Source organism: Apaloderma vittatum, unplaced genomic scaffold (genome assembly GCF_000703405.1).
Source record: "Apaloderma vittatum isolate BGI_N311 unplaced genomic scaffold, ASM70340v1 scaffold19723, whole genome shotgun sequence".
In the NCBI taxonomy this organism is placed as follows: domain Eukaryota; kingdom Metazoa; phylum Chordata; class Aves; order Trogoniformes; family Trogonidae; genus Apaloderma; species Apaloderma vittatum.
The window spans coordinates 11,526-78,840 of NW_009707711.1; the positions used below are offsets into that span (position 1 = coordinate 11,526).

Consider the following 67,315-nt stretch of genomic DNA (forward strand, 5'->3'; position numbering starts at 1 on the left):
GAGAGGGGCTTGGGGGTGTTGGTAGATGAAAAGCTGGACATGAGCCACCAACGCAGCCCTGAAGACCGATTGCATCCCGGGCTGCGTTAGCAGAAGTGTGGCCAGGAGAGGTGATTCTGCCTCTCTGCTCTGCTCTGGTGAAACCTCCCCTGGAGTACTGCATCCAGCTGTGGAGCCCTCAGCACAAGAAGGATGTGGACTTGTTGGAGCAGGTCCAGAGGAGGCCACAAAAGTGATCAGAGGGCTGGAGCACCTCTCCTGCGAGGACAGGCTGAGAGAGTTGGAGTTGTTCAGCCTGGAGAAGAGAAGGCTTTTGGAGACCTTATAGCAGCCTTCCAGTACCTGAAGGGCCTACAGGAAAGCTGGGGAGAGACTGTTCACAAGGGTGTGTAGTGACAGAACAAGGGGTGATTGTTTTTAAACTAGAGCAGAGTAGGTTTAGATTAGACGTTAGGAGGAAATTCTTAACTGTGAGGGTGGTGGAACACTGGCACAGATTGCCCAGCAAGATGGTGGAGGCTCCGTCTCTGTAGACATTCAGGGTCAGGCTTGATGGAGCTCTGAGCAACCTGATCTAGCGAAATGTGTCCCTGCTCACTGCAGACGGGATGGACTAGATGACCTTTAAAGGTCCCTTCCAGCCCAAAACATTCTATGATGGGTCCCCTGATTGTGTTGTCTTGACCTCATTGATGCAAACAAGACAAAAGCACTCTGCAGCCTCTTGACATGGTTGTGATGGTTTGTTATTCCTTCTGAATAACAGAAGTAAACAGAAAAATAAGGATTTTAATGTGCTTTAATGAATATTAAGGAAGAGGGGAAAAAAAAAAGAAAAATACCATAAACCAGGAGGAGTGTTTACAATATGAACCAGAAGTGAGCGGTGCACTTAGAGTGTGAATACTTCGAGTGTCTTGGTTTCATTACAGTGAGGATGCACAGAGAGAAAGATGCAGCAGCTCAGTAATTTCCAGAGTGGTTGTGTGATTGTCATAATAATTTTCAATTGCGTTATATTTAGCTTTGCTTCTCACAATTATGTCCTAGCAGCTTCTGTATCTGCCTTACTTGTTACACATGTTCAGTTATTTTCCTCAAGCTGAATGTCTTCTCTCTGAAATGCTTGGCTGGTTAAATATTGTGCTTTGAATCTCACTGAGATTTTTCTACAAGATTCTTAACTAACCTAAAAATTTGGGCATGATGGTCTCCTTTCAAGGATTTATGTGGCAATGTTTATGCAGAGAATCCATGTTTTTAATCTGAGACTTACACTGAAAAAAGGTGTGGATGAGTGCTGGCCCTCGTATTTTCAGCTTTGAATGCAGCGTTACTGTGTCTGTCCAGTAAGTGCTAGCAGCAGAAATAACTTTAGCTTTGCGTCAGATCTGGTCTCTGGCACCAGCCTCTTTCTTCCTCATTTGGCAGGGATTTCCCTGTGGGTTCCCACACATCACTTGGTGACACTTTTGGGAAATTGGCTCTTCTGAATTCCTGACCCTGATTAGAAAGTCTATATCAAGCCACAGGCACTATTTTGCTTGAAGTTACTGTGTCTATACATGTAAAATTTGTTTCCTCAAACATAGATTTTGCAAATGAATTAATTTAGAAGAAGTTTCAAACTCCTCCTGATAGCCTAGGTGTTAACTGGGCAGTTATTGCTAACCGATTCTGTTAGAACAGCTGTAAGATATTCTAGAAATTGCCCCTGTGAAGATCTTTACCTCCTACATCTACATTTCAGGAGATTTCTAGTACTTATTTTGTCTGGAGATCTCAGTCTGCCTGTTATTTATCTCAGATGGAAATTGGAGCACAGTGTCTCATGGAATCTGTCCTTGCCATGCAATCCTCCGCTGAAAGATGGAACTGGACTGTGTTGTAGAATTTGTACAGGAAAAGGTACCGGGGCTTGAACTGTAGCTTTGGGTGTAATTTCAGTAATTTCAGTCTAATTCAGACAGGTCCTGTATGGTAGAGCCTGGTTCTTGGTGTTCTATACCAGATTGATGCAGTCACCATTCTTGCAAGAGTGGTTAAATTGAGGGTTTTTTAATTTTCGATCAAAAAAAAATGAAAGTACTCAAGTCCTAAACTTTTCCAGTTGAAAATTGGATGCTGTTTTGGCAGTGCCGTATAGACCGAGGGGAATGGATGGAAACAGCCGGCTTCAGTTTGTTTTAAAACAGCTTATGAAAGATGGAGCAATAACAGAAGCACCACCATGTAGCCAGAGAGAAAGGGAGATCCAGGTTGTGCTTAATAGCACCCTGTGGCACCTTGGCTGTCAAACTAGGAGTAGTTTTTCATCAGCTCTGTGTGACATGGTAGTTGTTACCTTTTGTATGCAGTCTTTGTATTTGATTCCTAATTTCTTTTGCTTCCGGGTGGAGTTCGTGCTATTCTTAAGAATGTATTTATTTTCCAGTGAGTTTCCAAACACAATTTATGCTCCTCTGCAATCAAGTGTTTTTCTGAAATCCAAGGCAGGCCCGATACACCATTTTTAAAAAATTTTTTTCCAAGTTTGTTCTGTGTGTTAGCAGAAAGATTTGGACCACACTCAGCTATGAAGTCTTTTTACATCAGTGAAAAGGTTCTTTTCTTCTGAGAACTGTGTTGCTTGATGCAAAGATGCTGCTTCCGACAGGATTGCTGCTTATCCTCCGTAATGACAGTAGTCAATCTGGCAAAGTGCGGGCACAACAGGAGCTTTATTCGTTGTGTTTAGTACAAAAATAACTGACCTTATGAGAGTAAATGGCACGGCTAGTGGTAGTCAATCTGGCAAAGTGCGGGCACAACAGGAGCTTTATTTGTTGTGTTTAGTACAAAGGTAGAATTATTGCTGTTGGTATTTTGATCATGATAAAGATAACTGACCTTATGAGAGTAAATGGCACGGCTAGTGGTACAATTTTGCTAGAATTATATTTAAAATACAAAGATTTCTGGAGCAGTAGATAATGATGAAGGAGGAAATTCTGCGCAGAGTTTTCGGGATTCCCTAACCAAGTGAGCTGGTTAATAAAGTTTTGTTTTATTATGGTTAAATGCAAAGGCACATATTAAGGAGAAACTGAAACAGACCCAGCCTATGAAATGGAGAATTGGTATCCAGCAAGGAAAGTCATTTAAAAAAGGATGCTTGAACAATACGGAGAGTATTTAGACAAGAACAGTTCCAGAACCAAAGAAAAATTATTAAAAACTTGGAGCTCAGTGCTTTGCTTGACTGAAACCAGATGTAAAGGTTCTTTGCTGTAGGTTCATTTCATAAAAGGAAAAATAGAGCCTGTGCTTTGTATTGTCAAGAAGGGCAAAACAAGAATTAGTTTCAAATCTGAATTTGCTTTAAAGTGAAGAAAAAGCACAATTTAGCAGTGAATTGTTACAATGGCTGTTGAAATTAGGGAGATTTTCATTCCTGGTGTGTGTGCATCAAGACAGGATTATTTTTTAAATTTATTTTTTTTTTTAGCTACATATGTTTTAGTCAAAATAATAGTATTTAGGCAGATACTCTCGGTTTAGTGTCAGAAGGGACTATGCTTGCTTCCAGCCTGGTCTTCAAACTCTTGGAAGTGCAGCAGGCTCATTTCTAGTTAGGGACGTGTATTCTGTATTTGCGAGGGCTGATATCAGTAGCTGCAGCTGAAGGAAGGAGAGCCCCCAAATGTTAATCCTTCTGAGAGCGGGCGGTGGGAGCCGTGTGAGGGGAATCCAGCACTGGCCCTGCCAGCCAGAGGGGCTGACTGGCAGCCTTTGCTCGGGCCAGAGTTTGGTTAATCTTAGCAGAAAGGGGAAAACCGTTCTGCATGTCCAACTGGAAATTCCCCTTAAGATGGGAGGGGACAACACCAGACCCAAACAGTATCTGCCGTTTGTGAGATGCTCTGAACTTGGAGCGTGTTGCTCTCTGCGGGTCCCTGGCAGCAGCAGGGGAACCCAGCACCAGCCTCAGCCAGGGGAGCGCGGTGTTGTTCACTGCTGCTACACAGCACAAGTAGAAACTTCCATTTCTCAATGTGAAGACAATTTTGACTTGAGTGGGTGTTTTGTGTAAGGATTTTTTAATTTATTTTTTTTTTTTACAGTCTGCCAGTCGTGTTTTATCTTAATGGGTGACTGACAGATGAGAGACAGAGCGGTCATACTTCTCTAAAGCTTACAAAAGCATTAAACAGCTGTTAATCGTGTTCTCTTTCTGAATGACAAACATAATGCATAAGAGATTGGAATGAGGAGTTCGTTGTAGCTGTACAACGTCTTTTATTAATTTTTTTTTAATTAAACTGGGCATAATAAATGACTAGGTTACAAGTCAGTAATACAGTGGGGAGGGAATGCATTTTCTTTTCATGTACTTTAAAAAACATCTTGAAATTAAGGCATGCTGGGAGAGTTGTGGGAAATGCAACGCCCACGTGCTGGATTGTATCACTTGATGCTGCTGCGAGGGAGATGAAGAGCCTCCGGGTGCCACTGGCAGCCGCTGCCACCCACTCCTCTGTGAGGCCCCGTTGCAGCGCGATTGAGTTTTGCTCGTTTTCTGTGTTGGGCTGTGCGCTGCGGGGGGCTCGGGGTTCATCGTGTGTGGCTGCAGGAGCTGCTTTCCCAGCAGAGAGGAAACTCGTGGGTGAGCTATGAGTGCCCCAAGGTCTCAGATCCCAGGGTCAGCATGTCCTGCCAGCAACGGTAGCTGTTAAGGTTACTAGTACAACATTGTCGTGGCAGGATTAAATATGTGTTTTGCCAGAGAGTTAAGAGGATTGTGGGTTGAGAGTTTGTGTTTAATCTCTAATAGTGGCAGGAGTTTGGGGGTAGATGTTTTTAAACAGAAATAGAAACCAACAAATGCAGCGTGGGCTGCTGAAGTTGTAAAGCAGGCTGTGTTATTAGCCACGGGAGGGTTAAACAGTTGAACAATATCGACTGTTTCACTCATAAGTGATAATTAGTTTGTCTTTTTATTACTGACTCAATTTCTGCTGCTGGCTCAGGCTTTGCTGTTACTGTCAATGACATTCGGCCGTTCTGAACATGGGCACACCTTGCCCAACTGTGAGAGCTGCTGGTGGGGCCCAGAAACCTCCTGCAAGAGCACAGAGGGAATGAGCAGGTAACAAGAAAGGCTCTAAAAGACAGAAGACTTTATTCATTGGCAGAAAAATCCTTTTAAAGGAGTTTCTTCCCTTCCCAGCCATGCGTCAGGAACCTCTGACAGAAGGGGTCAGGATGCTGTATATTAAGAAGCTGTAGCCTCCTCTGCCCTCCAATTACCACTTGCATTTACAGTGTAAATTTAATGAAGTTAATTACATCTACTCAAAATCTTGATTGTGTGAATTACTTAGATCTTTCAAAATAGAGAAATAATTTCTTGCAGGGTTCACAGGCTTTTTCTTCAGGCTTGGTTGGTTGATTTGCTTTATTGTCCCCATGATGCATGAGCTGCACTTTTTAGGGCAATACACGGTGTCCAGTTGAGATTAAGGACCACTGCAATGTTCAAAGCAGAAGTGCTAAAATAATTATAAAAATACTATCAAGAGACTAATTTCTAACAAAGGTGAAAAGGATGATGGATTCAGAGAGTTAAAATGTAAAGGAAGGGAAGGTGCTTAGAGGGTAGAAATATATCGTATCGTGAGCAAAGAAAATGTCTAATGTGCAGCTTGTCTGACAGTCTTTTACTTGTTCACTTTGGTGTCATCATTTTCAAAATGCAGGAGTTCAACCCAAGAATTTTAGGGATATGTTTACATGTTAAGGCAGGGGGGGGAAAAAAGGGCAGAGAATAATCTGTGTGATCAAAACATTTAAAAGTAGTATGTTATGCAGCGTATAATATTCAAGATGAAGACTTCAAAGGATGTTTGGAGAGATCAAACATACATGATTGTGAGGCTTTAACTGATAATTATATTTTGAAATTACCTGAAATGTCAGGTTGACATTAAATACAAGCCTAAAGTTAAGGCTGGGGCAACACTTAGGTGTCCAATTGAGTTTTCACTGAATTGCATGTTGGGTTAAGAAAACGTTTAAGGAAACGTTTCTGCAGATTTAAATTAAAACTCTTTATTGGTTTGTGGTTTTTGTGTTTGGGATTTTTTGAAAAAAATTAAAAATGAAATAGAAGTTTTTTATCTGGAAACACTCCACATGTTCTGTATTGATTGAAACGTGCATTTTTCTGTAATACTCATTTACTGCAGTGCCCTGGGCTTGCACCTGGCCTGTGCCTCCTGTGACACCCCGTGAGCAGGACCTTGCAGGCTGTCTCTGTCCCTGTGTCTCCTGAATGGCAGAATGTGCTGTGCTTTGTGAAATGTGATTCAAAAAGATCCTGGTTTATGTAGAAAAGAGGGTGATGTCTACATTACTAGAGCTTTCCTAAAATATTGTAGCAGTGTTTTCAAATGGAAAACTTCAGACTTTTTTCTATTAAAGAATTTATGTTTTGATTTTTCCATCAAGAAAATTCTATGTCTTATGGCTTAGAAGTTCTCATTATGCACGAAAGCAATTCTAGCAGAGATTCACTGCCCAGGAGAAAAGCCGAAGCATCACACAGATGATCCCGATACAGACAATTACCCCCACAACACATGCAGTGTGGCAATAGGGGGTAAAGCATGACATGAAGGCTCACGTGGTGGCCCAACAAACATGAAGAACAGCTGGATTTTGAACAGCCATATTATCCAGGCATTTAGATAGAGCTTTCTGAACATGCACGCTTGAAAAACCAGTTTAACAGCAACACGTGCTGGCTGAGCAGAGTCAAGCAAGTAACTGGGCGGGCGTTGGAAATCCTTCAAGGAAACAAATGTTCTCGGCTAATGATACTTCTCTGGGGCATCAGGGATGTGAGGTGTCCTTCAGAGCTGCAGGCCTGCAGATGGCATTCCTTTTGTTAATTACAGCATCCTACCAAAGGAAGTCAAACTTCGATTTCAGAAAACCTGTGACATTAACTTCTATTTTTTTGGCTTGTCTTGGGCTAAGTTGGTAGAGGAACTGTCTGAGGTTCAGATTCTTTGGTGTCCAGCACAAGGAGCTGAGTGAGGATCACTAAGAGCTGTTGCAGTAGGAGCAAAGTGGTGTCTCATCCTCTAAAACTGCATTTTAGTAGAATGTATGCTCTGAAACCCCCATAAAACACACATGCAGACAAAATATTTAATGCGACTACTGGTTAAACTGCTCTGATGACAGGAGTCGTTGGTGTAAAGGGAGGGCTTCTCTGAAAATTGGCAGTTTGAGGAGGAATCGGAATTGTTTGTTAGGTGAGTTATGATACGGATGTGTTCTTTGTGCTTTGAGTAGTTCCTAGTTTCATCTAAACGTTGGAAATACTGTGTGTTTGTCATCATTTAATTGCTTTTATTATGTCCTGCTAAGAACATGGAAGCTCTTTGTTTTCTGTTTGTTGCTGCGAAGTTGTTTCAAGTTTTACAATTTCACAGACACAGACTGGATCAGTGGTTTTTTAATTGTGTATATTTATGATTTTGTTGTTTTACAACATTCTGAAGGTTAAGCCCCTCAACTGTCACCATTCTCCTGTTTGCTCCTGGTGGAAGCACCTTAGCAGCAGCGAGTAAACTGCTGGCAAAAGGGGTTGCAGCACTAAAATAAAGTTGTTTCTAATCTAAGTGCTTCTCAGTTGAGAATCACAGTATGAAGAAGAAAATATTCAAGGAATCAGTCAGTTGTAGCTTTCTTCTAATGCGCTATGTTTACAACCTCTGACAATTTGAGCTGAGCACAGCAAAAACCTGGCCTAATTGCAAGGACTGCAAAAAAATGCTTGTCCTTTTTTCCCCTTTTTCTTGAGCATGAAACTCATATCTGCGTTATGAAAGGAAACAGTAACAGTGCTGTGTCTATGCTCCTTAAGTGGTTGGAAAAGAATGTGCAAGTCCAGATTTTTCTTTGGATCTACCTAGACTTCAGATCATGCACTGGAGCACATTCCCTGATGCTTCTAGTTCTAAAGGGAGTGCTGCCGTTTTGATGATACTTTTATTAACACTTTTCACTTCCAAGATTATCTGTAAGGTTTTGGGTACAATCCTGTGCAACAGCGTGCCAAGAGTAGTCCTTCATAATTCTGGTGTGTAAGTATAAATAACATGGGATTTCATAGTGTATCTATAATTCATATCTGCACCAAAGTGTTTATGGTTTGAAAGAGGTATGTGTTACCTCTGTGAGACTGCATGTAAATATATATATTTAGGCAACTTCTATCTCTTTCCCCAACATTGCTGAGTTAACTTGTAAAATACTGTTGTTTTTTCATCCTAGGTCTGAGGGTAACTGTGTTACTAACATCATCTCTCATGGTGTTGGGAGCTGGCCTGAGATGTGTTCCGGTTTCAGACATAGAAATTAGAAAGAAGTAAGTGAATTAGTTATTTTATTTTTATGTATATATATATATGTAAAACTTTCTGCTAATGCAATTTTTGCTGCTACTGCAAAGAAATTTTCTGTATGAATTTGATACACCAAGCATTTGTTGTGTGGATGTGAACTCACATGCTTCTTCGCTTCTTACATGGATTTTTCTGATCCCTCCTACATAGTATGTGAAGCCCTTTACAAACTTCAGTTAAATAAGTCTTACACCACCCTGACTAACTAGTATGAATCTGCTTTGCAAACAAGGAAGCAGAGATTTAGAGAGGTTCAGAAACTGGCCCCAGATCACACAGGGAGCCATCCCACAAAGCTCCAAAATATGTAATTTGTATGCAAATATTAATTAGTTCATGTTTCTCATATTGTGTGTGATCGTGCGGTGAGACAGATGAATTCACACAAAATGGCCTTTTTCACATAGACTTTTCCAGTCTGCATTCCAAAGTTGTACTTTGTCTGTGGTTGAAGTGCCGTCTGTACACATGCCATTTCAGAGTTTGTCATAGGGACAGATTCCTTCCTAAAAATCTCACAGTCCAAGCAATTCAGTCGTTTCATCAACATATCCTGAACCTGGGAATCCTCAGTAAGTACAGGAGTTGTGCTTGTTTTCTACAGCCAGGTAATATGGGTCACTTGCTGTTCGTTTTCTTCTGCCTCTCTCGCTGAAGGAGGAAGGAGTTACAGGCATTACATTTTTCTACTTGTTTAAAAATTGTAGTTGCACTACCACTTCACTAGGTGTGCTTGTGTAGTATGTAAGCATTAAGAAAGTTTTTATGTCAAGGCAGTCTGTGTAAAGTTCCTTTTTGTCTCCTTAGTATTTCTTACCCTGAAAATTAGCTTGGAAACCTGTAAATTGAGAAAGGGGATTGGGAATGTAATAAACATATTGTTAAACTAGCCCCGATTGGGAGTAAGTAGCTAGTATGTAATCAATGGCTTACTAATCTAAATGCAGTGTGATGAGTAGGGGGGATGCAATTTCAGCTCTTAGGTGCTTAGTGGGAGTATCTGGAGGCACCTGAGGTGCTCCTGATGTTAGCTGCCCGTTTCGGTGTGGTGAGCAAGGACTTTGTGAGCAGAGGAGGCTGAACTAACCATCTCATGCTACTGTTCAGTGTCCCTTTTAAGGTGAAAATGTACTATTAAGATGGCCAGGAAGAGCTGTCCTGTGCCCTTGTTTTACCTTTTATCAAGATGCTAAGAGGTGCTCAACATCCAGTTCATCTACTCTGACAAGTCTTGGATTATATATGTCTTTTAAATGGGCCACATGGCTTAAATGAAATCAAATGTGGTATGTTACGTAGCTTTTCATTTATGATTTCTGACAATAGACTTTTGCTGCCCTGGGCTTTACCACCAAGGATACAGACTGAGAAGAAATTGCCAAATGAGATTTAGACGTGAGGTGTCATTTGGGGAGTGGGAGGGAGAGTTTCCACATGTTCTGATCACCTTTAAACAAGATTTTCCAGTGTAACTTCAGTGAGGAAACCTAGGAGGACAATGAAATAGATGCTTAAGGAGAAACATTTAAAGAGCAGCGTCTTTAACTAGAGAAAGAAATGCTGTGGACTATGTAGAGTCTGATAAATTTGCTTACTAGAATTGCAGCTCTACCTGGGGAAGTAGTTTGATCCTTGAAGCAGTTTGATTAAAAATCTACGAAGAATCAATTATAGTTAACTGTATGAAACAAAAAGATGGTTTTCAGTGAAGGTTTCTTGTAAATAATTGTGATGTTATACTGCATTATTTTGAGGACTAAGACTGAGGGCCAGTCTTCATCGATTAGTTGAAGCATGATACTAAATAAAAGAATAATTTTGAGAGGAGTATTATTGCTTAATGCATTAGCAGCAACTGGCAGAGCACTGTGCTGTCCTCTTATTCTGAATGTGTATATACATTAATATGACAGTTTGAACATCACAGAGCCAGTCAGGTGGACAAGATCACACGTGAGCTGATATTGGAGTGTTTCAAAAGCCAGTATAACTGGAATTTCTTTAAATGCTTTTGGATGTTTTGTAATGTGTTCCTTCAGGCCCTGGTGAATCTGCAGTGCTATACTGCAGGATTTCCATGGGACAATTGTGTCAGAGTTAGCATACGTGAAATTATGGGAAGATTCATGAGGTTTGTCAGGTTTAGGTATTTTTTTCTACTTTGTAGCTGTCTCTACTCCCAAAGCTCTGGCGATTTAACATTAAGGAGAGCAACTAAAGCCCACTGCCTATCAGAGCAATCAGTATTAAGACTGACATTTAATCCTGACTGCCGTATGCTCCTTATCTCACACAGACCTGTAATACCCAAGCGTGTTCTTAAGCTGCTTTCTAGTCTTTATTTTTCCTTTTGGCTCTAGTGTGTAACAGCAGACTGAGACTCTTTCCAGTTTTCCAAGTCATGTTTTAAACACAAATCTCTGTTTTCAGTTCCTTTGATGCCCATATATAGTCGCGACTTGTATGAGGGAGAATTCAGGTTGCACATTTCAGTGTGTGTCTGGAAGCAGTTAATCCTTATGGTGAAGTTTTGTTCTCTGACAGTATGTGACCTAAAACCGTACTGGGAATCCATGCCAGAACAACATAAATTCAGTGAAGGCTGAAGCGTGGTGAAAGTGTGGAAGTATGGACTTGCATGTGAGATTAAGGAATCGGCCGATACAGGGACTACTGAAGCCCTTCTTGCATACACACATGCTTTTACTTGCCTGCTTACCTCCTCAGTCCACTAACCTGTGAGCTTAATGTGTGTATCATACAGGGAAGGTAAAAAAATAATTATTTTTTTCTGTACCATGCACTTCTGGGTTTGTCAGCTGTTCAAGGTATGTGACAGTGAATTTGAATTCTAAAGATAAAGCCCCAAATTCCTTTCTAAATGTTACAAAAACCTCATTTGCCACACCTGTTTATTTTAGTTCACAATCATTATACAGAACATTAAAAAAAAAGACATTATCAAATTGTCCCATTCCTGATCTTGTACCTTCTTTCCTTCCCTGAAGGTTACAAGAGTATCACTGACGCTTTTTGCCTGCATTTTGTCCAGTCCTTTCCTTTTTGACTACTGCTTGGCACTGAGTGACTGTTTTCATTGGACTCTTCTAGAATTTACTTATTTTGTCCTGAATGTTAGCATTACTAGGAGGCTATTTTTTTATAGACAAAATCAGAATTAGTTCCCCCCCCCATAACACTTCTTATTTATCTCATATTCGGTGTTTAGGAATAGGTTTACGTACAGCTTAAGTCTTCTATATGCTTGTAAAAGAATAAATCTAGGCAAAGAGCTGTATGAGCTGAAATGTGTAAGAAAGAAGGAAATGAATGACAAAATCCGCCAATAGCTGTAAATCTGTGGCTTTTAAGACTGACTGTGTGATGTAAGACTTCTTAAAATGTTTTGGAAGACAGAATAATTAAAGACATAGAAGTAAAGGATGTAACATAATTTGTCATTTGTATTGAATATATTAATTAAGCAAATTCTTAGAACTTAGTATGCTGTGGGCAGATAGTGTTTGACCTTCACATGAGATTTCACAATGGAGAAGTAGTTGTTGAGGACCTTGAGTCACAACAGTGAGAGGACGTTCCATGGCCGTAAGTACCACTAAAGCATTTGTTGGGAAGCCAGCAAAACAGTGACAGAGAATGACAGTGGGAACAGGAGTGATTATTTACAGAGTCATTTATGGGGAACACACCGATAATTGGTAGATCCTGTGAAGGGTTTTTTTCCTTAGATAATACCATTTCTTAGGATTTTGATTTTTTTTTTTTTTTGCCTACTCTTAGGTATATTGATGTTAATTTTCCCTTTATTATATTTGAAGTTTCACTCTTACCATATCTTTGGAATGTTTCTCTTAGCTAGTTGCAGCTTAGTTTGTAATTTATTCTTGTTAGACTTACTCTGTAATAGTTCCACATTTTCTCTTTTTCATCCCTGAAGGCCTGAAGAATGGCATAGGATTGTCTGATCATTTGTCTTTCCTGATCCTAAAATGACCATGAGCCACCCTTCTCATGCATGAAAATGCAAAGGGGCACCTCAGAAGAGAGAGTTCTAGTAAAGACAAGACATATTAGGATTCTCATATTCCCTGGTAGCACTGAACACACTTCAGTGCTGAAAAAACCACCCCAAACTGGGGTGGCTGTGGAGAACAGGGATTAAAATGTTCCAAGGAAGGAAAACAGCCTTTTAGGAGAGAATGATAGAAGAATCCGCCTGTAGGATAGAAAGAGTCGTGCCTGTTGTGTGCTCCCTAACTCACTGGGGAGGAGAAGTAAGAAAAGCATTTAATGTAAGCCGTGGTTCTGGGAGTAAAAAGAGGAGTAAACATACCTATCGGTGTGCTGCGCCTCAGTGAGCGTAGGAGGAAGATGTCGAGGTGGAGCCCTGGCTGGGCGCTGCTGGCACTGCCTGCTTTGTGCTGGGAGAAGGCTGAGCTCAGTTCATCCGTAATATCAGGGTTAAGTGGGGAAAAAAGGAAACAGGTATTCATGGATAGGGTCTTGTGGGGAATATTTAAGTTTTATACTCCAGTAACTTAACAGTTCAGCTTTTTTTTACTACCTCTAGCAGCTTAACCTTGTACGTAGGTTTTGTTTTTAACCTCTGCTCCAAAGCCGTTGTTTTAGGAATGACTCACAGGAGCTCTCAAGTAAGTGGCCACGGGTTTTTTTCTTGCTTTACTAATTTGTTGGTGCTAACAGTGAATTTGGTGGATGATTAAGTGTCCCTTTGCCCGCCGAGCCTGCCTCTGCCTGAGCTGTGTGTTCTGTGGCAGCCAAATTGGCTTCTGCTTCAGCTCAAACAGCCTTAGTGGAAAAAGGAGGCGGCTCGATAGGTTCCCTCTTGCTCCTGCGCTGGATTTTGGCCCTGACGCTGTGGGTGTCCCCTGCCTGCCCCGGTGACAGGGGTAGCTGCTGACTTAGCAATTCACAGACTGTAAATTCTTGGAGTGGTAAATCCAGTATATAAGGAAACTCTGAAATCTCAGAAAGGGCTTGGTATTGCAGCAGTGTTTAAAAGGCAGCATTTCTACAAGACCTTAGCTAGTATAAGCTTGTGCTGGACAGGAAGAGAATTTATGTTCTTTGTGGGATACTTAGCTCCATCTCATATAATGGCAAGTGTTATTCTCCGCTGTAGAAAGCTTTAAATTTTTTATTCATATTGAGCTCTTTGCTTTAGTCTTGTAACTTAAAGAAGAATTCATATTAATGGAATTCATGTCAAAGTTGTTGCATTATGATCAGAACACTTTCACTGGCCTAAGAAAAATTGTTCAGCAATATTTAAATATGTCTTGTTTATCCCGTTCCCTGATTTGCCGTATGTCCTGTACACTCCTACTCTTTTATGAAAAAAAAAGTCCTACTTGGGACCTCTCTTGTGCTAAGTAATCTCCATCAGCTTTCTCCCATGGCAGCCCTGATAGCAGCCAGTCTTGGTGCCCTTCCCTGATAACTTGTTTCAGTTTGTTTTGCCTCATTAGCTCATAATGTAATTGCCTACTTTGTGTTTACCGCAATGCTGTTTGGTTTGGGTCTGTTCGTATTTGATGAGCATGGCCTCAGTTATTGTTGCTTTAAACAATCTCTCTTGTTGTCTTCTTTTAATAATGGGTTTGTGGAGCTCACTAGCTTTGTAAGAAAAGCAAAACAACTCCAACTTTTAATAATAAAAAAAAAAATGCCAAAGAAGAAGCCTTGATTTCATATGCCCTTGTCCTTCAAACTTGAATAAAGCCTGAAGTGAAGAAACCCTCTTCTCAGCCTTGTGACAGCTGCGGTGGTTGCACAGTAACGTGGTGCGAGGATCTGAGTGAATTTGTCACCGTGCTGCCAGGGGTCTTGCTGTACACCCGCTTCGTCCCTTCCCTCTGTCAGGATGGCTGATGGAGACGTCAAGGTCTTGGCCTGAGATTGCTGCTCCCGCTTCTTGCAAATCCTTGTCTCTCTCTCAGCAGGCTCTCAGTAATCATAGCTTTGGAATAACTCTGTTTTTCAGATCTCTCTAAATTTAAAACCGAAATTTACTGTTTCCAGGCCATTGCAAGTGTGGGGTTTCTTTTAAGAGTGGGAGAAGAGGCATGAGGCTGAGATGCCTGGGACAGGCTGTGGGCCCTTCCAAGCCCGGTCTCATAATGAGGTGGTCGACTGTGCTAAGGCCGTGGTTTGTCCAGAGGGGGTGAAACGTGAACCCAGTTCCTGATGAAAATGGTCCAAAGTACATTTTTAAGTTTTTCACTTTCCTTTTTCGCTTTGTTGCTGCAGATAATGTACCACACAGTGACTCAGGCTTTCTGCTTGTAATAATTTTTCTTACTGATGGGGAAAAACAGTTTTAAATTATTCCACATATCAATGGTCACATGCATCAAAAACAAGCTAAAAAATGCTAATGGACTCAATCCATGAATATCTAGAAGACATAAAGCCTTTGTAGTATAAGTATATCATTTAATGAAAGTATTGAAAGGAAGTGCATTTCCATGAAATTCATCTTTCAGAATGTTATTTTTAAAAGATAAATTCATTGCTTTGCCCAGAGGTGTTTTTCTTTCCAGCCCTTTTCCAGACAGAGCCTTACTGCACTCTCTGCATTATGAACAGAACGGCATTTGCATCAGGTTCTCCACATACTCTGTTGCTGGGAAGCATGAGTTTGACCTCCCTAATTCTATCCTTGCCTTTAAAAGTACCTGAAAAAGTTCCGTTTAATGGAGAGTTCTTTTATTGTTTTTATTTTTGAGAGTCTAAAGGAAAAGCTCTAGCCTTTTCTAGAAACTTGATTGTGAAAAATCAGAGGTGATTCTTTACAAAACCAGAATCATTTCCTTGTGAGGGTAATAATAAATCTCCTAGCGTAAAATGTGGTTGTCCGTGTCTTTTTATATTCCTTTTCCTGGGCAAGCAACATACATCAATGTAGATGCTCTAGAATAGAATGTATTTACTTGCTTTGTTGCCAGTAGTGAGGCTAAATTCAATAGCACTTGAAAAGTGCTCTCAAGTCCTCCACTGGAAAGGTCTCTTTCCTTTGCTTCCAGTAGTTGCCACAGTGAGCTAATGATTATAGAAACGTATTTGTTTTCCAGGTTAGCAGGATTTGAACAACCCAATTCTTCCAATGAGTGAAAATGTCAGACACATGAAAGAAAACTCAGCCATCCATTTCTGTAAAACGTTTAACTTCTTTATCCAGAATCTCTTTTTACATTAATTGTTTGCTTCAGCAATTAATCTACTAAACTTTTCCAGCCTAAGAGGCGCTCTATGGCGCTGGCTTTGTGCAGCAGCAGGTTAGTGCTCTTGGTGACTTTGTTATTCCTCATGCTTTGCCAAACAGCAGCAAAACTGCATTAACGTGGTTTTTTTCATTGCGTTTATACGTAAGTTTGAATAGTGACCAAGTGGTCAGTTCTCATGGCAGCTGGTAGGAGAGGGCCTGGTAAAAGTTTCAGGGGAAAAAACCCAGCACCAGGTTTTGTCTTCACAAGCCACTTGAGATCAGCTCTTCTCCCTCCTTGGACCTGGAAGAACATAATTTCCTAGTTGATTGGGGGTTCATTAGAGGCTGGTAAAGAAAATCCACGTTTAGAGAGTCGGGGCAATGCACTGGGACCGATGGCCTCGCTCTTCCCCTGTGTGGCCTGGCAAAGAAAAGGTGGAAATGCTGCTTCTGCTCTGTTGACGGTGTTAAAATTCTGGTATGGCTTCTCCAGTCCTAGCCTTCCCAAAACAAGCTTAATTAACATGTCTTAGAACTGAGCTTTGCAGACTTATTTTAGTGTTGTGGTTTAAATCCGTTGTGCTAAAAGTAGTTTTTTGAGTAAGTCATTTTCCCTGTACTGTTTCCCTATCTGAGTACAGGAACTAACGAGATTTTCCTTCATTTAAAATTCTCTTACGTCCAAGCATGAGACATACTGTGCTAGAAATACTGAGTGTCTGGGTTTTTTGGGTAGAAAGAGTTTTTATATAACACACAGCTTTTAAATAGCTTAACAAATCCAATACCTGACAGGACTGTGGCCATGCATGAAAAGTTTCAACCCATACAGGGAGAAAAAGATAAATAAAGCCAACTGTGAATAGAAACTCTTTCCTATCTTAACAGTATGGTATTATCATCAATCACTGAAACCTTTTTCCTGCATAGTCTCACTTTGTTTCATACCCCGTTTGCTTGATGATATTGTAATTTCAGTATTTGTGTCCTTACGTGGGTTTTTTGTTGTTGCCTGTTCAGGATATTGCAGCAGTGACAGCAGGGAGTGAATAAAACAGGTATAACCAGGTTACATGTAAAGTCTTCTCTCAGGGAAGTGATGAAAATGATATTTATTTATAACGTTGCAACAAAAATTTAGAAAGGAGGATGCAATATAGTACAGTAAGTTGGGGTTTTTTTCACTGATTTTTGTTGCTGTGTTTGAACTATCCTTTGTTCTATCTCTTTGCAATTCAGAGGCCGGTTTAGGAACAAATATGATCTTTATTTTGTGCAAAGGGCTGTGTATATATATATACATCTGTGTATTATTATTTTTTAATATAGATATATACATAGTGTAAATGTATAACTTATCTATTACTGTGATGTTCTGGCACAAGGTATCTTATACTAGCATTTACTATCATTCCTCAAATATTTTATTATTTTTGTAAAGGGCTCATGTTCAACAGCAAGTTACAATTTTGACAGAGCACAGAAATTCATTAGTGCAGAGGTCAGGTGAGCAAAAACCTTGGAATTTCAAAATGAGTCCCTTACTTGGCTTCTAAAATGGTCAAAACCAAGACATTTTGGGTAGATGATTACTTCCCTGCTTTTGCTCTAAGCTAGACGGTCATCAATTGCTCTCTTAAGTCAGAGATGAATTTCTGGTGTCATTTTTTCCAATTTTCTCTTTCTTGATTATCGTTGAAAAGCCTTCTACTCTTGTGTTATGTTCTATTATTTGAACTCAATAACTTTCTAGTTTTTTGCGACATGAAAATAATTAGATGATGACTGAGTAAATAATACATCTGACAACAGAACAGATTTGGCTAAATAACAGCTGAAAATTACTTTGCTGGTGTAGTAAGACTGAAAAATATTTTTCCACCTTGTCCCAAGCTAAAGTTATGTTTTTAGCTCTTAGGTGGAGAAATCCTGTTGTCCAGAACAAAACTGAAACAGTGTCACGGAAAAGTGAAATTGCTCTTTTGTACCTTTGCAGTAGCAGAAACAGGAAGAAAATCGGGGAGTAACAGAAACAAGTGTCTCTTGGAGCAATTTTTAGTACCGATGGTGTACGAGAGCGGACTCCTGTGAGTGTGAGACCAAAATCTAGCGCGGTGAGGATGAGACGTTGTAACAAAAAGCAAAAAGCCACCAATCCTGTTGTGTTCATATTTCTCTGCCAGATGGAGTGGCTGCTACATATGTCTCCCGGAGCAGCAGCTTCTTAAATGCCCTGAATTTCTTTTTGAATCTCTCATCCCTGCCTCTTCAGGGAAATGATTTAAAAGTATATAGGGGAACAATGCAAATAATCTTCTTCCCAGAGTAAAGTCGCTTAATTCAAGTCAGTATTGAAAGAAAGATGAAGTCAGGTTTAGGCTGTTACCATATGCAGAGATATTTGAGGTAGCAGTCTGTATGTTGGCAGCAATTTAGCCTGAAAACAGTGTTTATTAATCCAAATATGTTAGACTTGAAAAATTAAACACTGTGAAGATAAGACATGCTCCACCCTGGATGGTAATGTCAGGCTTGGTAAATGCCAAAAATTCGTATGGAAAGGCAAATCTGTGGGAACAGACAGCACACCAGGCAGGGCAAGGCGGGAGAGAGAGCAGCCACGGGAACATCGACAGAAGAGACCTGCAGAGAGACAAAAACTGGCCACAGGTGGTGTACTTTCTTCTGATTTTAGTGAGTTTTATTTGCCCTTAGTATTTCTATAGGGCAGGTGTATTTGAATTAAAGTAATATTATCATAGTGGTGAAAGTGAACAGAAGTGTTAGTAGGGCACGTAGAGCTATAAAGGTTATTTTGTGGTGACAGTTTTTCTAGCATACAATAACAAAATCACAAATGAAGCATCAAATACACTTTGAAGGAAGAGGAAATACTAAAATAAAATCCTCGTATGTTGCAGTAGTTTCCTTGCTTGCTATTGAAACTCAGCCGATTCTGGAGATGTAGCATAGCTGTGTAAATACCCTGGAGCAGATTAGGATAAGTTTGAGAATAATTTATGTAATGAGGTAAGTAGAATGAAAATACCAAAGTGCGTGAGAATACTTTGGTTTGACCCAAGCACACTGGGTTGAAGAGCGACCATAAGGGATTCATGTAATGTGTCCACCAGAAAACTATACTAGAGCACTATTTAGATAGTACTTTTTATTTTAAAATACTACATTTTATTTCATTGGTGGGGCCCAGTTTAACAAGCATTAAAAAGACCTGCCCGTGCCCCTGGTGATCTGAAGCACATCACAAACAAATATTAATGGAATCTATTCTTGCTATGCGAACTTCAGAACAAAACAAAAAAGGCTGCAATTGCTTATATTTAAGAGTAGATGTTACTTATGTCTCAGCTCGGAAAGTGTTTCGTTCAGATAGTATGTAATAGCTTTTTTCTTTTTTTCTGGCTTTATAAATTTTGTTTAAATATTTAATTTCTAATCCACTGAGAATAATCTATTCTTTTTTATTGCAATCTAGCTTGTTAATTTGATAAGGAGCCTGTCAGCACTTCTTTTGCATATTTTGTTCCTTTGTGTGCTTTAAAAGCTCCTTCTACGCTGTATATTATTCAGTCATTTGTAGCCTGAAACATTGCCTAAATGCTAGCTTATATTTCTCCATTTTCAGGCCATAGCTTTTTGTGTCTGACAGCTCAAGTCTTGCGGCGATCAACTTCCTGCTATGCTTAGAAAAATATCACCCGTTTGAAAACGTCATCTACCACTGTTTTATTACACAATGGATAGATCTACTTTGGAGGATTGCAATGTTGTGTTTTATGTGCTAGCTGTTTTTTTGGACATGAGGGTTTTATATAAATTCAAAAGTGCTTTTGTCTTTCACGGCTGATCAGTTTTTGGAAAAGTCCAGGTGGAAGGTTTCTGGCTGTCTTCCACTGTAGAAGAGCCTTCAAAAAGTCCTTTCTGTATGTGCTCATTGTACTAATATTAAGCCAAAGTTCGCAGAGACTTCGCTGCTTGGAAGTACTATCTCTGTTCTGTCACCAGACTTATCTGTTAAATCCCAGTGAGTGTGAAAAATGAGAAAAATCTGGGTTTGCCTGGCTGTTTCAACAGTATATTGAGAATGGCCAGATTGCTGGAGAAGACGATTCTCTTGGAAACCTCAACAGCCCGGCCTCCTCAGCTGTAGGCACATAGAGCTCCTCTGAGTGTGTAAATAAAAATAAATAATGCAGTGAAAAAATATGCAGAGTGTTTTCCTGAAGTGTTTCAGTTTTGGATCTGCCATAACTAATTTAAATCTTCTTGTCAGGATTTGTGCAGGCGAGGGGTCAGGTTTAAGACAGTTGTGATTTAAAGCTCTCCTACGACTATACCTTTTCTACTTTTACATCCTGTCATGATAGCTTTTTTTTCTGTGAAGAAAGTCCCTTTTATTCCCTCTTCCTTTCCTAGTTTGAAGAGGACATTTGCTTCTCCATTTATCTGAGGTAATGAGACCAGAGTAGCTTTGGATTCTTTAATCAGTCTAATATGGCTTCTTTTAGGCTATAGAATACACTTTTTTTGCACAGGAATTTCATTTCTTTGTGCAGTCACTCCGTCTCCAGCGCTCAATGTCTTACATGCTTTTACAAAACCAGAAAAAAAAAAAGGCAAGCAATTGTCGTCCATCTGACTGTGATCTCTATTCTCTATTGCAGGCTGATTCACGGAGGGCAGCTGTTAAATGGCTTGGCAGGGCCAACCGTGATGAACGCAGCACCATTTCTTTCCACGACGTGGTTTTCTCCGGATGAACGCGCCACAGCAACAGCCATCGCGTCACTGCTCAACTACCTGGGTTCTGCTGGCGCGTTCCTCGTCGGACCTCTTGTAGTGCCATCTCCTAATGGAACATCTCACCTCCTGCTGGCTCCACAGAGCAGCACTGACCACATCAAGGACCGCATTGAGGCTGTGCTGTATGCAGGTGTGGCTTTTAAAATGAATTTTTTAAAAAAAAAACTTGAGGGGGCCGGTTAGCGCAGTCGGTTAGAGTGTGGTGCTGATAACACCAAGGCCGCGGGTTCAGTCCATGCTCGGTCCGCATGTGTTGCCTGATCTAGTTGAGAGGTGTCCCTGCCCATGACAGGAAGGTTGGATTAAAATGATCTCTAAGGTCTCTTCCAGCCTAGGCCAGTCTATGATTCTGTGATTCTGTGATTACACACTTTCTTGTGGGTTTGGTACTTGTGAACCACTACCCTCTAGTGGCTGGTCTGCACAGAAAAATTACTGACTGATGGAAGATAATGAAGTGGTAAAATGTTGTTCTGTCAGAAGGGGTAGTTTTTTTCTCCTTTATTTAGGAAAGATTTCAGACTGGTCTTTTGTACAGACTGATTCCAGATGAAGTGCTGCATTTGTACTGTTTGTATCGGCTGGCCATAGGAGAAATATCTTCTGGGAGAGCTTATACTCTCTGTGAGCTTCCAAACTGGTTTTTACTTCTTGAATTTTCATTAAAAAAATATGTCCTTGATAGCTTGGATTTTTTCCTTTAGTTTCTGTAAGGCTGGAAATCCAGCCTTTCAGTATTAAGTTCTTGCCTGCATTAAATCAGCCTTAATTTACTGCTTGCATATGCCTTTCAAATGCGATTAGATTTATTAGTATTTAAGAATCTAACACTGAAACTAAAACTCAGTGGATTTTAACTGAAACAACGTAATTCTCATGTGGTGAGCAATTTCAGTGAAGTGACAACAGTTTGGTGGAAAAAAACATTGATACCAGGTGAGTTTTATGTAACTTAGAATCTGTGTCCTTGCTGATTTTCATGCAGTGGCTCTTTGTGTCACAAGAATTAGCAGTGAACTTGAAGGAAAAAATGTTGCTTAAGTGACTTAAGAGTCTGCAATCTGATTCTTAGTGGATATAAATTGGTTTAACATTAAGAGCAGCTGGACTTTACCATGTCGTGGCAGTCGTACATTTGGTTGAGTTTTTCCCCCCTTGTAATTACAGTCTCTGAAATTCAGCCAAAAGTTAGCCCTAAGTGTTCCAGAGTTCTTCAAGTGTATAAGCTGTGAAGTTTATATGCAGATTTATGGGATTGAGCTAGGTGTTTGTGATCATTTGTTCCTAGACATTACTCCTATGGAAATTCCTCAGCTTAATACTGCTGTTGGATGTGGGCCACTTTACTGTACATTTTAAAGAAGGTATAGTGGAAGTTGGATCACTTTTTCAGCAAGTTTTTTTTGAGTAACCCACCTTTTTACTGGACTCAAATGTATTGGAACAACAAGGAAATTTGGAGCCTTTTTTTTTTTTTTTTTTTTGCCTTTTTTCAGAGGCAAACATGATGTTAGACTCCGAAAATCTCATGGCAAATGAAAAAGGCCGGTGTGAAAGAAGGAAAAATGAAGGCATGTCAGCTTTTGTCCTGAGGAGCAGTAGATAATGGGAGGAAAAAATCTAGTGATTAGAGAAGTGCTTTAGCTCTCCCTCTGCAGATTTTCCATGGAGAGAGAAGAATTCATCTGCCTAAAGGAAGTACAGATTTGTGCCTAAACCCACTGTTTTCTTGTTTGTAGCACTGGAAATGTTGCTTTCAGCAGTCCATTAGATTTACTTTCTCTTCTGTTCTCTTCTGGGAGGTTTTCCTGAGGATTTTCTGCAATAACTGGGATGGATCTTGCTTGCCACCAAGCTTCAGAGGTGTGTCTTGCCCGCCCCATGTCTCAGCACGGCTCTTACTGCCTTTCTCAAATGGCAAGGGTTTGGGAACATCCCATAGACCTGTTGGGGATTGTTGGACCCAGCATAAGATTATCCTAAAGCAGCTCTTCACCTTCATAGGCGAAATGTGTTCTGTGGGGCATCTTTTGTATTTGAAAATGCTTTGAACGGAGGTGGCTTCTTTGTGTAGCTGTGCTTGTGGTTGTGTCGTTTTCAGAAGCTACAACCCCTTTAGCTGTTCCGAGGGGTTCGTAAACTTTGCTGGCCTCGCAGTGATGGTGCCAAAACGTCCAGCTGGTTTAAAATGGGTAGGAGCTGTCAAAGAGGAGGTTGCTTTGGATCCCTAGTGGGATTTGTCCTGTCTTACCTCAGCCTTATTTCCCTGGAGAGCTGAAGGAGCGAGGTCCCTGCTGTCTGCCTGCCCTGTGTTCTGTTAGACCGGGTAGACTCCAGAGGTGGAAGGAGGGTGACCTTGTGGCCACCTGTAGGCTGGAAAAATACATAGTAGGTGTGGTAGGGTACTATTTGGCCCCTTAATCAGCTGGGCAGAGAACAAAGCTCAAACTGACTTCAGGGGTTACTAGTTATGTTACAGAACATAGGCAGAACAAGGAGCTGGACCCAAATGTTCCACTTCGCCGCTTGTGTAGCAAGTGTGCTGAGGCTTGGTAGGACTTCTCCCTCTAAAAGCTGATTTCACAGAATAAGTGCTTTGCATTGCATTCCTAATGGAGTTGTGCTTGTGATGGAGCTTGTTTTTATGTGAGGTAGCATTAGATAAGCAGCCTCCAAAAGTTAGGTGATGACTTCTAGAAGACAGTAATGATGTGAATTGTTAGCTTGGGATCAGTAGCATGCCAAGAGTGCACTAATTTTCCAAGGACTTAACCTCAGAGATGATTACGAAGCAATTGCTTATAAACCCATTCTGAAACTGCTCTGTTAACTCCAGTCTCTTCTGTGTTTTAATAAGTTGCTGCTCTTTATCTCAAACGTGGACTAAGAGCGCAGCTGAAATTACTGCAGCCTCTTTCTGTGTCGCTGCGCATTCTGGTTCACAGCTGAAATAGTACAGACGTAGCAAATCAGGATTGAACTATATTACCTGAGTTGCATAAGGAAGCTTGAATTATTCTGGATTGCAGCCAGAGCTTTTAGCTATGTTCTTTCCTAAATATCAATGTAAAATCATTATTTATTTTTGAAAAAAAAAACGCACCCAAAATGTATGTGTGTAAAGTGCCTTCATTCCGCCTTTACATTTCAGGACAAGAGGAGGAGGGGAGGATTTCTGGGTTTGAGAAGGTTTTGTGGTATGAGTAGCCTATCTGAAGGAAACCTTGGATCAAGGAGGCTTTTGTCTCTGTAAACCTCTTTTTTTCTGTTTGGGGCTTACACAGGCAGCGAGGTGTTGACTTCCTAGGCCAAGATGCAGGCATCTCTCCACTTTGACAGTCACAGGTCACTGTGGCACGGTGTCCGGCGTTTGTGAAGCATTCCAGATTCACTCCTCAACACGAGAAACACATGTCTTTCTGCACACTGATTTATGCTGACTTGCCTAATTCAAAGGGCTTTGCTGCATCGATTGCATTGTTAAAAAGCTAATAGCTCCTGTGGAAGAGCTCCTCTTTTATGACTATAGCAACCTGGTTCTCAATATTGACTTGTTTCTTACTTTTCCTCTTTTGCTTGGTTTTACTCCCTGTTCGCAATCTAAAACTTGTCCAGGGAATGTATTTTTCTCTATCTAGTGTGGTAGAATAAATGATGATGGATATAAAGCTGTAGGCTTCCTAATGAGGAAGGAATGCAACGTGTAGAAAAATGGATGTGTTTGGCAGTACTTGGATCTTTGATAGAGATACACGTGTGATACACAAAGCTAAGATGGCACTAAAGACTTTTATTCTTCAACAGAGGGAGCTGCTTTAGTTTCCAAAGTGAATTCTGCTCTTTTCTGCGTGAGGGCAGTGCTTGCAAGGCAAATTTGTTAGCCTGAGAAGTATAACACTGGAAAACATTAAAGAGTTGCAAGAACGTACTACAAGGACTGCATGCTGAATTTAATAATTAAAAAAAAAAATGAAGTGTTACTATACAGCTCCTACTGCAGGAGCTGTACTGGCAGGAATCTTGAAGCAACCTGCAGAAGAGGCCCCAGATGGGCACCTGCTGTAAAATATGACTGTGACTTAAAAAAATTATCAATATGTTTTATGTTCTTTAGAAAAAGACCTAACCTTTCCCCTTTCAGCATTGCAGTATAATGAAATTAAGCGCCTTGGACAAAGTTTATGGGGTTTTTTTTGTGGTTACGTTCTTGTTGGATATACCTGTCTGCACTTTGAAATCATTTAATATGTGATTAAAGTGTGCATATGCATGGACACATGTACACTATAAACCTATTTGTAGACCTAGATGCAGGAGAAGGCTATAAACAGCTTTTGGCAAGCCTTGCTTCCCTGTCCAGTATAATCCTGTAGTGACAAAGCATTTCATCCCTTTCTTAGGTCTGGCTGATCCATTATGGCCAGTTCTTTATGCACTGCTCATGGTCTCAAAAACGATCTACACAAAGATAGAAATTATTCTTTTTTCTGAAGAACAGAGGAGATGTAGTGAGAAGGTCTGGTTAAAGTGCCCTTGACCCTCAAAACCTACAGTTAGACCACGACAGGAGAAGTGACATGGCATAATTCCAGATGAATTCTGTAGTATTTGATCATGAAGAATGGCAGTGCCACATTCTCGGTATGCCTTCCAAAGAAATTTGGTGTAGACTTTTTCCCATATACCCAATAGAAGTGTTCATTTCCATTCCCTGTCTCCAGCTGATCCATTTAGACTCTGAGTGTTATTTACTTTTTAGTTTCCTGAATTTATTTTCTCTTGGTGTAGCAGAAGAGCTGGCAAAGTGCCATGTTCATATTGATTTATTAAAAAAGAGAAGAAAAAAGAAAACGAACGTAATTGAGAATCCAGCTTTGCTAGAATTTATTTGTGGTGTCAGTGAACACTTCTTTGTTATAAGATCACAGGTTCTTTTAAGATAACATACTTAAGCTATACATTTTTTCTCTCCAGCAGCAAGGAATCTTGTTTTCAAAGAGGATAGGAGAAGTACTGGGATTGGGGACTGTGGAGAACATGATATACATTGTAAAAGGCCTGTAAAACAAATTAATTAGACTGACTGTGGGTAGAGTTGTTTTTCCTCAGCATGTCCAATCACACGGCTTGCTGAGTATTTTCTGTGAAGCGATCCTCTCTTTGCAAGTTTGGGTCCAAATTTCTGCTATGAAGTTTTTCAAAGATCTAAAATACCTGCTGCTGAACAACAACAATGGGAGCAAGTGCAAACAGCTGTATTCTTTAATTTTTCTCCCTATTACCCATGTTCTTTCTATTCCTGAGCTGTGGTTGCTCCTATGCTTTTCATATTGTTGCCTTGTAATCCTGCCTGTGTCTGAGATGTTGCCTTGCTTGACCTTTAATTTGCCTTCATCATCCTGTGCGCTAATTGTCATTCTGTGCCCTGGGGCTTCCCCAGTGCCATCTGTTTAAAGTCTCCAGCATGCTGGTACCTGCACTGCGTTACTTCCGTCGCGAGGTAACGTGGCCAAATCTTCATAATGCAGTTTTCTCTAAAGAGAAAAAGCAAAAGCTTTCCTTTTGCTTCAGTGAGTTGTGAGCCTGGTTCTTTGCAGCTCCTGTCGCTGGGATGGACTGCTGATATTTCTCCCATCTCATTGATTCTCCATCTCAATTTGAAATCTCACTTGAGGAGAGAAAAAGAAATTCTTCAAGTTATGGAGTTCTGTTGTCGGGAGCAGTAAAGCACTTGTGGTGAGATTTATGTATTGGAGGCTGGCTGATAACAATGCTGTACCGAAATAAGCCTTTCGATGCCAACATCTGTTCTTGCTTTTGTTTTTCTCTGCCCTCTTGTTTAGAATTTGGAATGGTTTCCCTGATATTTTCCGCAGCATTGGCCTACTTCCCCTCGCGCCCTCCGTTCCCTCCCAGTGTGGCTGCAGCGAGTCAACGGCTCAGCTATAGGAGAAGCTTTTGCAGACTCTTAAGGTAGGTCCTGGTTGAGTTTCCACTTCAAAGCAGGTCAGCACCTGAATAAATAAACAAGTGTGCTTTAATCTTCTCATTGAGCAAACAAGTTAGCTTGTAGTGTTTTTAAACAAAATAAAATTAAATATTAATGTTGAGACATGAAAGGATGCTAACTGCTAAAAAGCAAACATTAAATTTTAAATCACTGGATATATCTTGAGCCTTCATTCCGGAGTCCTTCAGTACCAACACTGCTTTAGCCATCTTGTAAGCACAACTTTTCGTATGCAATAATTTGGTTACACCAGGTTATACAAGATTGTTAACAGTACTGCTAGATGTGAGATAACAATTAACAATGCTGGGCATAACTAGCTAATAAGCCACTTTCTTCCATGCTTACTATATGGGAATGAATTTGGGGTTTGCTTGTCATGCAAAGGATTATTCATCTGCTTTTGTTCAACCATGAAAGTAATGAGTGAACTATCTGAAACCATTATATGATCTATTAAATATCGTTAATTGTATGCTAAAATATGAAGTTGGAATATGGGAATAGGATAAATTTTTCTAGACAGGTTCAAAGATGAGTTAGTTTTCTTTAAATTTGAGGTTGGTTGGGGTTTTTTTAAAAGAAGTTTGTAAAGACAGTGATGCCTCCAGCTTTGCAACTTCTTCCACTTGGGCTGTTTTGGTAAAACACAGTGCTGCCCCCACCAGTGGTTGTACAATGACTTGTGTGATGAGTGTCTCATCTCAAGAGGAATAGCTAAAGCAACTGTAATAGTTAACGATGAATAATTGTGAAGGCCTTTGCCTTGTACGTGACACTACACAGATGAACATCCTGGGGCAAAGAAGAACCACTCCTCTGGTGCAGAACAAGGCTGACTTCACTGAGAGGCTTCAGACTCTTGCTATAACTGGTTCTTAGGCGATGTAGTGGTAGGAGAAGAATCTACCTAAAAAAGGCTACTTGAAACTCTATAATTGTGGATCTTTAGTCATTTAGTTATTGCAGACCTATCGCAGGCTGTGCTTTCTAAAAGCATATGTAAGACCAGCAAAACCAACTCATCCCTTGTCCTTGGGGTTTTTTTTCTATTTTTCATGGAGGCTCTTTGTTTCAGTTTGGGGGAATAAATAGTTGACAAGATGCTTAATTCTGTATGTTTGTCCTGGAGCAGGCTGGCAGTTAGAAGAAGGTGTGAGTACAGCTGGCTGGTTAGTCTGCAAAGTGACCTACTCAAGATATTAAAAAATAGCAATTCCCGCAAGGACACTTAGCACACACAACAATGCTGTTACTCACCCAAGCTAGTGTGTGGTGAGACCCCGCCTGAGGGCTGTGTTGTAAAAATGTTGCTGTTGAACAGAAATCCAAACAGCAATTGACTCTGCAGGTGAAATATAAAATTTCCATTGACAGTACTCCATTTGGGAGCTTTATTACCATTAGGTTCCTTGTTCAAAGTGTTGTAAACAGTGGACCTGAGACACTAGTAAGGTCAGGAAGTAAACAGCAAAGCTGGCTTACTGTTCACAATCAATGAATCTTAAGAAAACAAACTGGACACTTAAATAATGACCATAGTTTCTAGTGTCTCCAGGAACCAAGAGGGGTTTTTTTAAATGTGTTCACGTAGATCATTATTATCTCCCTTCCCTTTGGTCTTTATGCATTCTTCCATGCTACCCCTTATCAAAGGTACTTCTTCATTCCTCTGTACATGAAACAATCAACAGTTTATCATTAACCCCACGTATCTGGGGGAGCCTTTCAGCAGCAATCCATCAAGAAAGGGTTTTTTTATAAAAGAAAATGGTATCTGCTGTGCTTCAAAAGAAATCCATCAACTGGTTTGTTAGGCTTCTGAGCTCTGTTGCCTGCCTAATCTAGGGCTGCATAATTCTTGGCACAGAGAGCCTTTCTTTTGACTTAACAGTGTAGACTGAAGGTAATCAGCTGACGAGTACCAGGAAATCATGATTTCCCCTTATTTCAAACTTACCCTCTGGTATACAAACTGTGCAAGGCGTTCAGGATGTGCGTGAGCTGAGGGGCTGACCCAGCTATGCACCAAAACCACTCATGAGAATTGAGATCTTCATTTCCCTCTTCTCTCCCCTAGGCTGCAGTTTTATTACTTCAAAATAAAGCTGCGTAGCATAACTTTACAATTGAAGTCATTGACCTTTTTTCCTTGGATGCCAAAGGGATCTCTCACATTCTTGGAACTCCTACACTCCTTCATGCCTTCAAGTCCTTCAGCAATCGTCTCCATGAGCTGCTTCTTGCAGAGTTACGTTATACATACCTTCTTAGGGTCAGCCATCCCCTGGAAATCCTTTTTTTGAGAATTGCTTAGGAATTTGTTTCTTCCTCCTGATGTGGAGGATTCCTGCTTCTGACAGATTGTAGCAATTAGCTGATCGCTGGTTATCTCCCGATACCAACTCTCTCAGCCTGCAGTGGGAGACGACAGATTAGTCACAGTTTGGGAGCTAAGCCCAAATCTTTTAACAGTCTATTGCACACCATGATAAGTGCAGTTTGAGTTTCCATTAGAAGTACAGTGCTCTTGCTCAATTTGTTGGGTGAAGCAAATATGACTTGTTTGGGGTTTTTTTCCCTCGTATTTAAGTGTATTACGTGAATTTCCATGGAAATAATTCTAATACGAGTACGTAGTTGATAATTCTTAAAATCTGCATTAAGAAAACGTCATGATTTTTGCTTTGAAGTAATCAGATGCTTTTAGCCAGTCATGTGCCTTTTGTGTTTTCAAGGGACTGTGTAAAGAATTTTGAAATTCTATAACAGAGCTTTTGTACATCGGTATTTCTTTAGTGAAACTTTCATATGACATCACCATGCAGTGATGGAAGCTGCTCAGTGTGTGCCTGATGTTAATAGGTACTGTCAAAATTATTCTGAAAATGGTGCCTGACTTTGATGGGGCTCCCCTCTGAACCAGCCTGTCTTACAGATTCTAGTGGCGTTAAGTAGGTTTCTGAAAACACAGAAGAAAAAGCCAATTTGTATTCCAGCAGAATGGCTTAACGGAGAGGCTAATGCTGATATCCTGTCAGAAGGGCTGATACGATGGAAAACGGCGCGGGTTCACCAACTGATGGTGTGGCAGACAGCACATTTTTCTATTTTCAGTGGAGCAATTGCAAAATTGCGAAAACAAACACAAGTGATTTGAGCCATGACAAGCAGAGCTGCCACTTAAGATATATGTTTCAAATAGCTGTAGCACTTAATGTAGCCAGTGCTAGCTGTTGCTAGACAAGGGGACAGGATGGTGTCTGGCATTCGGTGCTACTTTGTCACTGCCACCCACCCTCTCTCCTGGTTACCTTCCTTATTCTGGAGACTAGGCAGCGTGGTAGCTTCCGCCGCTGGAGAATGTCGTGTTGAAGAGCTGATGTTCTAGGATTGGTACCAGAGCTGGACATGGCTGTCTCACCTAACAGTCTGTCTCTCTGTTCTAGTGACAGAAGACAAATATGCCACAGGAGATCTCCGTCAAGCAAGTTACAAAGTGTTCACTCTATCAAAAGTAGCTCTTTAATGAAAGCCAGGTTCAGGTAGCCTAAGATTTTGGATATTTACAAATGTTATTTTGGAAGAGTGCATTCGGATTTGTTGCCTCTTTGCAGTCTGTGGCATGGCTGTATAATGTCCATGCAAAGTGTTCCCTTTTGTTTTGTTCTACAGATGCTGCTTTTACATGGATAGTATTAAATAAGTATTAAATAGCACCAGAAAACCTGCCTTAAGAGATGCCAAGATGCTACAAGAGAGACTAGGATAAGAGTACAGTATTCTTGAGAGAAAAAAAGTTGCCAGAATGACTCCTTTAGCATTCAGAGAAATATAAGTGGTGTGTAGAAGAGCTGAAAGTTTGGGAGTTGTTTTTCTTTGCATTAAAAAAATAAATCTGACATGAATGGTATTGAAAGAGGAGAGTATGTTCATGTGATAGAAATGTGTTATTCAAGAAGAGGAGGTGTGAACGAGAACAGTGCAAAAAAACACTGGCTGCTGTGCTGTGAATGGATCTTCTAGGGGAGTAAAACAGTGTAAGCTGCGAACCTCTCAGTGTTTTGGAGAGTATTTGAAGCTCTTTCTCTCCCTCTTGGCTTTCATAACTGTGTACTATCAAATTGCAGCTGCGTGCCAAGGAGCCGGTACTGATCAGGATCAATTTTGTATAAATGGTTTGGGAATGGGGTAGCCACGTTTTGTGGTTACAGATATCCCATCAGCTAACCTTGGAATCACTGTAAAAGCTCTTCACTTTAAAGTATAACTGTTGCAGACTCCAAAGTATATTTTCTGTTTTTATTCCCGAATTGAAACATTTCTGAGGAAAATTTGGATGTCTCCTAGAAAAGATTTCACATTTGCTTTCAGTTGCAGTGGGTGGGTGGGGGAAATTGGTGGTGGTATTTGTCTGCCAACTCCTGTTTAGCCACGTATGATGAAGATGATGACACAGCTTTGACTGCTTCATCTTCACTGAATACTAAAGGTTGAATAATTTTATTTGGGAGGAAAAAACAAGACATTGACTGTTTAGAGAAGAATGTTATGCGTGTGTCTGGTTTTTGACAATTCAAACTGTCAGAATTTTCCACTCTTGCAACTGTACCCATCTCGTTCCCAGAGCTCTCCCTACCTTTCATCAAAATAAAGAGAAGTAAAATGAGATTTGGGTTTTTTGGTTTTGTTTTTGGTGTGTGTTTTTTTTAAAAAAAGACACTTTGAGAAGTATGAATCTCTGATTTTATTCTCGAAATATGCTTTTTGTCATTTAAATTAGTGCTTATTGTTCCTGACATACACTTAGGCTAAGTAGGGTGCCCAGCCAAATGCATGGAAGAATTGCTTGTGGAAATGAGAGATAAATGAGCCCAGCATGTTAGAAAAATCTTTGAACTGTGTGGAGAGACTGGCTTTTTTTGTTATCACAGTGCTAAGGCAGTCACATCTCAGCCACTGGAGTTTCAGTGATGTGGCTGGATACCTTTCTTGTTTTTCCTGGCTCAGACTTCAGACTTCTGCTGTTTTTCTTGATGGGCAGAATACAGGTTCTAGGGTGTCATTGACTTTAGCAGCAATTTCTAATATAAGCTGCAGTTAACTGCATATGGTTTTTGTCTTCACAGCAATTTCCGATTCTTGATGATTGCTTTAGCCTATGCTATACCACTGGGTGTTTTCTCTGGCTGGTCTGGTGTTCTGGATTTGATATTAACGCCAGTTCACGTAAGCCAAGTAAGTATCTCCGGATTGATGATTGGCAGCTGTTTTCTAAGTGGCATGTTTTTATTTTGTACTATCATACAATTTTGTCAAGTTTTTATGTTTAAGCTGCTATTAATAGTTATGGACCACTTTTCTCATGAAATTTTAAACAAAATAAACTGTAGCATTGGCATCCCAACCAGTCACTATTCTCCATGCTGGCTCTCCAGCAGCAGTGGGTATTTTCACAACCATACACGCTTTTTGACAAGAAGGAAGAGGCAGATAAGTAAACAGGAGTATTGTTGGCTGCTGCACCATTAGTTAAAAAAAAAATTTACCAAGTAGAGAAGATAAAGTGGGAAGAAGAGGATTTCTAAGCTTTTAATAGAATGACTTAAAATCCAGAGGACGTTACTCAGATTTTATAAAAAGAGGTCACGTTTAGTGCATAAGCTACTTAATCATACTTTCTTTTAGTGAGTTTATTTCCTTTTGAATATCCTGGAAAAAGTCTTGTGCTTCAGATTGTTGTTGAGGGCTCTTGCTAGCAGCTTGCTAGCACACTGTTAGTTTTGAAAGTAACATCATCTTATTTTCTTTAACACATTTCTCTCTGTTTTGCTTTGTCAGGTAGATGCAGGCTGGATTGGATTTTGGTCTATAGTTGGAGGTTGTGTTGTTGGCATAGCAATGGCAAGGTAGGAATAATTATAGGTTCTTTTGAATTTCTTCAACTGTGATTGTCATTTAGCTTATCTTCTTAATAACATAAATAGTTTTCTCTCATCTTCTAGAAACTTGAAATGGAAAATGCGTTCTGTGGTTATGATGCATTTCTCGTAGAGCAATAATTTGTATATTGCACATTAGTGGGTGCTGGGAGTTGAGTACTCTACATGCATATACCTTAGTTTGATAAGTCATACTGTTACTCCTGACAAGTGCTTCCTCTGTGCTCCTTTTAAACACAGTTCTTGTGAATTCAAGTGCCTGGTATGAGGCAGAACCCATTGTAGCATATTTGGAAGCACTGAAGAAACCAGTGTCTATCCCCTTCCATCAACGCTTTTGGGCATATTGATTCCTGAAGCGATCCTGGAAACGTAGCACAGGCAGCCTACCCACAATAGCGTTACATTCCTCCATAGAGATATTAGTCTGAGACTATTTTGGCCAGGTTGTTGTACTCCTATGTGGCCTAACTGGTTTTTTTTCTGTACTGCTGTGGGCTACAGTATAACTACTTTTTTTATATATCCAAGCACAGCTCTCTCTAGCTATCACAAATGCCAATAGCATGGGGAGTGGAAGAGCAAAAAATTGAATTTGCTTCCAAAAAGCTGCTGCTTTTTCTTCGTCAATAACCCTTGTAAAAAAGGGAGGGAGGGAGGGAGAAAAGTCTTACAGGAGGCACTTAAGCAGTGACTTTATAAAACTCATTAAAACCAATCACACGTTTCCCTTGCATGGGGATACCTAAGCATTGTCCTGACTTCTGTATGCCCAGTCTTTGGACTCCAGTTCTGCAGTGAGTTTAGCACAAGTGCAGGGGTCTGTCATCATTGCAGTCATTGTGGGATTGTGCCCAATTGCTGTCCTTTCAGGACAGAAATTGAAGCTCTCTTCTTTCACTTGCTGTGCATCATCAGAATATACAAAGCATAAAGAAGTGTGAGGTTTCTCGTCCTGACATTTTGAGGCTGCCTAGCAACTGCGACAGAGGGAGAAGAAAAAACTCCTGACCTAGGGAAGAAAAACGAGCGCCTCCCTTGTGTCCACTCCAGATGCAGGCCAAAGGACTTAAATCTGTTGAAACAAAGTTCACACCCTGATTTCCTCTTAAAAGAGTTGCTTTTGATTAGTTGAGCTCAGGAACGACTTTTTTTTTTCTCTAGGAAGAGTAGATTTTTTTAAACCAACTGCTGTAAATGATACAGGTGCTGTAGCAGGTTATATGCTGAAGCAGGTAGCGTGACAGTTCAGTCTTTTTCATCACGAGTTAATCTCTGGTATATTTGCAACATGTCAGTAGTAGAGAGGCACTCTTAGCATCTCACTTTGGTAGGAGAGAATCTGCTGACTCAATGCCAATATGCGAATCTCAATCTTTATGGTAGATTAATTTATTTAATATATTGCCTGGGTTGAGTTTCAGGAAATGCTGACAGTTTCTTTAACTGCTTCAAAATGTATTTTCATCTGTGTTGAATACCAGTATTTTGTAGCATTCAGAGCTTTTCTTTTGAGTGAATTAAAAAAAAAATACCAACAGTCTGTCTCCAAATATGTCTTTCTAACTTGGGCGATACACGGTTCAAATGGGAGGGTTTGCATACAGAAAGGGAGGGAGGAGGTGATTTGTCACTGTTGATGGATGACTCTTCCCTCCTAGGCCTATTCAGCATTTATCTGTGTAGGGTTGAATCAATGACGAGTCTGACTGTAATCTGCTGAAAGTTGTAATTAGGAAAATTAAGTAATGATTCTTGTCAGGGCTGACAAGTTGATGTATTTCAGTGTCAGAACTGTGATTTGCCAAGCAAGCAGCTCTCTCCCTTAACCATCTCTCAAGAAGCTGTTGTTTTTTGAGGGGAGGAGGCTCCTCCTTTTTTTTCCCCCCCCAGCTAATTTATCAAACCAGAATTGGTGCAGTTTAGGAATTTGATCCTTCCATTTTTGTCAATGCAGATTCTACCATGTAGAACTGTAACAAGCTGAGCCTTGCCCTGAAGCATTTGGTCCTGCACATCATAGTAGGTGTTAAATCATCTGTTTTTAACGTAATACCCAGTTTGGAAATTTGTTTATCTATCTCGTTCTCAAAATGGTGCAAGTTTTCCTCAGCGCAATACATAAATCCTCCTGCTCTCCACCCACTGCTGTCCTGATAGCCATGAACTTAGATATGTTTAGCCGATTTGTGGAGGCATTTTTCTAATTGAAAACCCTGGGATGTTTTGGGCAGCTGGTAGGTGCAATACCCTTTGCTGACAGCTTCAAAGGGTACTGGTTTGGAGTAAAGCAGTGCCAAAGAGCAACATTCATGTAATTGCACGGAAATGTAAATTTATTCCCTTTTCTCCCTTTTTTTTCCCCTTTTTTTTTATTTCTTGCCACATTTGCTTCTGGGGTTTTGTCCTTCGTGGCTCAGTTTTTCTTCCCACTTCTTGCGGTATAGTCAAAATGCTGAAACTTTATGGTGTGGTCATAATCTCATTTGCAACAGAGAGTGTTGTCAGCAACTCAGGTTTGCAATTTTAACTGTAGGATCCAGCCTGGGGCTGGGTTTACTGGGTTGCAGGAGACTGTGACCAGCTGTAGGGCCAGAGATCTGTGTCTGGGTAAGTATGCACCTCCTCTCCTGGTGTGCCTACTTTATTAGCAGCTGCCGACATCCTGTTACATGCCAGGTGATGAAGAAGGATTTAAACAGAACAGAAAGTTTGGAAAGCAAATACTGCGATCAGAGGATAAAAATAATTCCTCTCATTTCTTGATTGAAACAAATATTCTGAAGATTTAAAGTTGCCCTTATTCTTTTGTAACGAGACATGAAGATGATCCTTGATTTACCAAGTTCAGGCTAGCTTGCTATATCATTTTTCTTCCCATTATTTCTATTGCTGGCTGGATTCAGTAGCTGCATAAATTTGTATTTGACCCTTCTGGTGTCATGTGATATCTGAGAGCTCCTTGGAGCACGCTGATACCCAAACTCCAGGATCTTTAAAAAGAGTTGCAGCTACTCGGTAGAGGTAAACATTTGCTCCATTTAACCGTTCAAGATAGTTTAGTTGTGCATCATCCTTCCATCTCCACATATCCCTGGTGATGGGACAGAGATGGAGGACCTCCTAAAGATCCCTTCTGGACCTGTTGTCTGTGAATGTCCCTCCCAGAAGGCCAGTATTTCTCATGCTATGTTTCATTAGATGGGATATATGTAACTGCCCTTGCCTACAAGGTGAGGGAATAGTAATGTTGTCTGTCAGCAGGCAAAGCAAGGAGTCTCAGTAGAAGAAGCTGAAAGTTTGCACTTTGAGATGCTTCTGAGAAGCTTTTAAACTTGTTGATTTTGATCCCAGTGATCCCAAAGAATAATTAAAGAAACTGGCAAACAACAGTGATTCAGATTGCTGGCTGTGGATTGTCAGACAAAAACAACAGTAGCCGCTAACCTCTGACTATTGGAGATTAATGCATAAGCCACTTGAACGCTGCAGTCATAAACTTTTAAGATTATATGCAGCATTGATCTGCTGCTGCTGTGTATTTAATTACTCACTGCTAAATTCAGTGTGGACTTGAAGCACAGGGAGAATCAAAATAAGAGGAAGGAAGTGGGATTTTTTTTTTTTTGGGTTGGTTTTTGTTGGGAGTTTTGGGGTTTTTTTATTGCATTACTCATACATCTCTTAGGGTATATGTGGAGCTGAGGTTCCTAGTTCTCAGTATGTTGATAGCCTTGTCTGTTTTGTCAAGTAAGCTGTAAGGTATCTGCCTGTACAATGATCTTTGTCAAGGCAGAGAAGACAACTGACAGACAAATTTAATCATGGACCAACCAAGCTGGATTGTGCTGCTGTTAGCCTAATTGAGGTAGGAGGCTACGAGGGCAGAAAACATTCTTTAGACATACCTAACTATCCTGTCCGGCTCAAACTCACATCTCTTAAGCAGGAGATTATAGAAAATTACTAGTGGATAAATGACATTGCCTTTTCTAATGTATCTTTTTTAGTAGCAGTGTTGAAATCCCTTTTGAAAAGAGCAGTTGCACTCATAATTATGCCATGTGAGCACTGCTCAAATGCATTCAGGCTCCTTGAAAGAAAAAGGAAAAAAAAAATATGAAGAAAACAGTTGTACCATCAGGTGATACAAAGATTCTATTTCCCCCTGCGTAAGAGCCAGATATCTCAAGGACTTGTGGGACTGTCCTCCCCCAGACTGTCAGTGAGGCACATACAGGAGAGGAGCAGCACCAAGCGTTTGATTTCTGGAACGTTTCAGCCCAAAACAGCCCCTGGCAAAGTGACCACCTGTGTAAGGAGTACCTGCTTTGCCCATGCCACCGAGAGCTTCGTTGCCAATGCATCCGAGGGTTCAGAAGCTGTTCCTTGTCAACTTCGATCTAGGGATTCTGGTATTTGGAGTTTTGTCATTTCCCACAGGAATGAATCTTCACACTTAACTCTGTCTTGAATGAAATGCAGCAGCCTCCTCGTATGCTAGTTGAGCGGCCTGTCTGCCAAGGGAGACTGGCAAACGCTGACAAAACAGCAAAGTAAGTAGTGGTGTGATGATGTGTCCAACAAATGCAGAAGGAAAAAACCCAACAGAACAACCCTTCCTGTATATCAAGTGTTTTCAGTTGATACCTTGAGAATTGTTCTGGTTTTGTTGTTATTTTATGACAGCTAAAAAATCCATGGCTCTTCAGCTTCACAGCTAGAAATATCCCCATGCTATAGAAGTGCCTTTTTTCTGAAGAAGAGAAATGCTTTTTGAATTGTTTTTGTAGTCTCCAAAATGTTTAATGAGAATACACTGAATTAATTGTCAAGCATCACATTTAAATAAGATAAAATCAGCATTGGTACTGCTCTGATCTGTGCTTTTATTTTAGATTTGCAGATTTTATCAGGGGCATGCTGAAGTTTATACTGCTGCTGCTTTTATCTGGAGCAACATTAGCATCAACCTGGTTCACTCTCACCTGTCTAACTAGTGTCACTCATCTGCCTTTAACCACAGGTATCAACAATGATTTTAGTTCCTGTTACTGGTAACTTTAATTCCTGTATAATTGGTATTACAGGCAAATATTTGCAGTCTTAAATGAATTATTTTATAGCCTGGTTTGGTATCTTCAGTAATACAGTAGTTTCACCAAGACAGAGGAAAAAAGATTTAGAAAACCTGTTGAATCTGAAATATCTGTACCAGCTTTGAATAAATTAATGAAAATATTAAAAACTAACAAAACCCAATAATAAGAATGCAAAATATGCATTTATGTTGAGACTGAGTGTTTTTCATATTTGAATGCTTTTGAAAAACGGGTCAGAAATAAACTAATACATGCAGATGAATGGGAGTGGGCTTGCGTGTGAGAAACAGTGACATGTCTGGGAATTTAGGGTTTTGAAACTTGCATTAATTATTGGGAACACATGGTGCAGTTCAAGGTGACCCACAGTACTTTCAGACATCTAAATCTATCCCTGCACTGTGCTGTCCTCTTTTTTTGCACCTGCATGCAGGTTCAGGGAACTCTTCCAGCCCAAAATTAACTCAGCCTGTGCCTCAAAAAGACAGGGACAAAAGCTGTTGGCACGAGTGGGGGAAAAGCTCAGAGGTCCACACAGGCTGCCAGCGAGCTGTACCCTTAGTTGAAAATTAGCACTGCTTAGTTCTTCAAAATCTGTCCTTCACCTTACTGTCTGCACCAAAGGACTGATCCACCTGTGATTCGAAGACCTTCAACAGAGTAATGAGGTACAGAAAAACCAAGCCATTAAGATTTTTGAAAATTATCTATTAAAGAATTCTGCAAATCCATTTTAAATAATGTGCCATCTTTGTTATAGGCAAGTCTATGCATTGCAGGAGAAACGAAAATTGTTTTTTTCCCATTTTTAATACAGACTTTGATGTGGAGAGTATTATATAAAGTACTGTTTTACTCAGACTAACTTTGAGTTTCAATGAGTGTCCTTGGTGCGTTGAATATGTCACAACTATAAACTAAAGTTGGTACAGCAAATTGAAATACGTGATCAATTCAGGAGAAACACCATCTGGATGGATAGGTCACATTTGTGATTTATCTTGAAATTTCAAATATTTCTAACAAAATTCTGCTTAAAGAAAACACAATTTGATTGCTAAATAAATCAAATTTCGTGGTGGCTGTTTTCGTACCAAAAGGCTACGTTTTTCTTTTCCATCAAATCTAAAATAATTGCAACAAAAGCTTATTTCTTATGCTACTCTGCCTCATCACTGCAAGCCTGCAGGAATGTGAATTTGTACAGTAACTGTCCTCTGAATTGATGCAGCAAGCCAAACACATAAATGTCCCTTCAAGTCTATGCATAAGAATAAAGCAGAGAAGTTTCAAGAGGGGAAAGCCGTTACGTATGTAGTCACCAGGGATTCGAAACAAAACTGATGGAGCTCTGTCTCTAATTTTATTTTATCTTCTGTAAAGAATTCAGCATGCAATATAGGTCCTAGAAGAATGCTTACTTGTTTATAGCGTGTAAGTGTGTTGTGGTGGATTATTCCGGAAAAGTGATCCGCTGTCAGGGCATAAAAGCATGTAAGGTATTTGGGGTTTGGTACAAAGTATCCTAAACTGGCATCCCTTGATAAAAGTCTGGGGATTGGGTTGTTCTTTTCATGCAGCTAATGTTTCTTTTTAAATAGATGATTCCTTAGATTGACTTGTAAATTTTATTTTAGAGTGTTCTGTCTGTGCTCCTCTTATATATGTCACTGTAAATGTTGAACCCTTTTCTATAAAAAACAAGCTTGTTTTGAACAGAAATGCAGGCAATATGGTGCATTTCTTAGAAAAAGGCAATCTAAAGCATCAGGGCCTAATGTGTAGTCACCAAATAAGATCTCTTTTTTCTTCTCTGGTATAATGTTCAGACTTCTTAGACAGGCGGAGGAGTTCCTATCAGCCTTTTCTCATTAAAGTTCCTATAAAATAGATGTAATGTGCCTGTTCAATTGTACACAGAAAAGCAGCGTTATATCTTTATGAAATATGCTCTTACGGATGAAAAGACACAAGCTATTTAAGCTAATTTATAGGACTTCATGCTAGATTATTCTTCAATATAATGATCCAATATGATGATGTCCTCTGCATTCCACAATAATTGGGAGAAACGGTACATTTGAATTGATTTGGATAAACTTTTTTTCTTGTCTTCTTTTAATTAAAAGTTTGAGATGCAGAGTAGATCACAGTATAAACGTAGGAGGTCAAATGCAAGCCTTTGGCAGCTTTGGGAAGTGATCTGAGGTAGCTGGTTAAGGTGGAAGTCGCTGTGGACCAGTATTGAAGAGACTTCCAGGTAATACGTGTGTTTTAGTAGAGCTGGAAGAGGTGCAAACCAAAAGTAGCTGTAATTTTTTTCCTTTTCCTTTTTTTGTCATCTTTTTCTCTCTCTTTTTTTTTTTTTTTGGAGGTTTGTGTCATGCTTTGTATCCCAGAGCAACTTTGCAGGCATCAGTGCAAAGCAGGGATTGCAGTGTTATTGAGAGCGACGGGGTTCGATGTTGCCGGAAGGTTTAATAGGCTCCTCAACTTCTTCCTGTCCTGTGGCAAAGAGCACAAGGGTTAGGCTTGGTGCTGCTGCAAAGCCAGTGGTGGATCTCAATCCACACTTCCAGATTTACTGAAACGCTGAGGCAGAGCGAGCAGGCTTCAAAGCTGACTGCTACAGAAAGTTATGGGGTTGTACATTTGATCTGGCAAGGAGATTTTCCCTTCCAACCAACTAGCTCCCATTTGAGGAGGGGCTTCCCCCTCCTCTCTTGCCCTTCCTCCCATGTGATTCTTTTGAGCAGCTGAGTCATTGCCCTGCAAAACCACAAGCGTTGCCAAAAGACCTGGAAACTGCTAAAATGTCCACATGACCTGATGGATGCTGGTACAGTTAAAAGGGAGGTTTTCCTGGATCAGGGCAGTTATTTTGGTGTGGAAGATACCTCATGGGATCCTTTGCACTGACCTGGGGGTTAAGGCAGAGAGACGAAGGCTGGTTAAAGAACATCATCTGCTTCATCTTACCCAGCAGCTGCTTGATCCATGAGTAAAGTTTGCATCCGTAGGTAGACCCTGCCAGTGGTTTCCCGGGTCAAAAAATAGTCTTTTTGGTTTAGTGTTTGGATACTGTGTGGTAGGTCTAGTGCTTGCTCCACTCTTCTGAAAGCCCTGCCCACCTCTTGCTGTCTCTCTGATGGGCATGTTCCCGTTCAAGTAGGCTTTTAAAATGCTAAAAAGATGAGAGAGTTTGGTCAATCATTCACCCTAAAGGAAAGGGAAGAAAATCTCTAAAGCCTTGTCTTTAAATTACAAACAAACAACTCCCCTGTTCTAATCAGTGTTCTTTGTAGCAGGCCTAGTAATGTCTGGTTTAAGTATTGGGGGAGGAATCGTGCTTGAAAAAATGGTCACAACAAAATGTCTTTCCCACCACTTGTTTGTATAATATTCTCCTAATTCCTTGTAAATAGGCACGACATCATCTACAGATATTTCCTACAGAATGTAATTACTTAGAATGGAGACCTTTAATGTGGATATTAAAAATTAATGACTGCTTTGTGTTTTCTTCAAATGATGCTGTTTAGCTTTGTTTGTATTGTGTAATGCCTGCACTGCTCTGCATTATCATAATATGCTCTGTTTTTTCTCCTGCCACAGAGCAAGACAAGTTTTCTGTCACTTGCTGACTTCTTAATATACCTCCAGAAGGTTTTATACGAAGTGTATTTGGAGTCATGTGTATGAACTATAACTCTTGGTGTGGGGGGGGAAAAAAAGCAAGGAAGGCAGTAATGATACGGAGCCATTCATAGCTACTGTATCGTCTGTCTAAAACACCTCTCATCAGCTAATCACAGCTCTTAAAAGCCCTTGATTCTGGAATCAGTTTGCACTTTAAACAAGCTTGAATTTTCTTGTAAGAAATTTTAATTTTCATGTATGTTATTTGCATTTTTCAGCAAGTTTCAAAGACAATTTTATGTACATGTTGAGCATTAAAATAGTTTTCTCCATTGAATTCCCAATGCAGCTGCTGATCTATTTCTCTTTGCCAAGTCCATTGTTCGTTTGCTTTGTACTGAACTTCATTATGTGAATTTATGTACAATGGGATACTCTGACCCAAAATAATTGTGTAAGGCATAGTAATGCCAGTTTCAGTATCTTGCCACTTTGTATTGCTGGTAGTATCTCTGGATACAAATACTAGCATTTTCCAAGAATTGATATGCAACACTAGTTGTTCGCAGCTCAGATTGAATGTTTGCAGTGTAGCGTATCAAGAATATTCTAATATTTATGAGCACATTCAGCAGAATTTTGCTTTACAAAAGTGCTGCATGGCAGATACTCTGAATACGATGGCAAGTCCGTGAGCTGATGACTATATTTAGGTTAAGCAGCCTTCACTTTATTTTCAGGTTCAACAGATTGAACATTATAAACGCATCTGTCTCCCCGTCCTCATTTACAAAGCACAGTGTTGAAAAAGCAAGTTGTTAGTCATTTAATACTGATTGTTTTATGCTTTGACTTTAATTTCTTTACTATAAACAAGATGTGCTTGGTAAGTGTAAAGCAGGGGGACCCAGAGGATAGAACAGTGGCCTTTTTCTAGCTTCAGCATTAACCTGCTTATGGCCATGGGCAAATCGTTACCCCCACTCCTGTTGTGCTTTTCCCACTCATAAGAGGGCAATAAAGACCTTTGTCTTCCTGAAGGCTTCTGTGAATCCACAGATAGAAGAATGCTTAAAGAAGAGCTAATTTAAGGGGTTTATTTAAAAGCAGTTAAAACCCCAGTGTTAATTAGTGTACAGCGCTTGAAATTTGGGAAGAGCATTTCAGGGATGAATATCTGCAAATCTGGCCACTTTACATATAAATTGATAGCAAGCCTCAAATATCGTATGGTTTCTACCCCACCCTTTTTTTTGTTTGTTTTTTGAGGTTCACTCAGTAATTTCTTCACTTTTTGATTCTCTAAAGTGAATGCTCTGCTTTCGAAGCGAGTTCTACTTGCATTTCTCTTGGGAAGTATATTGAACAAATCCAATTTGATCAGATTTTTGGTTACTTTCATAACTATATCACGAGGTAAGAATTTGATCAGCTCATGCTGGAATGAAAATCTGGATATGAAACATATTGATGTTATAAACGTGCACTACAGGGACATCCTTCTTCTATTGTATTTTTTTGTTCCTATAAATGAATTACAGTAAAAATTACTGTCTTACCTTGAGGGAGTCAAATATCTCATGGAAAAATTAAGGGGGACTTCTTCCATGACTAGTCTTCCCATGGCCAGTAGCAAGAATTAAATTATAAGGAAGTTTCATTCCACTTTAACAGTCTTCAGAGAGTTTGGTAGGAACTAACCTTGAACTGCTCAGATCATTTGTGAGGACACTAAAGTACTGAAGTCAAGGAAAACATCCATCTGCATCAGCCATTATCCTTTCGTTTTGGCATTTGGGATACTGTTTTAACGGGCAACAACAAAGTGCCCTAGATCTCTGTAAGTTTTGCTTTAAGTTGTATGCTGCATCCAAGGGAACACACTCAGTTGTACTTACGTTACTGTTCATCCATACGAAATTTGTGTGAGTCTTGGCTCCCTTATTCTGAGAACTGTTACAACATGTACAGAGTTCAAGAGTTTCTGGCAGAGGACTTTGGAAGAAGATACTGTACCACCTGCCTGCACTTGATACTGCTCTAGAGTGTTTGCATTTCCTTTGTAAATTTATCTGGAAAAAAATATTTTTTTAAAGGAAAAAATGGTAGTATTTCATATTCTTTGTTAAAAATCAGCTGAGATGTGAATGCAAGTGGTTTGATAAGGACTGTTTACATCAGTGGAAGTCCTTCTATTCATTTGGGTTTGGGTCGGACTGTGCAGTTATACGTTTAGTGGTGGCATAGTTTAAGAGTAAATCGCTAAATATGTTGCAGAAGATGTCATGACAAAGCTTAGCTCCAGCCGCCTGCTGTGGCAGCTCCAGGCCAATTCTCTGAAGCAGCTGTGCTTCAGATGGATGTTTTGCCTTTCCTGATCTTTTTGCAGTGGCCAACCCGAGAAATAGCTGCTTAATTCACACAAACATCTTTAAAACATGGCATTAATCAAGACAGTTTAAAAAAAAACCAGTCCAGTTTCATTCTTTATTGATGTCCACAGCTGCCACTGTCTTGGGTGCACAACTTTGCACATGGCTTCATAGACAGTTAATTCCTTTTCCTAAGAAAATGATTTTTTTTTAATACTAACAGCATGGCACGCTTCTCCAGTGTATGCCTATCCAATCTAGTTGTTTGTCCTTGTTAGCCTTTAGGATTCAATATTAGCTTCTCAGTAAGTGTTCTCGTTTCCTTTTTCTTTTTTTTTTGTGTGTCAGCATATCCTTATAGTCATTTCCAATGACTGTCATCGAGATTGTCTTAATCGAAAAATCATTTGTTGTAACTTTAGCAGCTGTTCTTCTGCAGTATAAAATCATGGTAATTATGTTCAACTCAAGGTTGCTGTAATGGAAAGTAAATGTTCTCCATTAAAGAGGTGCTGTTCTCTCTACTACAGTGCCTTGTTGCCCATGAGCTGGAATATGAGGTGTGCTGTGTAGTGTGTGAAATAAAAGGCAAAAAACACTTTAGAACTCGTATTTTACTTCTTCCTGTAACTTTTTTTTCTGAAACTAGACCTTCTGTGTAGTTGACCATTTGGGTTTGTGTCTTAGTTGCCAAGTTAATAAACTTGTACAGCGGTCAGAAAGACCCTGGATGATTTACAGAAGGAAGAAATAAAAAGTATTTTCTCATTGCTACCCTGTGTAGCCAGTAAGGGGGGCTTTCAGAAGTGTGCATCCCTTTTAGGGCTTCTTTTTGTGGTTTACCAGATAAAAGTTGTCATTTCCGTTAGGTCTTATAACTTACGTTGTCATCTACTGAGTGCTATATTCTGCCAGTCCTTCTGCCTGACATTTCTGCTTATTAGTTTCCAAATACACGTGTGCACATACCTCGGCCTTGTTTTCCAAGTGTGACCTGTCATCTCAGCTGAGGCGTTGGCATTGCTATTCAGCTGGCAGTTCTTGCTGTGCATGCACAAGGCAGGTAATGCTTTGGGGAGAACCAAAAGGTAACGCTGGAACTGCTTTGCTCCTGGCCGGACGGGAGAGTGAGCTGTGGGCTGGGGGTGTATCTCCGTGGCTTGCTTCAGCAAGCTGTGGTGACAAGGAAGTGTAACGGTGTAGTTTCTAAAGTGCAGAGTTACTGTGCTTGTTCACTTTTAGTCCAGTCTTCTTAGTACATAGAATCATAGACTGGCCTAGGCTGGAAGGGACCTTAGAGATCATCTAGTCCAACCTCCCTTTCATGGGCAGGGACGCCTCTCAGCTAGATCAGGCTACTCAAGGCTCCATTGATGAGCAATGGTGTAATTCAACTAGCGTCTTTTAAACTATCAAATTTATTTGGAAGGCTCTTGTTTTATGGAAACTTTGACACCTACTGTATTGACTAAAATTTGAAGTCTTGATCTTGTAAATGGCTGCTCACCTTAGATCCATCTTTTTTTTTTTTTTGCCTTCGTCTCAAGTGGATCTAAGCTTCTGCAGATGGTACGTCTAGAGGTTGTTTCTATTTGGAGTCACACGATTCCCCTTTCCTGGCTGCTGCCCTTTAGGGAAGAGGTTTCAGTCTTCCTGCCGAGGTTTTGCCTCTGGCACGCTCTCCGCATAGCTCCACTTCTCATGGTGACGTCGTGGCTTTCAACAACTCGACGACTATTAACATTGAGTTTCTGATACAGAATTACAGCTGGTTACCACCTTCTTTTCTTTGGGGAGTGTGCTGAAAAATATTCTCTAGAACAGACAAAGGGTACAAGTAGTTATCTATAGATAGCTTCAGTTGAGTGTAGTGAGGGGCAGATGTTCATTTGGCTTGAGAGATTCTTCATGTTTCTTTACACGTTCGTTTCAAACAGCTGAATATGTTTGACTTTGTTGGCTACACCTGGTAGCAGTTAGAGACAGGTAGAGCAATTTGCTGTGCTGTTTGAGGTAAACAGGAGTTCAAAGAGAGGTTCATGAAATTTTAAATACCGGTGAGGACTGGGAGCAAAAATTTTTGGATCTTGTAACTCGGGAATCAGTTCTTCAATGTTAGCTGGAAGAGCCCATTAGGAACAGCATCTCAATACTGTTTTGCTTCTTTCCCTTTCTCTGTGACTCTTCAACACACCTTGCATCGATTTCTTTGACTTTCATTCTGCAGTTTATAAGAGAATTTGAGAGTTGTAAAAGTTCCCATGGGTTATTTGGTTGGGTTATTTTTTTTCTCTTTTTTTTCTTAACAACTCACAATATTCTGGTATATTATAAAAAAAAGTGAGGACTCGCTGTGTCTCCTGAAGTTGTGCCATCTATGTCATCTTTCTGGCTGGGACTTCTGTCCTCTCTTTCCTGTCCAGACAAATCCTCTGTAGAGCAAGAAGTGTCTTTGTGCCTTGGAATCAAACCACAACAAATGGAGGATCTGATAGACAGTCCTTTCTGCTTCTTAATGCCTTTATCTCTTTTTCGTGATTCTTCAGATTTTCAGAAACAGTGGAGATTTTTAGGTTGGTTTTTTTTTTTCTTTTTGAGCTGGAAGTTTCGTGCTTCCTCACAGTTTCTCAGTTGAAAACTTGAGCAATGCTTAACAGAAGATGAAGCAGAGCTATTTCAGTTCTACCCTTTCCAAGACAGAAGAACGTAAATTAAACTGAAAATGCAGTTTCTATTTTATATAAACATATATGTCTATATGAAAAAAATTATCTATGGATTTTATACCATACTGCAATGAAATGATGCTATAAATAATTTCCCTATGACTTGGTAACACTTTTGTAGCTGAAAAAGTTTTCTTTACATGTTCTTGTCGTTTTGATGTAAACTTCAGAAATTATTCCAGATTTTTTTTTAATTTCAAGCCTTCTGATCATTTCTTTATTCTTTTTGCTTGATCAGTAACCTCAGGTTGTTGAGGCTGCAGGTCAGGAAATCTTCCCTTTCCCAAGACAGCACTCAGCAAAGACCTATTTACATTTCTAAATAGGTACTAAATTCTTTTGAAGTTTTCTTTCTTCAGAAACAGATATAATAGATTTATTAATGGATAATATAGCTATATTAAGCACCTGTACTAAGATGCTAAGCACTGTAAAGTATGTGGCAGTGTCAGAAACTGTAGAACAAAATATCTGAGGCTACTGGAGAAACGTCTTTATTCTTCTATTGATTGGTTCAAGAAAAAATAATTTGTTGTACAGCGCTGAATAATTTGCATTATCAAATACATCCAGTTCCTGCCGGGAGCTGGGTGCCCTTCGTTTCCTTTTGAAGCCAAAAGGGATTCAACATGTTGCAGCTCAGGCCATGCTGAATACTAATGTCTCAATGTCTGGTAGATAGTATTCATTTGTAAAATGGAAGCAAAATTAGTTTTGACCTTTAGAGCTAAGTCAAAAGGTTAATCCATGTCCATTTCCCCTTTGGTGCATTAATTGCTCTCTGTCCTAATTGTGTCTAGGACAACAGTTTCTGTTCATTTCAGAGGTATATCAAACTGTAGGTGATGCTTTGCATGCATAATTTTGTTCTGTTTGTTTTACTTACAAGTGAATTCCAAATCACTGATTGTGTCTTCATGACTTCTGCTGAAAAAAAAGAAGATAAATCGGTATTTCTGGTTTTTTTTTCCCAAATTAATGCATGCATTCTGCCTAAAACTAGTGGGATGTGATATGCTTTATGATACACACAGGATAAAAATAAGTTGATGCATTTTTCAGTTACTCAAGTATTAGTATTCTTGGCAGCTCTGTACATGATGAAGAAAATGCCAGCATGAAATTAATAACTGTTTTTGTTTCTTTTTTAGCTACACTGTACACATCCTGCATTTTGTTGGGTATATTCCTCAACAGCAGTGTACCAATATTCTTTGAGCTTTTCGTGGAGACAGTGTACCCTGTTCCAGAAGGAATTACCTGCGGAGTTGTCACCTTTTTGAGTAATGTGTTCATGGGAGTGCTTTTGTTTTTCCTCACATTTTACCATACAGGTAAGAAATATAAGCTACTTTGAAAATATAGTTTTCCACGAAGTCATACCCTTGTCAGTGAAGGGAGGAGTCGCACATACAATTTCTGTTAATAATCGAGTGTTTGAATCCCCCTGTGAAGCAGCAAGAGAGAAGAACTTTAATTGTTCTTTTCTGTATGCATGCTAGTAAAACTGAAGTGCTCTAGTGCAAGATGTATGGAGTCATTCTCCACTTAGAATTTGCTGTAGCCAGAAATCATCAAGATACACACTTCCATCGCGTTTCTATAAAGGTAATGTGGCCATTAATAGCATTTGTATCTATGGGTTTTCAGAACCACAATAAAGCTAATCCAGTCTCATGCTTCAGGGTGTAACTATTGCCCAGGAGGGGCAGAGCAAAAATCTCCATTTATGGTGAGCGCCGTTCAGGGGGTTGCACATAAGCATTGCAAGGGCCAGAACATCTCCTGACCACTGCTCAGAGAAGAAATACTCATTCCTTTAGATAATCTAGTGGGCTAATGAGGCAGAACAGTGTTTTGCTCAATATTTTAATCAATGTGTTCCAAGTTTCTCATCCCTCAAGTATTATTTGCTTCTTCAAAATTCATAAATGTAACTTTCAACTTGCCATTGAGTACACTATAACGTGTTTTTACACTAAGCTGTAAAATAGAAAGCCATCTTGCTTTCAAATGGGAGTGGTCTTTATTGGTGGGTTTCAAAGATGAAGGGTTTTGGTTCATGTTTTGTTTTTGTTTTGTTGTTTACTTCACAATGCAAGATTTGTAAAACACTGTTTTGCTTTGGAAGCATTAGAAATTTGAGAGCTTTTACATATTATTGTGAGTGCATGTACTTCTTAAGGTGATGTGTTTTATAACCAAGAGGAGACTGACAAATTTCAGAGTGAATTGTGCTTGAAATTGTGAAGGTTACAGCCTGGGGCAAATTTTCAGTTTGTGTGTGTTTCTGCCAGGGGCTCACAAGCAGGTTAACAACCAAAGTGTGGTCTGTGAGCGCAAACTCAGACACAAGATTTTTTTTTTTTTTTGCTATTGACATTGAAATACATCATTGTAAAATCTGAATTCCACCTCTACTAGGCTCAGGTGGTGTGATATTTAGTCTTTACATTTTAAAGAATGCTTTTATGACTAATATAAATTGGTGTGAGCTCAACTCCAATATACTGTCATTTCCAGTGTTTTACCCTGAGCTTCAGAGATTACACAGAATATTCTGATAATTTTTTCACCATTTTTCAGACTAACAATCCAGTGTTAGAAATTACTTAATAATTGAGGATGGGGATACAGTGTCTCTCTCCTGACTGAAGAGTTATGATAAAGTGAACATGTTCCCTCATAAATAGGGTATTTGGGGCCATTTTTTGTCTCTAGTATTTCTTTCTCTAGCAGATACCAGTTTATGCAGATAAGGATAAACCTGCATACACTTAGAATATTTTCCCTATTTCTTCAAAGGAAAAAAAACCCAAACAAGTAATTTGTGCTTGGTCCGATCCATTCTCCATGCTGCAGCTTCACAGGTGATCGAAAGCACCAGAGCACGTGTGATCACTGGGGGGATCAATGTGAGTGGGTGCTGTTGGCTCCTTTTGATTAAAAAATCCTTTAGAAGGTAGATAACGATCTTAAAAATTTGTCTTTCTTTTGATTCAAGTACATCCTCTAATGGCATTTAAGCAGCTTGCAGATAAACCAGAACTCAGTCAAATTCATCTTGTTCCCTCTGTCTTGCTTTTTAGACCAAATCACCTTTCAGTAGTTTTAATTCTGTTTCAATTCACATTTCTGTCTTCTTTCTCGTCATACTGTGTTGCTGCAAAGGCTATGACAGATCTAAACCCTGGAAACTTTCCAGGACAATGAAGGTTTTGGTCCAGCCAGCATGGTGGAGATGGAAACCTTTCTAAAGCTCAGCCTCCCTGCTAGGGCCATGCCCCGAGACCCAGCACCTCTGCCTCGGGACGTGGTTTCCTTCACCTCTTCTGCAGGGGCTTTCAGGGGAAAAACAAAAGCAAACCGACCCTTAGCTTCACGCTGTCGCAAATTCTGGATCACAAAAGACGTGGAGGATTCACAGGTTAAATTTGGTCTTTTAGGATATTTTGGTAACAGTCTGTTTAATCCAATTAAGCAAGAGTATTATACAGAAGATAATAGCAAAGCATTTGCCTATTGACTTCTGGCATCACATAACATGATCTTCTCAAAGCCTAGGAAAATTTTATTAAGGTTTTAATAAGATTACTGCCTGAACAAATCTGTAAGGGTTTTTGGTGGGTGAGAGTGGGTGTTGTTGGAAAGTTACTGGTTTTGGAAGGCAGATTTTTTTTTTTAGGCTTTCTGACTTCTGTGTAATATAAATTGTGCTTTTTCTTTTAGCAGTATGAATTACAGATTTAACGGAGTAGCAGTGCTCAGACCTTGAGGGAGAGTTTAGATATTGTAAAATTAAATTAATAATAAAGGCAACTTTTAAAAAATGAAATAAACCATCTTCAGTAAAGCAATGTTTCTTCAGTAAATGAACAGATTTTTTATAAAGGGAATTGTGGTGCACTTGTTTTGGGGAAAAAACCAAACTGAAGAAAACTACTAATTAGGAGTTATATACCAGACAATAGGATTTTCTGAATGTGGAACACAGGCTTTTAGAGAGGTACATTATGTCTACAGGTAAAAAGAGGCTTCTGAGGAGCTGTTTGTTTAACTAGTATTAAATTGAATTGATTGTACTGCTCACGAGTTTCTTCTGAGGAATTGGTTTTCCCTCCGTATACCATGTAGCAGGTTTGATTCAAAATCAAATCCTGCTTCTTCTTACACTTTTAATTTGTTTTAGTTTTCAATCCACAGGAATCAAAGAACCACTGAGTAGAGTCTTCAAAAGTGCTTTATTCTCCATTAGCAATGATAGATTTTTATTTTTTTTTCCCCATTTTCTCCATCAACAGGTTGAGTAAGAAGGATTAACATTAGCTAGAGGCATTGGTTAGGTGTATATATATACATATGTATATATAAAACTTTATAAACAGGTACGGCATCCTTGGAGGCCGTGTTAACCATGTATTGATTGAGAGCTGTCAGAATTTTGTTCAGAACACCGGAGCTTCCCTCAGACCTGCCCTCAATCCAAGTTATGGTCGCTCTAAACACAGAACACGTATGATAACTCTAACGTTGGGTCTGTTCTCTGCTTTAACAGAGTTTTCCTGGTTCAACTGGTGCCTGCCAGGATCGTGTCTGCTCAGCCTGCTCCTCATCCTCTGCTTCCGCGAGTCCTACGACAGACTCTATCTCGATGTCGTCGTCTCTGTGTGATAACGCCGGACTGGTGAGGGCTTGGAAGAGGCTGGAAGTCAGCTTTGCAGTCTGCACATCTGCCTGGATTTGCACAGCTGAACGGTGGAAAATCCCAAGAAATTACAAGACTTAAATCGTGACTTTATTTAAGAGGATGAGGGACAAGCTGCTCGTATGTCCAAGTCCACCTTGATTTGCGTTAGATGTGGAACTTGAGCAGTGATAATGATGCTGAAATGCACAAAGAGAATATATCTGATGTACAGGTCCCAGTGCCAGAGCTGGGACTCTCTATTTAAAAGGGTGTTGATGTAGCAGTGAGGTGTGCAGTTGTGTGTGCGTGCGTGTGCCGACCCACGGCTATACACACCACGGTACCAGTAATCTTCAGAGTCTTCTATCAGAATAGAAGTAGTGAATAATCCTAACAAAATTTTTTTAAAAAAAAAGTAAAAGGAGAATTATTTTTTTTAGAAGATCTCTCTTTTAAATTGCTAGACGTTTATATAATGAATTTCCATGAAACAATTAAGCTAAAATGATTTGGTGCTTGCACACTACATTTACATTCTAATAAAGTCATTTCTGATATAAGACACTGGTACCAGGGCTTTTAGCCATACTAAATATCCCAAACAATCCGTGCAGTGTTGTTGGAGGTGTTTGTTATCACCCTGGAGCACATGTAAACAATAGTTTTAGCTGCCACTGAAACCCAGCTTGCACTCACAGTCACCTCTGAAATACCCGCATCGTTGTGTATCTCCTGAACTTGGAGCCTCTGTGGTGTCTCAGAAGTTTACTGGAGAGTCACTGTTGGTCAGTGTTGCTCTTTTAAAGGCCACCGTGTCACCTTTTCATCCCTTGTCTCCAATAACCGTCTTTTTTTACTGTGAAGACCTGTCTGTGCCACTGAGTGCTGTGGGTGTGGATGTCTGAGTCCCACTAGTTCTCTTCTGATGCTCTAAGGTGTGTGTGTTTTTTAGCATTAGTTTATGATTGAGGGTGCCTAAACAATACTGTTTGATAACCCAAGTCTTTAAAATCACCGTTTCCTAAAAAAAAATAACAAAAATATTCTTTTTAGTTGATGAGGCACCCTGATGGCGAATGACAATGAGAAATAACTCATGAGCCTTGGCATACCATGGGAAATACAATGCCAGCTCTTTTTATCGGTACTAATCTGTGGTCATTCTGGCCCTTACTTGAACATAAATATTAAAAATACTTTAAATAGTTTTTTTTAACTCAGTTTTAAACCTGCTAATAATTTCTTAATTATATTCTTATATTTCACTTCAGCATCATTTACAGAATTTCCATGTGTGCATTCTGTGCTTTGCGTTGGGGGATGTGTGTTTGTGTGTGTGTGCTTATTTATATCTATGTATACACAAATAAAACTTATATATATAGATATATCTTTTATATATAAGTTATATAAGGGTATGTGTTTACATAGGTTTATTTTAAGTAATCCTGTCTCTGGATGGTGGTATGCCATGGTTGTAACCAAACCAGTCACTGCTGTGAATGGAAAAGTGCACATTCACCATCTGTGACATGAATTATTTTTTTTCCGGGGGGTGAATGATTTCCTATTGTAGCATTTTAATCGCAGGGGGTGCGTGCACGTGCTGAAGGAGGCTGGTGTGCAGGGTTCCGCATCCGTGGGAGTCTGAGTCGAAGGCCCTTCACTCCTGCGAGAGGCTCATCTCTGCCACCTCGTTCTGTCTGCTCTCCTTTTGCAGAGAGAATGTGCCGCTACTACCTTTAACTCAGGAGTGTATCTGTGCAGTAAAATAAAACAAGCTGTTCCCTGGTTTTATGTTTTCAGAGCAATGGTTGTATTTATTATAGTAACAGAAAATTGACTCAGCTCATTGCCTATATCAGCTACTAAATGATCTTTTCTGTCTTGAAGCAGGCTCTTCGTAGAAATGGAGCTTACTTACACTGGGGTAACTAAATCAATCTAACCAGCACACTCGGATCCTCTGGCATCGTCCTCTCACCATTTTTCAGATGAATAGCATTAACTATCCAACTTCTTTTTACTATGTTTTAGTGCCTGGAATAGTTTCAGTATCCAGTAGCTGCTGCTACCTATTGTCTTCTGAAACCAAGTATCGCTTGCCAAAAGTCTGATTGGAGTTGCATTGTCATGGCAGAACTGCAAGCTTGGATGGCTCTTCAGAGCTCTGCTTCTGCAATTTACTGTAACTATATTAAGAAGAAAATTGCACAGCTCCGGCACTGTCCCGAGTGACAGAGTTTTCTAATCTTTTCACTGTCCTGACTATTTTAAGATTTTAATACTGCACTTCAGGCAGTGTTGAGACTTTAACCTATTCTGCCTCTGTTACAGAAAGCATCAAACAATTCAAAATGTTTTGTCAGTGCTGCCAGATGCAGACTCTCCTCCGTACAGTCAGGGGAGAAGAGTAAACATCTTGTTTTAAACCCCGTTGATGGTTTTTCTGAGTCAGTGTGAATTGCTCACTGCTCTCTGGAACTCTGATCGTTTGGTAGACATTTCTATGTGTTGTGGGCTGACCGTGGCTGCGTGCCCAGTGCCCACCAAAGCTGGTCTGTCACTCCTCTCCTCAGCTGGACAGCAGGGAGAAAATACAGCGAAAGGCTCATGAATTGGGATAAGCACAGGGAGATCACTCAGCAAATACTGTCATGGGCAAAACAGACTCGACGTGGGGAAATTAGTTTATTTTTTTATTGGAGTAAGATAATGAGAAAAACACCTTTTCCCCACTCCTGCCCACTTCCCGGGCTTAACTTTACTCCTGATATCTTTCCCTCCTTCCCCAAGCAGTGCAGGGGGATGGGGAATGGGGGTTGTGGTCAGTTCATCCACACTAGTTATGTTGTTTCTTCCTCCTCAGAGGGAGGACTCCTCACACTCTTCCCCTGCTCCAGCATGGTGTTCACCCCACAGGAGACGGTTCTCCATGAACTTCTCCAAAGCGAGTCCTTCCAACAGGCTACAGATCTTCACAAACTGCTCCAGGATGGGTCGCTTCCATGGGGTACTGTCCTTCAGGAACAGACTGCTCCAGCGTGGGCCCCCTGTGGGGTCACAAGTCCTGCCAGCAGATCTGCTCCAGTGTGGGCTCCTCTCTCCATGGGCCCACAGGTCCTGCCAGGAGCCTGCTCCAGTGTGGGCTTTCCCATGGGGTCACAGCCTTCCCCAGGTGCATCCGCCTACTCCAGTGTGGGGTCCTCTATGGGCTGCAGATGGCCGTGTGGACCTCCATGGGCTGCAGGGGCACAGCCTGCCTCACAATGGTCTTCACCACCAGCTGCAGGGGAGTTCCTACTCTGGTGCCTGGAGTACCTCCTCCCCCTTCTTTTTCACTCTCCTTGGTGTCTGCAGAGTTGTTTCTCTCACGTGTTCTCACTCCTCTCTCCAGCTGCAGTTTCCCAGATTTCTTTTCCCCCTTCTTAGATATCCCAGAGGTGTTAACCACCGTCGCTGGTGGGCTCAGCCTTTGCCAGCAGCACTTCTGTCTTGGAGCCGTCTGGCATTGACTTAATCAGACACGGGGGAAACTTCTAGCAGCTTCTTATAGAAGCCACCTCTGTAGGACCCCTCTACCAAAATCTTGCCATGCAAACCCCATTCACTGTGTCTGTCTTGAAGTGCGTAGTGTTAATTACATCCCCCGATGTCTCTGCACCAGAGCAGCGCCCTTACCTGGAGTGCAGCTCTGCCGGGGACCTGCGCTGGGTTTGCAGTTGGGTCTCAACCAGAGTTCCCAGCAGGTCTGATGGAAATCTGCCTGAGTGAAAACCAAAGGATTGATCCCAAATTATTTGAAGTTGGGCAGGACAGGGCTGCATTACACACACTCAGTCGGGTTTTAGGATTTTGTTAGATGAGCAAGTTTGGCTGAGGATGGAGGTGGGGATTGCAAATGTGCTTGCTGAGACCTCTGAGAAATATTTTATCCCTGTCTTTGCCCAGCAGCATCCATCTGTGGAGGAGCAGTCCATTTCAGGTCTGTAACCCAACCCAACCCACGGGAATGGTTTTTTGGTTTAGGGTCATCATTAGGTCTAACCTTATTTTGATTTTACAGAGAGTCGAGCTGTCAGGATACCCGCGCTTCATTGGAAGTTAGAATTTGCGTCCACAGGGAGAGCATTAAGCATTGCTGATAAAATTAGCAGTAGTGCAGAATAGGCTCCTAACAGTTACTAATTCTTTTATTAATTAATGGAAGTTCTGAGTCTCTCTAACTTTTGAGTCAGTCACGACGGGGTTTTTCATCTAAATGAGGCATTACCTTGCCCTGCAGCAGAGTAGCCGCCGTTAGCTGCTGCTTGGCCTGTGCCTTCCCAGCAGAGGAAGGTTTCCCTGGGAAGTCACAATATTTGCTTCTCTTCGCGGCCCGTAAGTTCATGGCCTGAAAGAACTTTTTTTCCCCCCAGCAGTTCAGAGCCCCCTGACGTGCAAGTAATTGTGCCGCGTTTCATACTGAAAGGAAGGATGCTCTGTAGTGACCTCTCTCTCTCTCTTAGTAGTTCTTTGTTTTAAGCGTGGGCTGCTCCTCAGGTTTCTCTTTGGCTCGGTGACGGCTCTCAGTTCAGCTTCTAGCACTGCTGCTTTTCTGCTCGTGAGCTGCGGAGCTGTGCTAGCTCTCCTGCTGCTAAGGAGGAAGCTTGAGGTTAGTAGATGTAGGCTCCACTTATGGAACTGTTTACTGTCTCTTGTCACTGCTGTTACCCATTAATTTCCTTTTGATTCCTTTGCCTTCCCGTGTGGGCATCTGCTCCCCCGAGACAGAGGTATGGGGAAGAGCTTCTGTGCTCCCAAGCCAATCTTAGAAGGATAGGTTGGCTGACTGGGTACTTAATATACATAAAACCAGTGTTTCTTAGAATATTATGCAAGAAAACACAGAGCCAAAGGGTTTTGCATGTGTGTGAGCGCATTGTCTCTTATGAGCAGACTGTAAGTTGCCTGAAACTTGTAATTTTAGCTCCCCCGACCTCGAGAGGCCAAGCTGACAGGCACCATGCATGTCAGGTATTCCGGTTCACAGCATCACCAAGTTATTCCCAACCATCTGACAGAGCTGAAATGAGTGGGAGTGGGATGTCTTTAATCTTGGAGTGAGTTGGAAGACTGAGCTGTAACTCGGGGGAGTGCCAGGCTGATGGATCAGGTAAGGGGAGGCGGGGTTCCAGAGGGCATTTCAACGCTGAAATACTGCATTGAATTGATCAAATCTGTATACAATTTGAACTTGTGACAGGGATGTTAATGCCTGGCTTATTCTAGAGTAAACTTAGCAAGTGAGTGCGTAGCCTTATATTGCGGTATAAACATGTTGAATTAATCAATATGCATATATTGGCTGTTAGTAGAAAGGGGAGTGCTATTGTGGGAACTGACTGAAATATGAGTGGCACAATGGATCTAACTATTCTGTAACACTCTGGCAGCAGGGTTTTAATTGTTTATCTTCTATTGGGTCACTTGCAAATATTAAGTATCTATGACAAAGGCATTTTTGTGTTTCTTTAGTTTTGGGTTTTCCTTTGGGGCTAAATATGACTTATTGTAATAACTTGGCAAGACAACTGCTACGCTGGTATGATGGCACACGTGAATATTTGGTATGGATCAGTGTTTGATGTTGGTGCGACCATTCTCAGCGTCATTGTGATAGCTCCAGGGTTGGGAACCATTTTCCATGTGTCCCAGCACCAGGGCCGGCGAGACGATGTGAGCACGTGTAGTGAGGAAAAGCTGCCTTGTGGCTGCTGCCTCCCTTCCGACAGAGGGACAGCCTCCAGGCTCACTGCCTCACGGGCCACAGGCCACAAGTGTCAACACGGGCTTCGAGCGTTTCCCTGCAGCCATTGCTGCTGCGAGGTGGGCTGTAGGTGGCACAGGAGTATCTGCCCCGCGTCCCCCCGGGGCTGTCGCTTCAGCTGGCAGGGGAGGATTGTCGTGGAGCAGGCAGCAGCTGCAGTAAAGTCAGAGGATGGTGTCAATCTGCTTATAATTTTTGCAGTTTGTGTTTCGAGGCAGATGAAACTAATAAATAGAGGAAGAAATGTAACTCTGTCCAAAGTTTTGACAAGCAAAAGCAAATATTTGCACAGATGTGCTGGCTCCTGCTTTTTCCTTGGGATCGCAACGTGTTTGGAGCAGTTCGTGCCCGCCTGGAGTGTGGACGCGCTCCCGCAGGCCCCGGCTCAGCCCCCGGCTTCACGCCAGGGCCACAGGGAGAAGGAAACCGCTGCAGCCGGGATGCCCAGAGGTGTGACACTGCTGGGTGTCTGCGAAATCTGCGTAGGGGGGATTTCTTCTGCAGCCGGATTTTGTGGTTTGCACTGCAGGAACAGCCCCGGCTGTGGCACGCGGTGCAGAGTTGCTGGTGTTCTGAGGTGCAGCAAAGGAGCCAGGTGGGACTTGTTCTCTGCAATAACAGCTTTTCCTTCTGTGGTCTCTCTCTTTCCCCATGGGCTTCCCCCATGTGCTTTCTGTGCTGGTGGACCCACTCATTGCACTCACTTTGTGTCACTGCATGAAGAAAACACCATGAGCAAAACCTTTTTTTTTTTCTTTATGGGAAGCTTTTACCTTTAGGCTCAGACCACTTCAGACTTAGTCCATCTGTTTGTAAAAGCCAAAAAGAAGACCCCCAAGCCCGTGTTGTCCTTTGTGGAGGGGATGTGCACATCTCTGTGATGCTGGGACAGGTGGCAAGAGCCTGAGCACTGTGCTTTTGCTCGGTCACAGCTGCCCAGGGGCTCGGGGTGCCTCGCTCTCCCCACCCATCAAAGGGGATGGGGACATCCCATGTGCCTCCTCAAGCACGGACACGGTGGGGCTGGGAAGTGCTTTGGTATCTGGTGAGGGATGGGGGCTGAAGCAGGGCAGGGAAATTCCTTGTTTAATGGCCTTGAGACTTCCATGGGGAGCGCAGACCCTGGTTTTCTCTGCCTGGCCAGTGCAGTCTGTAGGGTAGAGACCGTAGGTACTGTCTGGATGGAAACCCCCTCTCTCAGGACAGGTCACAGTAGCAAACCAGTGGGCGATGGTTCTGTTTAGGGCAGGGATGCTCAGAGAGCCGGTGTGCCAGGGGCAGTCGGGGGGGGGGGTGGGCCCCTGGGCTGCATCTGCCTCTCTCTGGTTGCCCTGGGTGTGCAGTCAAAGCCACGGTGTGAAAACAGAGTTGGCTCCCTCACCCCCGCCCCTGCCTGCCCCTCTCCTGCCTGCCCCGACCTTTCTGCTGCCTCTGTCCCCCGGCCGAGCCGCAGGGCGTCCCCGCAGGCAGCTGGCCACTGGCCACTGCTGCCCCCCAGGACAGGGATGTGTTTTCCAGATAGATTTGTTTTCTTGGCCTGTGATATTTGCTAGATTAAAATCTCTTCTTTCCCCTACCAATTTTAATGTCTTCCACTGTGCATTTTAGAAACGAGTACTTGATAAGGTGGAAAAAACCAGCTTTTAATTATGTGACGCACGTAACAGTGGGGGTTTTTTGAACTGTGTGAACATACGGAGAAGGAGGAGGGGTTTGCATGTTGGAGAGCATCTTTGTAAACTATCCTTGACCTGTAAGACTGTTCAATTTTACTGGAGTTTGTATGCATTTTACTTTTGTAATTTTTTTAATGATTTGATAAAATTTTATTTTAGGGCAAATTCTACTTTTTGTATGCGATATTCCAATGTGGCGTATTTTTATTTTTAAGAAAATAATGTAGAAACCACTATATACTTGTCAACGTAACACATTCACTGTGTCATTTCTTTTTTAAACTGGAATCTGACCATGACGTGCGTGTTACTTTACGTACTGCTTGTTGCACATTAAAGAGGTTACTCAATTGTGCTGCCATCACTGCTCATTAATTCTGAAAAAATGCAGGGGAATAATTTATTTATGCTGTAATACCACTGAAAAACACCATAGATGCTGCTACAAAATGGGGATTGCTTAGTCGAAATGAATGTTGCCTCATCGAGAGCTCAACTCAGCCAACAGAAAGATTTCCATCGCTTTCAGTGGGTTTTTAGGGCGGGCACCACTCTTGGACCAAAGGTCCCTGAGGGTGGAGGGATGCAGGCGGTGGGCTGGGGCAGAGGGGCCCCCAGCGAGCAGAGGACTTGCTGCCCCACCACATTGTCCCTAAATTGATTTCATACTCAGGCTCATGACCGCAAGCTGGTTGATTTTGCTGGTTCCCATCATTAAGGTTTTGGAAAGCAGACCCTCTGTAATAACCTTCCTTCTGTTTATTCTGCACTTAATTGAAATGGGCTCAACCCAGGATCTCTTGTTCCATGTTTATTTTCTAGGACCAGCTCTTCAATAACACCCTGACTACTTACCAGGGCAAGTTTAAAATAGCCTCGCATCCTACTAGTGCTGGGAAGAAATTTGTCAGCTCTGGTATCGTGGAGTATCTGGGCCCCACTATTCTTAGCAACAGTCTCTTTCCAGGCTATATATGGGAGCTAAAGGCTCCTCTAATGATACAGTTCCTGGTTGTATTTATCTTTGTGGTGTTACGGAAATCTCCGTCTTTTGGGGGATAAGAGCTGAGGGTCCATCTCAGACCCCTGATGTCATTTTTTTGTCTCAGTGAACCTCCTATGCTCACTTTTTCTCAGAGGTATTCGGTTGTTTGGGTTTTTTTTACTCAGTTTCTATTTTATCTTTACTGTTGTTGAAATCTACAGTTTCCCTGCCATATAAATGATATTTATTCTCTTTCCCGATCTGCACGTCCTTGCCGGGTGCTTGCTGGTGGCTCCCTCTGCGACCCCATTGGAGCTGCACATGTGCCGACGGGCCTTGCGGGAGCAGCTGGGCTGGGGGCACAACACCGACTGTTGTGCCCAGAGGTGGGCATGCTGGTGGTGGGGAGGGGCAGCAGCAGCACCCAAATGCCTGTGGGTTTGCCTTTACTCTCCTACCGGGGGTCACAAGTGCTTTACCTGCACCGGGAGAACATTTGGGCCGGGAGAACATTTTGGGCTGCAGCCGGGGAGTTTCATCTGGACCCAAGGCATCAGCCTTCAGCTGACACACACCACTGACGGCACTCTGCACCCACGGCCACAGGAACACAAACTTGCAACAGAGATTTTAATTTTTTTTTTAATAATTGGGCTTGAGCAGGCCGAGACGAAGCCCCAGAGCGTGCACCATGCCAGGACTCCTCATGCAAGCTGCCAGGAGCAGCACGCTCTCCTCTGCCGGTGCGGGCCAGTCACCCACTGAAGTCATCCTTGGACAAGGGCTGCAAAAACCACCGTTAACTCCTTGGGAGCCAAACAAGCAGGGGAGAAGGGCCCCATGGCAGTGGGGCAGCTGCAGGTTGCCCCAGGATCTCAGCAGGTGCCATGGCCATGGCGAGGGTGTTTTTGACAGATTTCTGCTTTGCTCCATACCTGCAAGTGGGTCCTGGAGCTGGAGGGGCTCTGCTGGGGGCACCAGGATGGGCTGGACCCCTTCCCTGGGGGTAAGTACACGGTTTGGGCACTAGAAGGCAGTGGGAAGGGGATGCAAACCCGCCCAGGGGCAGCACACAGGGACACGCTGCCTGCTGGGACCCTGGTGAGTGGGGCTGGCGGGAGCGCAGGCAGAGGAGATGCCGGCAGCCAAAACGAACTGGCCCACCATGTTCTGAACCTCAAATGCTCCCTGGGGTTCTCGTAAACCTGCCACTGACGGCAGAGCTTGAGGGTCAGGATTATGGATGTAGCTTTGTGGTTGAGTTTTAGTGCTGAAAGAGTTTCTCTGGTGGGCAAAGGAAAGGGTGGCTCTGAAGAGTTCATAGCCGAGGAGTAGCAGCAGTGTGACCTAAACCAGCACAACCTCATGCAGCAGTGACTTCAGCTGCCACGGAAGCGCAGAAAGGACCTTTTTCAGAGAGTTTTGCAGAACAGGTCTTAGCCTATGCTAATGCATTGCGGCTTGTCCTACCTTGTACACTCATGTGGCACTTACAGATGATTTTATCTTGGCAGCGGTGGGACTGTGTGTCTCTGCACCGGCACGCAGATGTGATGCTTGGAGCACAACTCCAGACCTATTAGCTCCAGACTCTCCTTGGCCCTTGGCTGTGGCAGCACCCGGCGTGGTGGGGACTGCCAGGGACCGAGCTGCTCCCCAGGATGGGCGGCCTCTGCCAAGCAGTGAGGTTCATCTCTTCCAGAGCCAAAGGAGTGATGGATCAGCAGAAGACAGCAGTAATTGCCAGGGGGCTTTCAGGCAGAAAGCAAGGCTCTCGCTCGTGGACAGGCTGATGTAAGTCAGCATGTAAACTGGGTACAACATAAAAATAATTTCAGCCGAGCTCCTATGAAGAAACCTATGAACAAAAAAATGTTGTTGCTAAGAAATGTGAAAAGAGAAAACAATAACGTGGCTCCTGCCAGAGTAATAATAGTGTATCAGCGTTATGCCTGCTCTCTCGTACAGATCGCTTGCTCGTGACAGTAAATTAAGTACTGCAGAAATGGGTACAGTTTTCTCTGTGGCCATTGATGCTTCACATCATGGAAATATCAAATGTTTCTGATGGCTGTTCATTACCCTGCGCTTGAGAGGGGAGCAATCCATTGCTGGCTCCATTATTTCCACGACAGCAAGGAAATGACTATGGGAGGTTTAAAAATGAAAGAATACAGCAAGGTTAGATGGGTCGAACCTCAACAGCCTGTTGCTGTTTGCCGTGGTCGATGCTAACCCCAGGTCTGGAAGACACTGCATTGTCTCCAGAGTGATGGATAACCAGGACTACTTTTTCCTCCCAGCTAATTGCTGGTTCATAAAATTTGAAGTTTGACCTTGAAAATCTTCAGAAAACTTATTTTGAAGCATGACAGTGGTGCGGCACAGGAGACACTTCTGCTCCGCAGCCAGAAGGAGCTTTAAGTGATTGCTGGGCACCAGATGGACTTCAGCTCGTGCAAGGAATTGATGACTTGTACCTTCCATGTTCTGCAGATACACACTGCGGACTCGATGGGTGGATGTGGCTGGTGTGCAGCACTGAATGTTTCCTTCCAGTCTTTATAGCTTTAAAATGAGTGCAAGCTAACCTTACATGTGCTTGAGTTGGTGCCATGAGGTGGCCAATGCAGGTCAGTCACAACAAAAAAAGGGTGATATAAACCTGCCCGACGAGCACACCAGGGCAAAGGAGGAAAAGGCAAGAGTCTACTGAGCTGTCATCAGCCCCTCGTGAGCCAGCTTCACCTGTTGATCTCGACAAACAAAATTACCTCAGCCTGTTCGGTCCATTTTCCAGGGGAAAAAGGTTTAGTCTGGGGAAACTGTAAGCAGATTAAAGAGTTGAAATCTGACAAAAGACAGGCTGTGTGTGTGGGGAGGGTGTCCTGGGAAATGGGCTGATGTTTTGCTGTCATAGCCTGATTCTCTCCATTTGTGATGATGTCAGGAATGTTGGGGTTTTTCTGCTGGAAGCAGCAGGCTTGGGCAGTGCTGAACTCTGCCACCTTCTTGATTAATATGAACCTCAGCTTTTTTAAACAGAAAGAGCAGTGACAACTCCAGGAGTGGCTTTTTATGAATTAACAAAACAAGCCACGTCAAAATGCATTTCAGCTGTTAGAAAACCAGCATTTTTAATGAATCTCCAAAGCTTTTGGTAATTGAGCTGTGTGTTTTGAGAGCGTGTGGTCTCTCAGCTGTTCACTCGAGGGGAAAAAAAACCACACGAGAGGCCCTGGGAAGCGATGGGTTTGAGGAGAGTGTTGACTCTTGTGCACATCGAGGAGGGGCTTGCCCTGTGCCAAGTTCTGCGCCGCGGTGGCTCCACTGAGCTGATTTAAACTGACTTGGGGACTGTCCCTGAGCTTGGGGACCATCACAGTGCCCAGCCACAGCAGGGCAGCCACATCTGCTTTTACAGCTGAGCAAAATGCCTGCATACAAATGCAGGAGTCAGAGCCGGGGCTTGTGATCGTGTCATGATGGGGGACTGGGTACTCTGGTGGGAGTGCTGTCACGGCAGTAGGAGACTCATTTGGGGTTTGGGGGATTTGTTCATTGCTGCAGCCTGACCGCTTCTCGAGGAGAGTGTCTGCATGATGCTCTGCCCGGCCACCGCTCCCGGCAGCTTTGCGAAAAATCAGACTGTGGGCTATTTCTCATTTCTATGCTATCTGCAGGACGTGGTGCCTGTTCAGAAGAGGAAATTAACTTGGTCTGAGTCACCATCCCTGGAGGTGTTTAAGAGACGGGTATATGTTGTGCTGAGGGACATGGTTGAGTGATGCTAATAGGGCTGGGACAAAGGCTGGACTTGATGATCTTAAAGGTCTCTTCCAGCTGAAACTGTTCTACGGTCCTACGATTCTATGGCTTGCTCGTGGTAACACCCTGGTGCCAATAGGCAGCAGCTCAGCTGCTCTGCAGTGGCTACAGCTCATTCGAGTCGCTGTTCCAGCATTTTCAGGAGCGCTGATGTTAACTGAGATGGGCTGCAATTCCCTGCCCCTCTTTGCCTCCATAAAACCGAGTGTTTGCTCTGCCCTTGCCCAGCAAGTTCCCCACCAGCCATGGAAGCTTCAAGCCCTTGATGGACAAGAAAACACCTGCAAAAGGGCTTTGTATGGAGGAACAGGGTTGGGGCAGGTTTGTCGCTGCAACATCTGGCTCAGGGCATCCCTAAACCATTTATTGCAGGGAGCTGAGGGGAAACAACATGTAAACATGAATCACAGGGAACCTTCTGTTCTTCCCTTTTCCTCCGTTTTTTATACTCAATCCCGCTCCAAGCACTGCCAAAGGCAAGTTAGAGGGGGCCCACGGTGCTGCGGCGGTCGCGGTCACTATGGGCCCCACAGCAGAGCTCCGCACTGTGGCCCCAGGGACCTGTGTTTGTCCCCTGTGCTGCTGTGGGGATTCCCCAACCACCCCCCAAATGCGGGGCTCAGCAGCTGCCTGTGCTGCCGGCAGCACAACCCTGAGGCTTTGGCTGTAATAAACAGCCGATGGGGACTCTGCAAGGTAAGAAAGCTTTGCTGTTCACTCCACATGGTTAAGAATTAAAGAGGGAAAAGAGTACAGCTGGGATGTGTAGGGAAGGTGAGAGAACAAAATGCACTGGGACTACAAGTGAAACTGTTATGTTAATTAATCAAATTAGTGACTAGGAAAAAAAAAAAAGTTGCCGCAGATGGATTTGAAGGAAATTGGAAATAGGTTCTAACGTGATACTTTGCTCTAACTGTGCGCAGAGGTGTCTTGATGCAAAACAAAACCATTCGGAAATGGTCTCCCTGTGTTATCGTGCAACTAACTGAGAAAAAAAATCCATCTTATTCACAGTAAGTTTGTTTTTACCGATCTTCTGCCTCTCAATTACTTTTTAATGGTCTGCATTGAAAAGAAATCCCTGTATGCACACTTGAGAATATGAAAACACCCAAAGGATAGCTTATGATTTACTAGGATTAAAGTATTATGTATGCAGGTGTAGCATGTTTCAGGTTATTAGTAATCCAATCTATTTTTTACGACATTATGGTGTAATTTTCTGTATGAAACTTCAATATAAGTCTTGAGCTGTATCGGAACATAAACTAAAATGTTCCTGACTCTGTCACTTTTCATGGTCTTTACTTTGATTAATAAATGCAACAAGAGCTATCACGTTCTTCAGTACGAGGCTACGATCATCCTTCAATCAAAACGTGTCCCTCAGCTTTTTATAACTTTTTACATCAGTATGTAGGGCTTGAGAAAGAGCAGCGGTAGGATTTCGTTACAACGGAGCACGTACACCTGAAAGGCTCTGCAGAAGCCGAGGGTACTTCTGCTCGCTGCCGCTCACCTTGGCACAGCGAGCAGCGGTGTCCTTGGAGGCGCGGTGTCACGTGCGGAGACCGGGGGAGACTGGACATGGATTTGGCACGCCGAGTTTCAGACAGGTTTGATTTTTCCCTCAGTGGGCACCTTACTCAGAAATACAATTTTTTCAAACATCCCCCATGTTTGATGTGGGGCTGTACCCCAACACTCAGGGTTGTGTGGGAGGGGCGTTGAATTGCAGCAACGGGCTTTGGCGTTACACTCCGTAACACAATCCTGCAATCACAGAGTCGCACCTCATGATAAATATAACCAACCCAAACTTCGGCCTCCAGACACAGACAGAGTGCAGACTGGGAGAAAGGATGCAATTCCCCACCCCTGCAGAAGCAGCTACGTGATTCCTACGTTGGCTACTGCTGCCAGGAGGAAGCCCCTCTGTGTCCCTCTGACCTATCCTGCGAGCGCTGCTCAGGAGCCCCAGCCCTGCTGCCCATCAACCATGGAGGCAAAATAACTCACAGGCTTGCCAGGTTGGTCTGTTTTATTTCTGAATTATTCTTTACATTGTACAATATATAAAAATACAGAGTACCCCCAAAAAATTCACAGTGTCTAAAGGCAGTGATTACAGTCTAGGTCACCTTTATACTAAAGTACCATCAAGTTCAATTGCATAGGAAGGGTGATGTGCCTTCACAACAGAGTCCAATAATACTCTCCAGGTTTTGCTGTTTTGGGGCAAGCATTCTGTGTTCGCATAATAATTTCCCATCTATCCATGATCCAGTATTGCATCTGCCACTCTCCCACCTCGATTACAAGCTAAATCCTACCATTTCCATCTCACACACCGTTAAGCCTCCCTAAAGCTTCCTCTACAGGAATGCTTCTAATTAACCACATTGCTTTTAAGCAGGCGCAGGTTTGGATGTTATCTGAGGAGGGCTGTGTGGATGGAGACCACGCTGTAATGCAGCTGACTGGCTTTTATGTTGTTTGACATTTTGGTACTGAAACTCATTTTTGCTTCAGTTATTAATGGCCCATCCACGCCGACCTCTGCTTGACTCCATGGCACACGAATTAACAGCATCCCGCTCATGGAGGTTTCAGAACCAGAGTGCAGTGTTAATGTTTTCATGATCAGATTTGTTTAAAGCCAAATCGCTGCTGGGACTTGCAGAAAGCCAAATGCTGCTCTTCCAGCACTGAACCCTCTCGAACAGCAGGGGTGAATTTGCAACTGAGGCTGGAGGCAGAGTGGAGAACAGTCAAGTTCAAGACCCAAACTTGTATCGGATGTTATCGAGCACTGACATATATAAATAGTGGGTTGCTGGTTTTGCTTCTCGAGCCAGGACTAATGCAGGCACTAAAATTTCCCAAAGGCCCCAAAGGAGGAATTTCCAGGTAGAATGGCTGAGATTGGGTAAGTCCCACAAGGACCCAGCTCCAGGAGGGTTCCTGTCCAGTTGTGAAGGTTCTGGTAATCAGGCAGCATCAAAGTTTGTGGATTTGCTCACCTACCCCAGATTTGTTCTTGAAGCCACCTGAAGTTTCCTCCTAACAAGCTTAAGGGGAAGATTCACCCATTCAAGTCTGGGCTTTGGTCAGGAGGACATTAAAGTGATTGTGGGAGAAAAAAACCCAGAGACTCCTTCAAACCCACCACACCAGGTCTTTTCTGTGTTCGGCTGGAGAGCTCCAAGGGGTGCTGTGCCCTGCCGGTGGGGAGGGCAAGGGATCCACACGGAGCCTTGGCCACACAGGAAGCGCCAGCGACAGCCAGGACACCAGATGTCTGACTCCCGTGGCCTGGTGGCTTTTTTGGACCCCTCTGAAAACCAAAAGTCGTGGGCTTGCAGGGTTTCTCTTCCCTAAATTTTGTGCTAAAACCTCCTACTGTGATGGTAAGGCAAGGTTTATAATGCTGATCAGTAACTCAGAAGGCAGCTGCTAACTTCTTTAACATGGAAGATGACATCTCCCCTTTTCTAATAGATGATGTCTTTTGCTCTAATGGTACAATATTTGTTACTCCTACTTGCTATTTTAATTTTCTTTGCACAATTACTCCCTACTTACAATTACGAAAACAAGAGAGTGATACACATGAGAGATTTGGGAGGCTTATTAAGAAAATACAAGCAGTAACAAGGATCTTTTTCTTAATCATTCTTAACCAGAATGATTTAGGGGAGAATCGACATTTCTAACTAGAGAAATCAATTTTCTTTTCAATTAAAAAAATTATATTTTCCTCAGAAGTGTTTTTTTAAACCTAATGGAAAGGATACTAGATTTTTACAAGGTTTTTTTTCCTTCACTTTGTCCCTGTGGAATTTGAATACCAGCACTGCCTTTCTTATTCTAAGTTTCCTCTGCAGGCATTTTGCTAAATATATATATTGTGTGTGTATATATTATAAATATATACTGTATCTATCCACCGATAGATGTATACACTATTACAAAAAAAGAGTACACAAACTTTACATTTACATTTT

At 41.7% G+C, this 67,315-nt stretch overlaps 1 protein-coding gene across 1 annotated transcript; it reads left to right on the forward strand.

The window, feature by feature from the left end:
• Positions 1 to 8,325: 8,325 nt before the first annotated feature.
• DIRC2 (disrupted in renal carcinoma 2) lies at positions 8,326 to 50,991 on the forward strand (the record flags this gene model as incomplete). The annotated part of the gene is made up of 8 exons (XM_009866317.1): positions 8,326 to 8,419; positions 20,391 to 20,659; positions 26,373 to 26,502; positions 31,669 to 31,777; positions 32,381 to 32,448; positions 37,380 to 37,507; positions 47,472 to 47,654; positions 50,876 to 50,991. Coding segments are annotated over 8 exons (1,097 nt in total), but the record flags the coding sequence as incomplete, so codon positions are not given.
• Between the last annotated feature and the right edge of the window lie 16,324 nt (positions 50,992 to 67,315).